Below are 72,089 nucleotides of genomic sequence, written 5' to 3'. Positions count from 1 at the left end.
GCAGCCTACTATCTTTTGGAGTGAGGAGGTTCCTAGCTACTATTGTAGCTGTTGTGGCGTCCTGCATCACGGAGTCTTCACCTGTAAGAAGACCGTTAGAAGATAAAAAAGAAGGGCGTCATACATTACCTTGACGGGGCGCAACCGGATCGCTGCTGAGACTCAAATCTAAGCTAAGGTTCGATGAGTTAGTCATTTTTCAAAGGTGTTCAATGAGAAGAGAAGGATGGAGTAAATTTTCAAAGGGCCGGAGACGATTTTCAGGAATGGGCAATCTTCAGAGTGTGTGTGTTGTGGTGATCGATAGCTCTATAAAAAGCCAAGGCGACGCGTCCACCGATTCAAAAAGCCGGAATTTCCGGCGTAAGTTAGGCGACGCTTTCTCGGCTTTTCAGAAGACGCGTTCAACGTTGTCAAAAGATTTCTTCTTTTCAGAAAACACGTGGAGGCCATCATCGCAACTACACATATTTAGCCGACAAGCGCAAAGTTCGGCGACGCTTTCTCTGCTTTTCAGAAAACGCGTGCAGCTTTGTCAAAAGGAGCCGCATCTGCACTACCACGTGTCGTTCAGAAAGCGAAGGAACGTCGTTCAGAAATCGAAGGGGCGCCTACTCAGAAATCGAAGAGGCGTATTCAAAGATCGAAGAGGCGCCACTATTTCAAAAAGCCGGATTTACGGGATCAAAACATTTGTCGACAAGGGTAAAAGAACAATACCACCACTTGATATTATCTCTATATATGTCGACCTTCGTCTTTTATGGCAAGGCAAACCTGAAGAAAATACCCAACTCTCCCTCACCTCTGAGGGCGCACTCCCAGCAAAGCCTTTCGAAATACTCAATTCTTTCTTCTTTCCCAAAGATGATACCAGATGCCTGGAGTACAGATGACCCAGGAGGAAACGGCGAATTGAAGTGTGCTGATTCATTCACCGCTTCTTCAAAAGCAAAGGTATCTCATATCATCAAGGTCAAAAGCAAAAGTATCTCATATCATGCTCTTTCCCTGTCTTTTTCTTTGTCCTTGTTCTTACTCGCATGGCAAAGTAAAAGAAGCAATCAGCCGGCACTTGGAGTCAGTCTTCCGATCTGGAGCCAACTGCCTGGAATCTATTCCTGATTGCTTACCTAGCGTTGCTCTCGAGTAGTCATCTTCAACGGAGCAAGTAAGGCAAGTGAAAATGATACATTGAAGCATGTGGAGACAAGCAACAACTGCATATGCTGAGCTATCCTCTAACCCTCTTCAATACGAATTGGAAAGATTGAACAAAGAAACAGATAAAAGGAGGAAGCTCAAACCTAGCTCAGACCTTCGGGGGAGACCCAAAAGAATCCTGCTGCCCAGTTCAAGAAGTAGCACAAAGGAAAATCAACGATGGGCAGAAACCAGTTCAAGAGTAAGCCTGTGGAATCACCAAGATCAATGCCTCAATGCAATTACCAAGGAGAAGATGGAATTTACACTCCATAACCAGATTTGCGTCCCTAAACTCTTCTCTTTGTTAATTACATTCTGCCATGTTTAGTATGTTTAGTTGCTTTTTGTGTGTTTACTTATGTTTTGTGTGAATCTATGCTTAAAACATTGAGGACAATGTTTGATTTAAGTGTGGCGGGGGGGGGGGGGGTAACTAAGTATATTTGATGCAAATTCGTGGGATTTTATCACCCATAACTTCAAATGTTGTTCCTTGCTGTTTTAAGGTGTTTTTAAGTTGTTTTAGAGTGTTTTAGTATGTTTTGTTTTTATAACTCCGAAAATCACATAAAAATTTGAAAAAAAAACATGTTCTGAAAAGCCTAAAAAGAGTGTTTTGAGTCGTTTTTGTGTGTTTGTGTCTTAGGGTACCTTCCAACACAATGATAAGGATTTGGTTTGTAATTGCATGACTGTTAAAGAGAGTTATAAACATGGATGAAAGTTTGATTTACTCTTGGTAAATGCTTGGTTATGGTTATAATGTATGACTTCACATGCAATCATAAAAGAAAAAAAATTGTTTTTGTGACATGCTTGAAGGAAGGAACTCAAATAACGCTACATCCCTGTGAGACTCGAGCCATTACTTTCTTTGGAGAGTTATTTTCTGTGATTCTTTGTTTTCTAAAGTTGTTGCATGATCTCATTATTCCTTGCTTGGTTGCTACTTAGAATGCAATTGTATCATGATAGAACTAAATGCTAGAACTTATATCCGTTTCATTCAAAGCATGACATTGAATTGCATAACATATATCAAGATGAAGTTGTGTAGTTGCCACCATAGCCAAATAGCCTTACTTCCCATATTTCGTATATATTAGTTTTAACCCCGTTGAGCCTTGTTTAGCCTTTATTCTTTGTTTACCCACATCATCCTTACCTAGCTTAGAGTAGGACTTTCCCATAACCTTGTTCTTAAAGGATAGTGAGCATGACTTAAATGAATTCCTTTTGAGTTACATTATGCAAGAAAATAAGTGTGGGGGAGAGAATGTTTTGTTCTCAAGTGTTTATATATGTTTTGAGAGTCAAAAGAAAAGAAAAAAATTGTGAAAAACATATGAAAAAGAAAAACAGAAAAGAAAAGAAAAAGAGCTTGTTCCCCCTTGTGGTTCAAAAGTTGAGTTTTCATTCAAAAGTGAATTCTAAGTTAATTCAAATGCTTTGCTCGCTATTTCTTTAAGAACTTTTGTTTTCCATATCCCTTCTTTGTTAGCCAAACACCTTTAGCCCCGTTTCAACCCCTTTGACTTCTATCTTGAGTGTTATGTGTTTCAAAATGTGGAGTTTGGAATTGATATGAGCTTATGGAATCACTGGTTCTCATTCTAAGTAGTAGCATTCCATTCATGAGATCATATTCATGTCATTATCGTAAATCCAGAAAATGCTTTCTTTGTTATAACATATGTGAGATACTAGTCTTTCATGTTTACATCAATCTCTCACATATAACTAGTGTAGGGTGTGTAGTCAGAAAATCTGTGTGAAAATAGAGTGCATTCTAGTAAGGAATTGAGGAAATTCTCTAAGGCATGTTACTACATTCAAATCATGGTTTTAAATGCTTAATTGTGAACTAGTATGTGGTGACTATGATTAAGAATGTACTTAAGTGTAAAGATGGCTAAAATCTGTGGGAATAATGATTTTTAACTTGTCATGTGCATTGGAAATCCGTGAGACGATTGTTGGAAGGTGTAGGTGGTGTTTTGTTCGTTTTGTCTAGTTTCGTGTTCTTTTGTTGTTTTGTTTTGTTTTTCTGTTTTGCTCGAGGACTAGCAAAAGCTAAGTGTGGGGGTATTTGATAGGAGCATATTCATGCGACTTAAATGGCTTGTTCTCGTACATTTACGTTATGTTTCTTTAGTTATTTTAGTTCTTTATGCTTCTTTTGTGTGTTTTCAGGTTCTAAGGGCTTAGGGAGCAAGAAAGTGCATTTTGAGGCTATTTGGAGCATTTTTGGGCATGGATTGGATAGCTTATCCATGGAGCCAAAAGGATGGACGAAATTGAAGGCCATTTATGCAATTTAGGACATACAACAAAGGGCCTAGCCCATTCTCTCTTATTCTCTCCCTTATAGCCATGCAAAGAACCATCCATTCCATCAAAAACAACCCTATTTTAAGCCCATTCTAAAACCTTGCCATGCATCACATGCATTCCCCTCATAACCTAGTTGTCATTCCACTTCATCAACACATGCATTCCTTTCATAAATCAGCCACATATTCACCCACATGCACTTTAATCATTCAAACATGCACTCCCATTAATTAAACCATTCAAACCAACACAAAAACACCAACATTCCCTCTTTGCCGTGCAAACACATGCATTTCCCTTGCCATTTTCAGCCATCACACTTCATCATTACACCACCATTCATTCTTTAATCCACATCCATTCATCATCATTCACCCTAACTTCAATTCACATGCAAACAACACCCATTTCTGCACCAAAGAAGTCTATGCCGTGACCTTCCTAGCCATTTCCAGCTTTTCCCTTTACATTTCACATGCATTCCATACTTCTCCTAGCTGTTTTCCATCATTATTTCAGCCACCATTCACTCTTTAATCCACATGCATTCACACACACTTCACACAAACAACATTCACATGCAAACACAAGCTTTAACCAACAAACAAAACAGCCAACACATGCACCAAAACACCCATGCCGTGCACTTCACATTGAAATTCCAGCATCTTCACATGCAATTCCAGCTTTCACATGTTGTCCTAGCTGTTTTTCCATCATTCCTCCACACAAACACCTTAAACAAACAGCCATATACACCTCCACTCCTCCTATAAATACCCTTGCATTCCCATTACCTAAACACATCTCATTTTCATACACAACACACCACATTCACTCTCCACCTTCTTTAGCCGTGAGTCCCCCTTCCCTTATAATCCAAACACCACTCCTCATCCATTTCCATAATTCCCCAATCCATTCAACACACCAACAACATCCCTTAGACCTTGTGCTACAACGAAGAGGAGGAAAAGAGTGCCTAAACGTTCATACAATTCAAGTTTGAGTTGTTGGAATGTTTAGGTGTTTCTTTGATTTCAATGTTTAATTTCAATACTCTTTGTTTTGTACGAATGAGGAATGGAAGAGAAGAGGGCCTAAACGTTCATACAATTCAAGTTTGAGTTGTTGGAATGTTTAGGTGTTTCTTTGATTCTCTTTGTTTTGTACCATGAGGAACTAAAACCCCCTTGGCTAGGGGGTAATTCGAAATATATGTTTATGCTTACATTTGGATTTGATTACTTCTAATTGCGTTTCATAAGTTGTGGATTCAATTTGTTTAACTATTTGATTGATAACTTATTTATGTATGTTTATTAAGAGTGCACACTTAATTTTCATGCATAAATATGACGCTAGAATATAAGTGAGTTTCACCTAATAGTTACGAACTTATATTCACAAGTAGTGGAGGTTGCTTATAAACAATCGCGTTAAACGAATTCTTGGCAAGAGTATCATGCATTCATAGTTACAATTGCCTCGTCAACACTTATAATTTTCATAGAGCGTAATGATTCTTGCTTGTATCTCTATTATGCAATCATGTAGGGGACTTGTGGGGAATGTTTTGGGTTGTCGTATGCAATCATCCAATTCAATAACGTTAGGAAGATTTGAAGGTTAATTAGTGCATCACGGTTAACTTGGGGTGTTGAGAATTCATGGTTTATTGAAACGCAATTGGAAATCGTTTTATTATGCAAGTATAACATATGTGGAGATGAACCCCGTAGCTAACTTTCCATCACATTCATATTTACATTCTACTTTAATTTACAATTTGTGCATTTAGTTTAATTTAGTCCAAAACTCAATCCCCTTTACTTTATTGTTCAATTTAGTTAGAAATCTGTTTAGTTTATGTTTTAAAGCATTTTGAGTTTTTGATTTGTTTTAGTGCTTTACGTGTTTAGTTTTGCATTCTTTAAGTCTAGTTAGTGTTTTAAACTTTATTTTACGTTTTTGAGTCAGTTTCCAAGTGATTAACAATCCCTCCTAATCCCCGGTCCAGAACGATCCCTACTTATACATATACTACAATTGACAAAAAGAGGGTTTAATTTGTGTGCGTATAAATCACGCACCAGAAATCTTGGAAAAAAATTTATGAGTCACAGCTACTTGGATTAACCCAAGAACCTTAGCATCCTTCAATATAATTTCCCCAAAATTTGTTGGGGTTTCAGTAGCCACACCCTTCTCCTTCTTTTCATTGGCTACTACACTCTCTGTAGATGATCCTAGGATAGTAAACCCAGTTTCTACAAGCTCCCAAAGTCTATTAGACTTGAGAATTGTTCGCATTTTGATTCTCTAGAATTCATAGTTTTCACCATTGAAAATTGAAGTGCGAAGCTCGGAACTCGTTGATCCAGCCATATTAGACTCGGATCTCCGATTTTCACAGGTTTCCAAAACACAAATCTACAGGATGAGGCTCGATGAAAGCAATTCGCTAAAGAACACAGAAATCACATATTTACGCCCAGATTAAAATGATAAACCTGACTCTGATACCATGTTAGTGTTTTATGGTCTGTGTGTGGGGTAATGAGGGTATCAAAGCAATTTTGTTCAAGCAAAAAATTAATGAGATGATGATCTCTACTCGAAGAGCATGAAAGAATGGAGGTCAAGAAACTTGGAGTTGTAGCTCCTTGAATTCAATTCAGATGTAACTGAACTAATGCTTACAAAGAGAATGGAAATGGAGAGTGAGTTATAGCCGTTGGAGGCTCACTCACTTATCCAACTCACACACACTCACATGCATAGCACATGCTCAACCATAAGTGAGTTGTTATGACTTGTGGCACACATCTAGCCTATTAGCTTTGTTTTAATCTCAGCCCTACATTACAAACTAAAAACGAACACTTCGAAATTGAAAGGAAATAAGAAACTTGGATCAAAAGCAGCTGCTGAAACTTAAGCACCAACACACTGAAGCATGAGACCAGCCTCGCCTCCTAGGCCTGAACCTCTCCTGACCGTCTCCGTCCTTGTTGCATTGCTGCCCACACCAGTCGCCGTTACCCCGCATCTGGATCCGTCACCATCCTACACCCGCGAAGAAAAGGAGCTTGTTGCTCCTGTTTGTACGCATAGAAGAAAACCAAAAAACAAAAAAGAACGTTTTTCAAAACAAAAAAAAAAACTAAAAACAAAAAACAAAAAAAGAACGAAGGAAAAATGGAAGGAAAAAAATTGGCCATTTTTAAGTCCTTGGGGCCCACGTATGCGCTATTGGGCTAGTTTTTGAAGCTTGTCGTTGCTCATCAACACGATGATCGTTTGAGTGCTTAGACTAATGACCATTCGAGTGACGTTATGCACCTGGTTATTAATTAGATCGTTTGGCCAAATCCGTTTGCTTGAATTGCTCATTTACTTGAATCGCTTGAATTGCTCATTTACTTGAATCGCTTGAATTGTTTATTCGAATTGCTCGCATGAATTGTTTGCTTCAATAGCTCTCTTAAATCACTTGTCTTGTGTGTCCACCTAACAGAGCTTGCCTTGTCGTGTCCGTCTAACGGAGCTTGCATCCACATCTACTTGTTGGCAAACTCATGACGTGTACCGCCATGAGTTTGATGGGGTTGTTTGCAAAATTAGTTATTATTATATATGGTATTCTTGTGGGCCAAAGATATTACAGTTTCTTGCCTGTTAAGGATGAGGATTTTGCTTTAATTTTCACTATATAATAGAGCTTATATTAGTTTATTTCAATAAGTTAGTCACAATATAGTTTTACGAGTTACGTAGCCATCTCGGCAAACTTGTAGCACTCTTTCATTTCAATTAATAAAATTTTATTCGTAGTTTATATTCGACCTATGGAGACAAATCCACTTTCAATCATGTATTCTTTTTCTTTTTTCAAAATAAAAAACTGATTGGACAAGTTGACAGAGAGATTTTGGCATTTGTGTGTTCAGGAGGACGGAGTTCCAGTACCGAAATAGAGGCGGAAAGTAAAGCAGTAGCATGTCTTTGCCTTGCCGATGCCACCAGTGTGAGCTGCAGTTAGAACATATCTATTCTCATTAATTAGTAATTAAGAGATAAAAAGAAAATCAGAGGGAAATTTCAAATTTTACTGATCGATCATCAATCTCGATGGATCGAGCTAATTACTTACAGTGACAATGACAGGACTCTCAAGTTTTGCAACAGGAAATAAACTACTGGGAAGGATGAATGAAGAGATCGAACTCAGAGCTAAAAAGCTACTACTTCATATGCTGTCAATCTTTATAGGGGTAGTCAGAGACGCTGAAGAACTATCAAATTTGACGGGTTTAGGTGTGAACCATGCAGCCCCTTGCATTGCCTTGTGTGAAGCTTGCACGGCATACAAAACTTATGTGTCAGTAGAAAACCACTAGATCCAACCAGAAAACGCAGAGCGTGCAGTGCCCAGAAGTTTTGTGCTTTCTTTCCTTCTTCTTCCTTGTTCTGTTGTGTGGAGGAAACGAAGAATTTAATCTAAACTGCAGCCATGTGGATTCAAATTCATGTGCGTAAGAGGAGCGCCATCCCCTCTAACCAAGCAATATGTTCTCTCCAAATACCTGACCATTTACCACAATGTGAGAACTCAGAAAAGGCTTCATGACATAAGTTGGCGAATTTCAACCTTAACTTTCTTCTTCGTCGCACAATGTTCAAGTCTTCCCCCATTATAACAGCAGAAGACAAATCACGCCAAAAATCTTCCTGATTAACGAGCTCCAGCATATTGTCTAGTCTAGTAACCTGAGCCTGCAGCTCCTGAGCAACTTGAAGGGCCATCATTCTTTGAAAGTAAAATTTAGCACAATCATCATGTTCCTTGAGCTCCAGCATATAGTCTAGGCCAGTAACCTAAGCTTGCAGCTCATCAGCAACTTGAAGGGCCATCATTCCTTGAATTTAAAATTTAGCAAATGTTCCTTGACACAGCCAAAGTTAAAGAGTTTATCTACTTGCCGAGTCCTTTCAGAAAATAGATGTTGCAATTCCTAAGGCCTCGGCAATTCCAACTCACAGTGGCTGAAAATTGCTTCAAACATTTAACACATCTTAAACAGCACAGCAGCTACACAGATTTGTAGCATGATAAAAAGAATCATCAATAAGTGGGGCTCTAACATAACTAGTTTCTTCGCTAAATCAAGTTTCCACCATGCTATCATATCCTTTGCGACTCATCATTGGCTTCACCTTCATTGTCTGCCTATACCTGCTCACTATACCGTCTTTTATTGTTTTACGCACATCATCGTCAAGCAAATTGACTTCTCCAGCTGAATTTAGTGCATAACAAACTAATTTATACGTATACTCTCTAGGTATCGAGCCTCCATCAATCATCTCAACCAGAAAATCTCGGGCCTCTACGATCCTTCCTGCTTCACACAAGGCATGAATGATTGGAGTATATGAACTTGAAGTAGGCATTCCGTGTTTCAAATTTTGCATCTTCCATAGCATTTCAACAGCCTTATCAATCTCATTAACTGCAGCATAGTACCTAATAAACGAATCATAAGTAACCCGATTGGGGGTACAACCCCTTTTGTTCATATCTTCAAACAACTCCAACGCCCTCTCAATCCGGTAAGTTTTGCAACAACCATTGATCAAAGAATTGTAAGTGACAACATCAGGAACAAAACCTCTGAAAAGCATGTTCCGAAACATGTGGTTGGCTTCCCACAACCGCCTCCGGATGGCCTTCCTACACCCCGTCTCTAAACCATACCTACAATAAGAACTAATCAAAATCGTATAAGTGAACACATCCGGCGGGCATCTAAACCCCGGCAACTCCATCTGCTCCAACAAAAACCGGGCCTTATTGAAATTCCCAACTCTGCAAAGAGCATAAATAATGGTGTTATAAGCATACACATCCGGCTTGCAATGAAACTGCTTCATTCTATAAAAAGCAGCCAATGCATCATTAACCAAGCCTTCCTCTCCTAGGACTTTCATCAAACAGGTAACGCTCTCTGTGGTAACAAGCCCGCCGCTCCCTCTCTTCGACATATCTTTGAGAAAATCCCAAAGGGCTTTCAACCTATTCCCTCTGGCCAAAACAATCGCCATCTCCCTGCAAGTCCGTTCGTTGTGGGCAAACCTGCAACGGGTTTCGACCCAGTAGTAGAATTCGAGTGCTTTGTCCGACCCGAGCTGAACTTTGTCGAGATCTCTGTGGGCTGCCGGGCCGAGAACGAGCACGTTGTTGTGGAATTTGTAAGATTCTTGCCTGAGGTTGCGTTGCTTCAATGGAGCGCGGTGGCGGAACCCGGTTTGGCAGCCGACGGAGCGGGGGGACTGGAAGAAGAATCTGGGTATGGAGATTAGGACTTGGGAAACCGAGTCCGCAGTCCACGGCTGAGAGGCGGCGGCGGAGGCGGCGAGATTGGAATCGAAGGGCTGGTTTTTTAGCATGGCGGCGAGGACTTGGTTGACTATGGGTTTGAAAGGTTTTGAACTGTTCATGTTTTGAAATTTTCTGTTGATCTTTTGTGTGGGAGATTGGTTGAGAATCAACGGTGGTGGGAAATAGTTTCTGGGTTAGATGGGATGAGGGTATGATGGGATGCCATTGATGGAGTTGTTGCAGTTCCTGGGAGGGAGGAATGTAAAATTAGTTGCGCTTTCGGTTGGTTGGGTTCAGGCGGTTGGGCTTGGCTCATCCAACATTCAAGGGAAAATTAAAGGTGTGACGCTTGAATATTGTCACAGTTTCCTGCTTACAAGTTCGAATTAAATTGTACGATGCATCGGTGTATGAAATACATTATGTTAGTTGATGACTCTGTATGCTTTAATTAAACGTTTCAATTTAACCCGTTTATAGTCGGTGGAGAGTCAAATTAAATCAATTTTATTTTGCAATGTGCCACTTATGATCTAATTCCGTCATTTTGGTTTGTGTTGACATCTACAACCTCCGCACGCACGATCTTGTAGCTGGCTTTTCGACACACCTCAAGCAGTGCTCAAGCCGCCCTCAAGCAATAGTAAAGCAATACTCAAGCTTCCCTCCTTCAGGTTATTGACAAGATACAACTGTTTCCATCCTTTCTTTAGAGCCATATGAAGTGTCAAAGATCCATCTCTAGCTCTGTTATTATTCCATGCTGCTATCTGCACCGGCCATTTTCCTCCAAATGGATCTCTAAGAGCCACGACGGATTTGTCAGAAAGGCCAGATGATTCATGAACTGACGGAGGAATAGTCTGTCATAAACACTTAACAGATTCAGAAAGCACACCAAAAGAAAAACTACATTACGCTCACCAATGTTTGGTTATAAGGAATGCAAGTTTGCAACCATCTAAAGCAGATCAAGAAACTTTTTTTATTTTAAGGAAGAACTTAATTGTGCACTAAGAACCTAATCCGGTTGGGGTTCAATATTTAGTCTGAAATCCTAATTCTACAAGCCTTTTACTTGTTAGTCCAGGTTCGATTCGAGCATTAACTGCACTGCTACTTAAAACTTTGTTCAGATTAATTGATAAAATTCAACGTAGACAAGCTCAATGTGCCTAAAAATAATAAGAAAAATTCAAAACCACAAACCACTCATAAATCAAATAACTTGAAGAGAGAGAAAGAGAGGAGAGAGAGACATCCAAGCTTGTTTGCAAGCTAGGCATCAGAATCTTATCCTAAATTTCCTCCTAGATAGTCTCCCGATTTGATGAAGATTGTTAGTTTTCCTACAAAGACTCTCAAGATCCCTATAAATACACATGTGCCATAGTATTTATCAGGACGGATATCTATCTAGTTTGTTTTTAACGGATATGGCTCACTGATTCGATAATTGTCAGTATTTTTAATGGATATAGTTTGTTTTCATGTGTGAAATCCCATCCCCAAATTTCACCATTTAATTACAGTATTTCATAATTTCGACCCGTTTATATTTGCGGCTTAGAATTTTATCGATAAGTAAAAGAACGAAAAAATGCCCCTATTGGCCTAAACAGAATTTTAAGAGAACATACTTGACCCTTTTGTGTTTCACCACATTTCTTGGCATATTTCGATAGTACACATCAATACGAACACGTGGGTGAAAGCATCATGAAATTCTAAGCTATATCGAAGATTACAAGCATTGGAATGCCGAGGGTATTTTTGTAATTTGCCATTATTTAGTCATATGTGGTTTTATTTTTTGGTTTTGTTTGGTGTGCATGTGGGGCCCACCTCCTATACTTCTGAAAACATATTCTTTTCTCTTTGTTTCTCTCTTCACGCTTTCAATCTCTCTCGACTTAGCTTATTTTGATGCCCCGAATACATTTTTGGCATCCGTTTAGTGAAATTCCATTGTTTTAACCTAGTTCTCTAGTTTGCCACCACTTAATTTTGCAATTGAAGGAAAGCCAACCATCGGATCGACATGAAATTTTAGTACGTTGTTCTTGAATCATAATGTGACCCTTAGAAAGTTACAGAACGGAAATCCGGTGGGCGGATCTTCCGGATTAAATTACGTAGTGTTGTCGACCCTATTGTTGACCATTGATCGACGGTTGACTTTTGATCAACATGTTCCGAATCCATCTAGAATGTCCTAGAGGATGTGTACGACCTAAGATTATGTGTTTTATCACTAGATATTTGACGATGAGAATTGTACTTTGTTTTAAGCAACGATTGTACTTGGCACCTCAATATATTGTTCTAGGTGTTGTAGTGCGGACTCCAGGTGAGTGACTTTAACAAATGTGATATGGTGGTTACCCATGAAACCCCCATGCTAGTATACTTAATTAGTAGATATGGCATGGTTTTATAAATGTGTTTTCTACTAAATATTACTTTTATATTAAGCCATTGACCTACTTTTATGAAATGTGATTTGACTTGCATATTCGAAATGTTTATGAAATGTGGTTTGAAATGTTTATGAAACGAGAGGGCTAGTAGAGGATGGGGAGTTGTTGCATCGAACCTTGTACCATTTCTTGTTTCATTGAACTGTTTTGAGTTACGTTCCTTGGATTTTGCTCAATTCCGTTAAGTGGTTCGGACCTAGGTTCCATTGAGTGGTCTAGTTCCCTACCCTGTATGGATTCTTTTGAGTGGTCTGTAATCCCTCCTACTTTGCAATACCATTGAGTAGTCTGGAATCATATCCTTTTTAGTTCCGTTGAGTGGTCTGAAACCTGTTTTTCGTTAGATTTCGTTGAGTTGTCCAAAATTGCATCCCTTGTCTTTGTTGGTTCGTTGATCCCATGGATTCGATATAGAATATGAAAGCTTAGAAGAGATAGGCTTCGGCTGAACTAAGTCACTATAACCCTAGTTTTTAATGCATTTATGAAACATATATTTGATAACCTTTATGGTTTGATTTTGAAAGGCTGATGGATGTCTGGGTGACTCCTTCAAGGTTTTTAGTGGATTGTTTATGATTTTATGAATGTTGTTTATAAACTGTGATTGATGGACTAGTTTTTTATTATCACGTACGTCGGATTATTGACACACCCCGACCGAAATCAGGGCATGCTGGCCGTCACGTGGAAGTGACGTAACCATGTGCACAGTGCGGAAGCTAAGAAATAATAATAAAAGTACGAATAAATAAAAAAACCAAGCTATACACCAAGTAGAACATACATGTGCAAGCGTAAGTGTGAAAAACAATATTCAGAGCACGGAAGACCTAGTGCAGTCCGGAAGAAACAAACACTAAATAAACACACCCAAAGGTGGTCCTACACTGGTGATAATCTGTCAGATATGCCGTGAATCCCTCGAGAGCCACCAACAGAGCTATCGAAACTAGAACCTAGAGGGGCGCAAAACAGAAAGTGTGAGTGGGCAAAAACAAAGCTTTTCAAAATCATTTCAATATCAAAAGTACTAACCCCTCGCCGTAAAACCTGTATAGTTTCCCAGAAAATAGAATATGCACATATATATAAAATATGCTCAGAAATAAGCCATGTCGAATGCCTCTAAATGAAATGCAAGTACTCAAGTAATGTCAAATCAATGCCATGAAATCTGTCAGCTGGAGTCACCTAACGTGACCTGTACAGCTGAATCTAGAGCTCAATCCACAACTCACTAACTATACATGCACATGAGTTGAAACCACCTAAAGTGGTATGTACGACAGGACTGGGTGTAAAATAAATACGCTCAAGGGCTACGATCACGTGAAGACTGGGCGAATAATCGTGGGTCACCTACGAGTTGGAACCACCTAAAGTGGTCTGTACGACAGGAATGTGCACCTAACTTGGATCTAAGATGAGCGTGTGGTGCGGGAGGTGAACATCACGTGAAGGACTGTACCCTACTCTAGGCAGGAGCACTAACACCGGGGGTGCAGATTATGAGCTCTCTATGCATCACAAATCACTACTAAACATAAACATAAACCATAACTTACCTGGCACTTACCTATGCGTCCGCAGCACCAAACATATATATATATATATATATGCAACTAATAATGCATAATTAAACGGGCAAACATAATGCATGGCATATAAAACATATAGACGCTTCATTTCACTTTCTGGGAAAAACACAAGTATATAGGTATATACGGAAAACCAAAAGCCCACTCACTGGTATGTAGAAGGGTCGTAACCCCCTTGTCTAGAGTGACCGCGCTCGTCCTCGGGATAGGTCTCACCTATATGCGAAACAACTATAAAAACGTTAATTTAAAGCACATAACCCAAACTAGGTAATAACTTCTCATACAATGCTCAAATGGGGTGTATGAATACACCAACGTGATCTACTTAACCTCACGAACATCCCCATATTTTTAAAATAATTTTCTGACACCGCACGCGCCCCCACGCGCCGGCTAAGGCACGGCCACACCCGCCGCCCACTCGCAAGCACATTGACGGTGTCAGTTAACGCCGTCAGGAATATTCCGTTAACTCTGACATATTCCACTAAAGTTAACCTAACGCCGTTAGGAATATTCCGTCCAAACTGACGGAATATTCCGTCGTCTTCTCCGGCCAACCTCCGGCGCCGTCGCCGTCGTCGTCGTCGGAAAACCGGGAAATTTTCCAAACTTCATATCTCATTCGTTTTTCACCCAAATTTCACGAAATTGGTACCAAAATGAAGCTTACAACTAGAGGAACAAATCCTTACCACTTTCAAGCACTAAAACCAACGAGATCTCATCGGAAAAACTCCACCAAATCCTGCCAAACCTGCAACTCACGATCCCGACGTCCAAAACCTTCAAACGAACCACCTTGAGCTTCCTAAGGACCTCACTAAGCTTCCTGCAAGCTTGAAATTCCCAAAAATACATGAATTTACGTGTACATGAATAGTACCCCAAAATGAACCTCTCGGGTTTGACTTGAAAACGAAGGTTCCTTTACCTAAAATGGGTATGGTTGAACTCCTAAGAACCTCACATGCACAAAGGTACCATTTTCTTCCACGATCCGTAATGTTTTCGAGCCCTTTGGTTCTTGTCCGTACAAGGAAGAAAAGAAAAGGAGAGAGAAAGACAGGGATACGGGATAGAGAGGGTAAACAGGAGAGGGTGATGAGAATGATGATGGATGTGTGGCTAAGATGCAGCCAACCAAGTACTCAAAGCAACCACACAAACAACAATTATCCATTAGGGGAAAAACCGTCATTTCACCCCTACGGTATGAAAAATTCGAGACGGGCTGTCACATTATTGTCACTCTACAAACTTCGCAGCTTATCCGAGTTGTTGATTTGCCCGGTGCACAATTCCCATAGCGCAGGGGCGATTATGCAGGTGACATAATTTAGTTGATACGAGGAGCCCTTGAGGTAACAGACATAGGTCAGAAAGCTTGGAGTGTTAGGTTGCTCGTGTAACCTTCATTGTATTTCGTTTAGACTTTCTTTTTGAGAGCCTATGAGCATGTAGCTTTGCTGTATTTGTGACAGAGAACCCACCACTTTACTTGTATTTAAGAATTTCAGTATCAGTTCCCTTGTGTATAATGTTTGTATTCCTCGCACCCCCTACAGCCGACAGTTGCGCGTTGATCCTAGACATATGTCGGGATCAAGGCGTGACATCATGTGTTATCAGACAGAGTGTATTTTCACTACCGGATGTTTCTAGTCTGCCACAACATAAATTGTTGTGTAAAGGATGGAATGTGCTTTTGCAGTTGGACAATGTTGGCATCATAACTAATGCACATCGGCAGCCAGTTGATGGTAGCTTGGTGTTCCATAATAACCTGGATTCTATTAGGGAGATATCTTCATGTATGGGTTTTGCAAAGGATATTCAAAATATCACTTTTGGTGGTGGAGGGGTAGGAGGGCATTGCATTGTTGTAGATAAGGAAGATGGAAGTGGAAAACTTGTCGTTGTTACAACCGCCGCCAAGGTTGTTTGCTATCGAAAATTAAAGATCTATTGAGAAAAAAGAACTTCAAGGAAGCCATCTTCTTGGTGGAGGATCTTGAGTGCGAGGGCGAATTATCAAAGGATGCTCTCATTTTATCATCACAAGTAGGGTTTCCCTTGCTTTTTGACTTACATTTTGAGGAAGCAGTGAATGACTTTTTGTAGTCTGAGACAATGCAACCTTCTAAAATATTTTCATTTCAGAAGGAGAGATCCAAATCGATTGTCACTACTGGTTCCTAAAAATCGCTACTGGGATTTGCTTCCTCCCCTTACTCCTCTGGAAGATGTTGTAAAGACAGGTTGATGGCAATTCAAAGAGTAATCTTTCTTAGAAAAGCAGGTGTAGAAACTGTGGTAGATAATGCATTTCTCCAAAATCCACCAAATATGGATAATTTGTTAGAGTATGCCATCAACTCAATTACTAGGTATTTGGAGCTTTCTCGTGAGAAAGAGTTGAATCCATCAGTGAAGGGAGGGAGTTCACACCCTATTACTAGGTATTTGGAGCTTTCTCATGAGAACGAGTTGAAGTTCTGCTCCTTCTTCTTCCTTCCACCCCCATTTCTGTATATCTGTTAAGGTTGAATAAGGACTAAGATTTGGATCTTATCATGGTTGGAGCTTGTACGGCGAGTTGGTACTTTTTTTTTTTTTTGGTTTGGAAACTGGAAGGTTCATTACCAGGTCAAAAATGCCAAACGTACAATGAAAACCTACAGTGAAGCAAGCAAATAATTAGGCAGAATTAAGGCCAAGCAGTGTAGGGAGGTACAAGAAGAAAGACGCTGCAACAATGCTAAGGGGTCGCCCCCTACACTGCTGTTACAAAGCTTAAGGAGGACAAGGCGAGTTCGTACTTTGCAAACTCAATCCCTCTGTGATAATTGACTCACTCTGACTTGGAACTGTTACAATGGATATACATCTCTCTCCTAAGTGAAAGGAACACAATTACAACATGTAATTTCGCCTAGAGTCCAGTGTAATTTCCCACAATTGCTTACTTTAGGAAATTGACTAATATTTATTCAACAGTTGTACGTAACCATATTAAAACAAGATGTTTGATAAAATATCTCAAAAAGACTCGAGTAAAATACAAAGCTAAAAATTTGCCAATGTGGCATTCGAGTTCGATGGTCCCTAGGTTGAGAGGTTATTGGACTTTTTGATAGGAGCATATTTATGCGACTTTGTTATCTTATTTCTTTGCATTTACTTAGTTAATTTTTATTTATTATAGTGATTTAAGTTAATTTCGTATTATTGTAGGTCCAATTGGTAAAGATGACAATAAATGGCTAAATGGAGCAATTTGGAACAGTTTTGGACTTGGATTGGATAGCATGTGTGTGGAGCAGTGGGGCTAGACGTTTTTGGTGTTTAACATGTGCTAAATATGCTAAAATCTAGAGGAATCAAATTTGGAAGCTTGGAAGACAAGGAAAGACATAATCTTATCCAAACTTATCCTATCCAACCTTATCCAAACTTATCTTATCTTATCCAAACATTATTCCACTTTATTCAACATTATCTCATATTATCTCCAGCTGCAAAATGAGTCCTTATCCTATTCTAAATACTTCCCATCTAATTATAGGAGTCATAATCCATTTAAACATCCTAATCCTTTTTCTCCTTGGTTTCTACCGAACCCTACCTTATATATATGTATTTCTGCCGCAGCAATTGAGGGGGAGAAAAATTGGTGCCACATGTTCTATTCCAAATTGGTGCCTCAACCTACAAGAGCCAAAGGGAGAGATTGTGCCGCAAGCTGCCATTCAACCATTGGAGTTTTCAGAGTTCTTTATATCCTTGTTTAGTTTTAATGTTTATTTTAGATTGTTGTTCAGTTATGTTGAACATGCATAACTAAATTTCTTTTTAGCTAGAGGAGAATCTGAAGCCATGAACATATGTTTTATATGAATTGATTACATCCAGTTATTGTTTTGTAAAAACATGAATGTGATTTACTTATCTACTTTATAGATAACTTATTCTTGTATGTTTTTAAGGATGCATACTTAGTTTGCATACAGGGGTTTGATGCTAGAATATAAGGGAATTTCACCTAATCATTATGAACTTATATTTGTAAGTAGTAAAAGTCACTAGTCATGATTGAGTTAAGTAAATTCATGGCAGGAGTATCATGTTTTTCATAGTTACGAATGTTTTGTCAATGCTTACGATTTTCACAGAACTTAATGACCTTTGATATGTGTCTCTGTCATGCTTTTCATAGTTAGAGAACTTGAGAAGGATAATTTGGTTGCGTCGCTGAGTCCAATTCAATGAACTTAGGAAAGTCTGAGAATTAATTAGTGCATTCACAATTAATTTGGGGTATTGTCATTCATGGTTTATAAAAAGAATAACTGAAAATCGATTTATGTGCATATGTTTCATGTGTGGAGAAGAATCCTCTAGCTAGCTTTTTGCCTATATTCCCTTTACAACTCAATTTAATTGCTGCTATATACTTTTGTTTCTTAAAATTCGTCAAAAAGCCCCCTCAATCCTTATTTTGTGTTAGTCTAGCTTAGTTTTCAGTTTTTAAGTTTAATTTGTGTTGATTAGTATCCCTCCTAATCCCCAGCTTAGAACGATCCCTACTTGCTCATACTACAATCATCTAAAATTATAAGGTTTAATTTGTGTGCTAGTTTCTACCACATCACTTTCCCGAAGACGAGCCTTATACTTTCAACACTTGTTGCAATAAAGCTCATCATCAGAAAGTCCTCGACGAGCATATGTTTAGTTCAAGTAATGAGTTGTTTTTCCTCTCTAATTGTGTGTTATTATTTACTAAATTTGCCTTATATAGATCATGCTTATGACGTAGGTTTTGCCTCACTCATGTATAAGCATTTTTATTAAGGAAAACTAATGCAAATGGTTTGAAAATTTTGAGTTTTAATGATAATAACAAAATAAAAGGTAAATTGAATAGTACCATGATTGATTTTTTAGTGTAAAAATATAATTTTTTATTAAAGTAAACAGTACTCGAAGCTTTTCTTGAAGTTCTCTCTTTCTTAATGGCAGAATGCTATTAAATCCAAAAGCAAAAGTTATCTTTACAAACAAAGCCAACTTAGTGTCTCCATCGATTTCTTTCACACCCAACATCTTTTGCACAGATTGTGGGAATTTTCTTGAAAATATTTTACAAAAATTTAGTACAATGGTATATTTTACATTAAGGGAAAGAGAAATTTGGCAAAGTCATATAATTAGCAACCTAATTTGGCATCGAATTCATTATTCACGAGATTCAAACCTAAAACCTCTCACTTATAAATGAAGAAGAATATTACCAAACCGTAGTACTGAGTGACTTAAATTATTCATAAAACATCTTTCATCTTTATATATTTATTTGTAAAAAAAATTATAAAATTATAAAGAAAAGTCCTCCCTCGCATATTCCAATCCACACAACTACATCCAAGATCCAGTATCAACAAGACCTGTGATCTTGGCCTTCTAATAAGAAAAAAAAAAATTAATATTATGATTTAATGGCATTCTTCTTCACTTATAAGTGAGATCTTAAGTTCAATAAAATATTTGTCAATAACATATTGAATTACCGATATACATAATAAAATAGCGCTATTTGTTTTTTTCTTACTTATTTAAAAAAGGAGACAACTGATGACAAATCACGATTATCTACCTCTTTCAATCCCAATTTATGAGAATTTTATCATGCTTCATAACCACAGTGAAACAGACTCACTAGAAATAACGCTATTTATTACATTAATAGTGATATTTGATAACATTTGGAAAGAAAAATAAAAGTTCGAAGTACTCTTCTTAGTCTTGTATGACCAGAGAGCTAAAGCTACCCAACAGCCGAATACCCACCTTGCCCTTGGATATTACATATCCCATTTATAGCCCATTCAAAAGAGTCCAAACCCGGCCCATTCAGCATCACTAACGGGTCGCGGGGAAGACCTGTTAGACGAGTAAGACGACGTCGACGCGGGTGAGTAACGGAACGGCGAGAGCAGCGTTTTCCGAGACGACACAGACCACCGCGCCAGTGTCTCAAGGTCCAAAGTGTAATCGGGTTCGGACTCGGGTACGGGCACCGTCCTAGCACCACCGCTCCCCCTTTTGCTCTTGCTGCTCGGTTTCCCCCTCAGAAGAGGAGACATAAAGCAACCGGCCGACGAAATGGCTTCTGATCGTCTTGAAAGGAAGTTATTGGGTTGCTCAAACCGCCAGCGCTCGGACCGGGTTCGAGAAGCTGAAGGGGAGCGGAAGGAGCGGGTCCGAGTGTGGGGCTCCGGCGGAGGCAGAAAGATTGACCCGGATGGCGGGGGTTTGAGCTGAAGGTGTTTGTGAGAATGCGACTGTGACGGCGGCGGCGTCTGTGGCGGTAATTGTTTTTGTTGTTGGTATTGGATTTTGGGGACGCCGGGTTTAATTTCCCACTGAAATGGGATTGCTCCTGGTTTAGTGAAAGAATGGTCATCGTAATCATCTACTGCCATTTTTTTGAATTTTCTATGATTAATTTCTGCAACCGAGAGGAATATATAGAGGAGGGAGTGCGGGGGATTGAAGAAAATTGAAGGTTGGTCCCGCCGGGATCAGAGGCATTAAGTTGGGTAGGTGGGCCATCCTAAGAAGGGTCCAATCCAATCATGTACTTGACTTTAAATGGTTCCCGTCACAACGACACGTGATATTATTAATTGGATAATAGTTGTGTATTATAAAAAATGCACATGTCTCACTTCTTACCAATATCGAGTTTTTAGTGAATAAATTTTATAACTAGAATTATGCAAGTCTTTAATATGTATTTGAATATCATTCATAAATAAAATAAATAAATAAATAAAAAATCATTAATATGAAATTACTTAATTATCTAAATATATCAAATAAATTAAGAATCGTAATTATAGAACCCAAGAAAATTGGAAAAATGCCAAAAGGATAATTCAATCGCGCTCTGACTTTTTTGCTTGTTGAATGAGTCACTATAACATGTGCTTCCATTTTCAGGCGCATTTGGAGGGAAATTAAAACACTATCGACTCTCATCAAACCGCATCGAGTTCCGTTTCCGTGATCAAATTTGATATCTCAAAGTGGAGAAATATAGATGTATTTTTTTTAATATTTTTATTATCAACCTTCCTTTGATATCTATTAAATGAACAATAATAGGAGTGCGCATTCATTTGTCATCTGGTAACTAAGAAAACATTTATGATGAATGTTAATGAGACCAAACTTGTAAATCCAATTTGTGAAACCGTTTGATGTGGTCATTTACAATTGAATTATTACTTCAGTATTGATTAACATGCTCATTTTCTATTAGTGACACATCATATGGTTTACAAGTTTGGTTTGATCTACCTAGCATTACTCTTAAAATTTTGTAGCTTAAGGCTGATTTGGTATTGCTGAAATTATTTTAAAAACAGCTTTTTAAAAAAGCTAGGGCTAAAATTGTGTTTGGTAAATAAATAAATAAAAGCATTTTTTGTCAAAATCATGGATCTCAAAAAACATAAACAGTTCTACCCCTAAGTGAGTATTTGATTTCGAACCCGGCTTCTCTGCCCTCCTAGTTCTCATACACTCTCATCCCCTCTTATTTTGTGCGGTCACGGTTAAACCACATCGATATTTTATATTGATTTTTTTTATAGAGAATAAGACAAAAGGCAATAATGATATAAAATATTGACGTGGCTTAACCATGACTGTACAAATAAGAGAAGATATGAGTGTAATTGAGAAGGCAGAGAAGCCAGGTCCTTTGATTTCAACCTTCCCTATTCTTTCTTGTATTTATTAAAGAAGATACTTCACGGGCAAATAGCTGAGGATAGAATTTATTGATGCATGGTTGGGTGTGACACTTTGGGACACGGGTTCACAGTTAGCCATGGAAGAAAGTTGCCTACGTTTCCATGATATTCATACTCGTGACTCTTTTAAAGTAAATTTTAGCTCCTTCACGGATTTTTGTCCTGAATAATATTTGGATCTGCTCGAAACACCATCATATGGAATTATTATTCCACTCAGACTATAACATTACTCGACTCTTTTAAGTAAATTTTAGCTCCTTCACGGATTTTTGTCCTGAATAATATTTGGATCGGCTCGAAACACCATCATATGGAATTATTATTCCACTCAAACTATAACATTACGCGACCGTGTTCTAGTACGTGAAAATCTCCCCTTTTGCCCCGCAATCTCGGTCCAATTTCCCGGACAAAAGATGGTGTACATTTCCAATAAGGGTGACCGGCCGTTTCATTGTCCAAACGTGAAAGGACTCAAATCATGTTTCTTCTAGAAATCATAATCATTACCCCTTAATCATGTTTTCCACCTAATGCTCTGCGAATTCCAATTAATTAGCTATGGCGTGTCAAACCGAAAATAACTATCAGCAAGTGGTTGGTCTATTTCACAACATAACAATTTTTTCGGAATTTAAACATCTTGGTTCTACCAGATCTAGCCGCATACGGATCAATCTGCATTTGGGTTCTGAAACTAACCCGAAAACTAGCTCAGCATTCCTAAGAGAAATCTTCCTGCATGTTACAAACAGCTCGCATCATACTGCTGGCCACGTCAAGCAGCTGCAAGTACTCGTCAGCCCCATCCACAAGACACTGCATCATAAATAGGAGCTCAATTAAAATTTTGCACAAGATAAGCCTGCCTTAATTTATTAAGATATTGATTAATCGAACTTAATAAGCTAAATTAAAACTTTGCACAACATATGACATGCCTATGAAAGGTAGTTAACCTCTCTTACCTTATCTGCTTCGCCCAATTTCTTGCATATTCTAGCCTTCTGTTCATCTAATATGTCATCTGCCTGAACCACCACCTCAAATAACTAGAAGCAATCTTGTATTACTTTTGCTTATTTCATATGGATGACGACAATCATAATGAACTAATAGGTGATTCGATTAAAAGGGTGAAACTAAAACCTGTGAAAGCATTTGAGAGACTGGATATCCCTCTGCAATTACATTGTTGACTTCCTTGTTTGCCAAGTCAAAGTTATCACCCCTGCACGCAGAGAAGAATGCCTCGACAACTTCCTCCGGGACTACCTGAAGAACGCAATTATTGGACATCAGGATGGAGCAGGGACTTGATGTAAACAAAAACCCCTTGGGATGCCAAACACATTCAACCTTAAGAGGGGCCATTTCATTTTAATGCTCAATGCTAGAATCAAACACAAATTTCCCGACATAGGATTCCACTGTACCTAAGTCCCCAATTTCGTGAGACTAACAGTGGGAAATGACAGACGTCAGAAGAACATAAATGACCCGCTACAATATAGTTCTTCAGTTGCTCAAGTTATAAGTTATAATAAATAACTTCAAGCATCTTGTGCTCAATCTCAAAGCAAACCTATGTTCTCATTTGTTGCAACTACACATAGTTGTATGCTATAACTATATAACATTAACGTTACTGCCTAACATGCATAAAAATAAAGAAACAAGTTTCTATATCATCATCAAATTTAACTGTCTTGTTACTTACCCCAGACACACTAATCAGCTCCTTTGAAGAAATAGAAGATCCAAATAAGCGAGCAGCTGACTGCAATATTTCGAAAGTACAACTTAAAATTCAACAATGAGAGACTTAGCAGGATCTAATGTTAATGCCTTACCAATGTGGACAAGTCCGTTAGTAACAAGGAAAAAAAAGGAAAAAAATTTGAAGCACGAAACTTCTGTAAAGGTCTAATTTAGATGAACGCAGAAATGGGAGAAAAATCTCAAAGTAGTTGGATATATTAAGTTTAACTAACACTGGGCTAACCAAGAGCATTTCATATAACTACAAGATTTTAACAAACAACAAAAATACCAAAGCATTTTACTTGCACTAGGGATACTGTGATCACTGACCAGTTCAACAATATTCCTCAATATCATCATTCCCGGACACCCAAAAGTTGGGTGCTAAACTTTCAAGATGCTTAAAGCCAAAGAATTTCCAACACAATTTCAATTAACATCATGCTTCACAAAAACACATCATCAATTAAGCAGCCAAAAATGTATAAACTACTGAAGTACAGCCTTAATAGATACTGATGGTGGTTATCTAACAAGTCTTTCGGGAGAAAATAGATGAACAAGAAAAGAGGCAATTTTTCTTGACTAACCCCCAATTACCTGCAAGTATGTAATAGCCCGACGAAGATCACCTTGTGAGATAGAGCTTAGTGTTGACAGGGCCTACAATGTAGATCAACACTTTGTATGAGGATGTCAAAACCCCAAAACTGATTCAAAGATTCCATTTTCAACAAACCACAATATGCAGTACAATACTTCAGCTATGATGTACACACCTCTGGATCCAGGTTAAGGCCTTCTTCTTGGCAAATATGCAATACGCGGGTGATCATGATATCTTCTGAAAGTGGCTTAAACCTGAACTTTGCACATCTCGAAGCAAGTGGCTCTATGATCCTACAAAAACAACAAACTCATTGATCATCAAGTGCAAAGCCTGCCCTTGATTCATGTATATTACAATTTAATGACAGAACCTAAAGACATTTTAAATTAACTGTTATTATTTGAAACCTTCCTTTCACTGCATTTCAGTGACATTTCCTACGTAGACATTATTATACACGAACAGTTCCTAAAGAAGGTATTTTAAAATAAACAATTGTGTTCCCTCAGACATCTCAGGATACTCTTACAATGCAAGAGTGAAAATGATCAAGGTTTCTAAACCCCTCCAAACAAAACCAAGTTTCAACTGTATTTTATCAAACCCGCCCCAAAATAAAATAAAGGAAGAAACTGGGTTACCAAAAGTTTAAGTGAACCAAACATATAAAAAGGAATTGCATATTGCCTAATTAAACAAATAAAAAAGTACGGAAGGTGCACCTGCTGATATAATTGCATATAAAAAAGAATCGGGTGACTTTGGAGTGAGTTTCCATTGTACGTCTTAGGGCATTCTGCATAGCAGAGAGTAAGTGAGAGGGCATTCCTAGTACTTTTTAGGCAATGAAGAGATAACAAACGTGCCTGAGCATCTTCTGTCATTGAATCTGCCTCGTCAAGGATTATGATCTTAAATGGTGGACATGGGTAACCCCTGCAGCATTGAGGAAAGGGAATACATACCCATAAACAATGGAAACGGAGAATATATGAGTAAAATTGAAAATAAGAGTTCTCAGATATGAGAATATACCCTGGACGTTGATTACTACCCACAGCAACAGCAGCAAAATCTTTGATCTTTGTCCGAACAACATTGATCCCACGATCATCACTTGCATTGAGCTCCAGCACTCTAGACTTGTAGAGTTCAGGTCTGCAAAAAGATTGTGATTAAAACAGTGAAAATTTTATAGCAATGCGTACAATGAATAAAACCCGATGCAAAGAATTTGAATTCAGAGTAAAATGTGATAGATAGTGCTCAGTCGTATGCTGAAACACCCCAAATAACATCATTCAATTTAACTACCCGAAAATAATAAGAAACCATAAAGCCATGTCTAGAGTCATCATGGTCCCTCCTAGTACCATCTAAATCTAGTCAGCCCGAAAGAATTTCGGAATCACTCAACCCATTTGAAGACTTTCGAGAATCATGGCATCAAATTACAATGCAATTTGGGAAAACAAGTTTTAAAGAGCTGAAAGCACATAAATACACAATCTTTGGAATTTCAGATAAATAATAAAGTGGGCAGGAGGCAAACCCGAAAAGCTGGTGAGCGATGGCGAGAGCGGTGGTGGTTTTTCCGGTACCCGGCGGACCATAGAAGAGCATGTGAGGACACTGCAAACAAAACAAAAAACCCCAAGTCACAGAACTAAACAGATGAAGAAATAGGAGTAAGTGCATTAGGGTTTTGAAAATTGAAGCTTCACGGATGTTACATTTGATGTCTCGAGGGTATTGGTGAGGACTCGGACCACCTCGTCCTGCTGCGCCACATCTTTCACTTGCCTCGGCCGACTGACAAATTACATAACATTCAAAATTGAAATCAACAAAATTAAGCCCTAAATTGGAATGTAATTGTAGAGAGAGAGATAGAGAGAGAGAGAGGAATGGTACTATTTTTCGACCCATGGTTGAGAGCTCTGAACCAGTGGCGCCATGGATGTCTTGTTTTTCAGAAAGGCAGTCCCGCCTCAATACTGAGTAGGGCTTTTGCTTTTCCCGCTTTGGGGACGGAAGAGGAGGAACAACAAACGTACTGTTTTAAGGTCCAATTAAACCAATTAAATTAGGTCTAGATCCTCTCCGGATCTTTCTATGGGGAGCCTGCTGACCACATCATCGTGGCCGTTAATTCAAAGTGGACGCAAATCATGCGGCTAGTAAGCTTTTTAATTTATTTCACAAACAGAAAGGAGCTGCTTAGAGCATATTCAAATGAGATGTTAGAATTCTAGCTGAAATGTCATTATGCATATTTGGCATAAAAAATCTTTTCAATAGAAGTGTTATTTGCTCATTCGATTTGAAGCATTTGTGATTAGAATCAAATTTAACATTAATGTCAAATTTATTTTTAATTAATTTTAGTGTTGGGTTCCTTATTCCGCTAATAATTCAACCAATAAAAATTAAGAAAACTAATGAAAATAGTTTCAAAACTTTACATTTTAACCAAAAATCATCTAATAATTTTATTTAATTATAAAGACAAGGAAAAAAATAAAAAAAAAACTTACCATACTCGCGTGAGGGGACTAGCGAGTGGTCTAAGCCCAATGTTTTATTTGCTGGAAACAAACAACCATTGCAACTTCTCGCTTTTTTTAATGAAAGAGAATCCTCTCCGGATTCACTTTGTTTCCTAATCATTTATCGTATATCGTGTAGTCAATTTTTGTCAGCTACTATTTGTGTTTAATTTAAAATAAAAAAAGTTAAATCATTTATAACCGCACGATACACAATGAATGATTAAGATATGAAGATCCCTAGGATTCCCACAATTTGAATTTAGATGGGATCCAAATTCTTTTTTAATTATCACTTGCATTTCTCTTGAATTATCAACTATTATTATGAGATTTTTTTTTTCTTTTCTTTTTTGCTTAGAATAAGAAAAAGACTTCAAATTGAATTACATTCTTTAGTTTTATTTTTGTGATATTGTTTTCCAATGGTAGCCAAGATGACGAGAGATTTTTCAATGTGCTCGGAACTCGATACACCATGTGTTTCTATACAAATAGTGAGATTCTTGTGTTAAAAAATTAATAACATAAAAAATAAAATTTCCCCCCACTTACGGGTATAAGGAAAAATTTCTCTATGATGACATCCAAGCTTAAGAAATTGGATGGAAAGCTGCATTTAACTATTGTAAATATGTAAAAAATGTGAGGGAATTTTAATTTGGCAATTGAAAACAGTTTTTTTTAATATAATTACTGAAAACGTAATCTTCTCAAGGTTTTGATTGAAAATATCACTTTTGGGCTCATCATTTCCAGCGCAATGGGTACTTTTACATGACCAAACACGGCCTAAGTTTCAAACCTTATGAAATTGAACCAAGAATGAGATACTATTTATAAAGCTTGACCAGTAAGTAGGCATTATTTATGAAATTAAACCAATAAATAGACATTATTTATGAAACTAGACCAATAAGTGGAAGCCAAGAATTAGGCACTATTTCTAAAACTAAACCAATATGTGAAAATTATTTATGAAACTGAATTATACACTATTTATGAAATTAGACCAAGAACTAAACAATATTTATGAAACATGATCAAGAACTAGACACTCTTTATGAAAGTGGACCAATAAATAGGCAATATTTATGAAACTAGACTAAGAAAGAGACAGTATTTATTAAATTGTACCAATTACTATATATTATTTATGAAACTGGACCTAATAACTAGGCACTATTTATGAAATATAACCAAGAACTAGACACTATTTATGAAAGTTGACCTTGAACTAGACACTATTATAAAACTGAAACAATAAATAGTGTAGTATTATTCAGTTTCATAAATGAACGCACGGATCCCAAGCGTTAAGATTTTATTAAAAAAAATTATATTAAAATTGTGTTATTTTCATTAAAACTTATGTTCATTTGTCCTTTTATTGAAATTTAAGGGTTTTTCGTTAAATTTATGTTTTTTTTCATTAAATAAAGTTATAGCATAATTTTTTTGTTAAAATAAACTTAACCCAAACTATTTTCATGAAAACTCACATAAAAATTTTGTTTCAAATTATTTTCTAATAACTAGAACCATTTAAAATTATATTTTAATAAGAAAATAACATTTGACAATTTGATTGAAGAAGTATCAAATTTGACATAAAACTTTAGATTGTTACATTAGCCATCAATATTAATTTGACTATTATAATTTGACATGGGATTTCTACGGCTCTCTTGTTGCTCCTCACAAAAACGAGGCACTCTCTTTTCTGGTGATACGTTGTTGCTCTTTTTAATTCATTTCCAGCAATCATGGCTTCCCACTGCTCTCTATTTTTCCGGTAGCACTTGTTGTTCTCTTTCCTTCTCATCTCTCTCCCCAAATCTCAAATACACAGCAAACTAAGCAGCACGAGTTCTTCCATGTCAAAATTGAACCAACAGTCGAATTGTTCTTGAGAACGCAAGGCATGGGTCAAGGGGGGAGAAGGCCCTGCAGTTAGAGTTTATCTGAAATTTACTTAGATGGCCAAAACACCGGAAACTTCATTACGACCCTTGACCAAGATCTATGTTGCCCCAGGTGGTGCAAACAAAATAAAAAGGAATGCAGACGTATGGGGATGAAGAAGGCAACCAACCGACCAAAATGATGAAACAAAAAGAAACCTTCCATGGTGCGTGCAAGCTGGAAAAAAAATAAAATATTCAAAACGAATTATGCCCGTAGGATGTGTAGCCAACAGTTTAGATGAATTGATCACTACGAGATCCGCAGATAAGGAGCCGAAGAGGATCCAGGTCCTTCAAAAGTTTTATGAGAGCAGTTCCACCGGGGGTGGTTAGGCCGGCACTCTGCCAAAAAATAAGGCTCGCACTCAGCCAATCTACTCCAGCCCGTTCTATTGATTGGCACCCAACCCAAGCTGATCTCCAGGTCTGCCCGAAATTGACAGACCTTGGGACTGGCCTAAGTGACGCACTGCTGAAGCCAGCGTGGCGTCGGAGGGCAAGGAGCCACGGAGGGAGAATGAGGGAGAGGAGCTCGTTGTTGCGTCAATCTTTGGTACAGCGGGAAGCTCCTGATGCAGAGCGACTTGGACATGCTTTCCGCAAGACTCGATATTCACGCAAGAAACCTATCGGAGGTTTAGAACGTCGGCGTTTGACATAGCGGTTCGTGATCGTCGTTTCGAGGTCCAGCAACAGAGCTTGCAGAGACGACATGAGGTTGTCTGCAAAGATTGTTTCTGTTATTTCTGGGCTTCGTTCGTACAAGGTTGTTCTAATCGGAGCTGGGATTATCACGCCGTTGATTTGGGTTTTGGAGTGTGGGAGTGAGGTTGGGAAAGAAGAAGTTGCAAAGTGCTTACAGAGATTAAAGTCAAAAATTAAAAATAAAATTATTATTTTTTATTATTTTATAATAAAAATTAATAATATTTTAATAAAATTGACTAGGCTATTTTTTGTTAGGGGTGGAGATGCTTTGGTCTATTACTGTTCACTTGAGTGGATAAATGAGCTGGGTGCTGGCGCAAAGTCTTTAGGGATGGAATTGCTTTGAAAGGGGGTGTGCTACCACACACCCCTTTTTACTTCTCACACACCTTTTGTTAATTTTTGTCCGTTGTTCTTCTTCATTTCATCCGATCTGACGGGCGAAAATTAGAAGGGTGTGTGAAAAGTAAAAATGGGTGTGTGGATATCACACCCCTTATGAAAACAAAAGTTTTATTTTTGACTGCACAATTGGTCTTGATCGGTTGATATTGATTGGTTTGGAAGAGTTTCGGAGAGAATCTGAGTCCCCCTTTGAGTCTGGTTGGTGCTCTGCCGCCACGACACCAAATGCCGCTGCCACCCCAACCTTTTGTATTATTTCCAAACACCAACCTTCTCCTACTATCCTCCAACGCCCAAATACGAACCATTTTCCTCCTCTTTTTCTTTAACTGTATGAAAATTCAGTTTCATACAGTAGAATAATTAAAGTCGTGGCGGCGACTGGGGAGAACAATACTTTGCTACTCAAAATTCTTAGTGTTTTAATAGTGGAGCTTTGTGCTTATAATCAGAACCGTTCATACTATGAATCACATTGTAAAAAACATCTTTGCAAAAAATAAATTAAAACTAATGTCGTTTATTCAATCTATTGTAACAAATACATAGACGATTCATAATGTTTTTACCAATACCGTTCATTTGTTTTTAAATAGTTTGATGACTAAACAACCTTAGTTTTAATTGATTTTTTGCAGATGCGATCTTTGTATGGTGATTTATAATATGAACGGTTATGATTATAAACACGAAGTTTTATAAATTAACAACGACCAATTTTGAAAATTTTTTAGTAGAATTCCTACTCATCTTTGAGTAGCCAAGTATTGTTAGGCTAAGAAGACCTTTACAGTTACAAACCCTTAGTTCACCATTAAGAGCAAAATATGAGGATTTTAATCATTAAAGATATATTAGTACTTACATATCCAATTTTGGTTATAATTATTATCTCTACTAATTAATAAAACACTCATTGTCAACCAAAATTCTATGAAATTACCAGTTTAACTCTCTAATTAAAATAGAACATGAATAAGAAATATGGGCAAAATGTAATTTCACACAACCAAATTTTGCTGTTTTTATGTGTGCCCACCCTCACGTTCTCTATCACTTCCTTCCTCTCTCCTTCTATTTCAAAAACAAAAATAAAAAATTTTCTCACACACTTTTGTGTGTGCCCATATGCTAGTAAACTTTAAAATGTGGTTATAATTTTATTTAGAATCCAAAATATGCTTATTTTCCAAATTTCCTCATTGAGTGAGCATTACACCATTAGATTGTACTACTTAGAATTATTGTAGTCAGTTCGATTAACACGACATGTTTTTAAGTAAATATTTAGCCTAAATGTTACTCGCGCGATATCAAAATAAGATAAATAGAATTGAAGTCTATAAAAGTACAAAATAAATATTTCTAATTACTTAAGTTATAAACTATGTGTCAACATGACCTGTTGGTTCATGGTTGTGTGTTCTCGGATAATTGACCAAAACTGAATCCAACATATGCTACTTGTTTTTATTAAACAAATTATTATTTACAAAAATTAATTCCTAATATTGTAAAATATGATTTGAGCTAAACAAACAATGACGAGACGAAATTGAATGGAATGGAACGGAAGTTCCATGCTACGTTTGGTATGTGCAAGACAGGATTGGACAATTGTTCTATTCCGTGTTTGGTACGCGCATGGCAGAATGGCATGAAGGATTAAATGACAAGCGTATCCATCCTCTCAACCCCAGGGATTTGATCCCCATATCTTAGATTCTCGAACTAAGACCTCTTTGGATCTTTCTCTCCATTCTCTTCCTCTGCAGGACCGCAATATTCTTTCCTTCTCTCCCCGGCTATCTAGATTCTCTATTAGCATCAAGGGACCAGATCCACGGCCCATAAAAATTTCGACCACTCGCTTGAAACCGCAACCTCTGTCATCCAATCGAAACTTTCAATTCAATCTTCATTGGAGCAGAATTCGAGAGTTTTTGAAGAAATAAATTTTCTAATTATTTGTTTATGTACTCAATCATAGATATACCTCCTCTCTTGATGTTGAATCAAGACTTCAAGGGGTGTTGAGTTGGAGAAGCAGCGGGGTATTGTCAAGCGACGGTGTCGACCACGTCTTTTTAGTGGGTGGCGGCAGGGATGAGGGAGGCGGCGAGAGGAACGTGGGGGTTGGGTTCATATGGGTTTTCTAGGATTGGGTTAGCTATGGTTGGGTTGCTGGGTTTGTGGTGGAGGAAAATGCTACATGAGAGAGAGATGGTAGAACAGAGGGTAAAACAGAGGGAGGCGATGGGAGAGATAAAGTAGACAGTGGAATTAATGAAAAAGAGAACAGGTATTGTTGTCCAAAAAAACCATCATTTTGTGTTCCATGGGCTAGAACAAGTCTGTTCTAGGGGGAGGGTGGTACAAAAAATTAACTATAATTCGTTCCACGGGACAATGCGTTCCAAGCAATTTGGCGCACCAAGTGTGGGACGTACCAAACGGTACCCTTAACCCTCCAAGTGTAGAAGACCTCTAAAGATCCACACCCGCTAGTGTAGTGAGATGGATGAATGAATAACCAAAAGGAAAATAGATGATTAGTTAACTCTCCCTTTGGTGGCCAACCTTGTGTGGGAAAAGAGAGACAGAGAGTTGTTTTCTTTTGAGGCTAGAAAGACACACACAAAAACCCTAAGGAACTTTTTCCCTTAACACACCTTTTATAAGGTGAAGTGAAAGTCAATCTCTCGCTCTTTTTGTCTTAAGGCAGTCGACCCATTGTGCTAGGCTTTCTTCTTGGGCCTTTTTCTTTTCCAAGTCATCCAATGCTTGTGGTTTGGGCCCAATGAGCTCGAAGGAACCCGAACTATATTTAATCTCAAACATGATCTTTCATCGCTTCTATGATTTATTTAGACTTTCTAATTAATCATAAAACTTAATTAATTAATTAATTTCATCATCCTTTAGTTATCTCATCACATGGTCCCTTAACACACCTTTTATAAGGTGAAGTGAAAGTCAATCTCTCACACTTTTTGTCTTAAGGCAGCCGGCCCCTTGTGCTAGGCTTTCTTCTTGGGCCTTTTTCTTTTCCAAGTCATCCAATGCTTGTGGTTTGGGCCCGATGAGCTCGAAAGAACCCGAACTATATTGAATCCCAAACATGATCTTTCATCGCTTCTATGATTTATTTAGGCTTTCTAATTAATCATAAAACTTAATTAATTAATTAATTTCATCATCCTTTAGTTATCTCATCACATGGGTCACACAGGTGTATTGGTGTACAATCGTTTTAGGTTCCAATTAGTGAGGCAATGAGATGATTGGTATCAATCTAATTGAATAGTACTTATACAATCACTTAGTGAATTAAAACTTACTTTTAATTCTTCTTCTACCTTGATGACTACTTATTTAATCATCTAGAAGGACCCACAAGCCATGAGTGACATTTAACCATATATCATGGCTACCCAAGCTAACATAAAATTTCGTTGGAGAACCTATTCAGTTGGATTTACAATGTAATTCGATCATTGTCTAAATCAATACTCTCAATTACATTACTAGGGTATGGATAATTTTTGTCAAAACCCTAGTGTGATTATACTATGTTGTTATATGATTCAATTAAGCCGTATAGGAATGCCTTCCGTCATTACACTTGATACTTCGACTGAAGATTTCTGAATCATATCTTAGAGTATTTTTCCCCTCGTACTGAGGATTATAGATTCCTTGTTGAACATTCACATGTCTACATGACTAGGCAGCTTTACCATAATAATGTCGTGGACACTCTCGAATGGAATGCCTCTGACACCATAAAAATCAATGACCTAACCATTGGGCAACTATGACGTCTTAGGTCAAATGACTACTTACATTATTGTACTGGAATGCCTCTGACGCCATAAAAAATCAAGTGAGCCGTATAGGAATACTTTCTTTTTTATTGTACTAGAACTAGCTATACTCGATGTGACAACCTGTTCCAAATTTTACGTTTTTATTTTATTTTAAAAGCGTGAATTTACGAAATTACCCTAGAGGCAAGGACTTTGACTTCCGTTGACCATCGACTTGAGAGATGTGAGACTTATTCTTTTAGCATATCCTCGTAGTACTCATTGGTATGAACGTATAGGCGAAAGCCGTTTGCGAGTCCGGATTATAACGGTATAGTTACAGACGTTCGAAATTGGTTATTCAAGGTTTAGTGTTTATTTAAATTAAATCCCCACTTTGTGGGGTGAAGCCCAATCAGAAATGGAGGAAAGAAAAAAAAAAAAAAAAAAAAGGGAAAAGGAAGTGGCTTCCCGTCCACCCGCACCACCACGAGTTCCCATTTTCCAAGGCCGATTCCGGCCAACTCCGGTGGAGTTTTTCGATGCCACCACCACCATCTTGAAGCTCTCATTCGCCTCTACAAAACCCACTCAAGAACCACCTTGATTAACCATGGTATGTGGCGGTTTGAGGCCACGAAATTTGACAAAAATCAATAGTGCTCCAGCCACCCTTTTCGATTTTCCGGCAAATCGGCAAAGCGATGGTTGATGCCACCACTTGGGCTTTGTAGCCCATCATCCCAGGAGCAAAACCCAACCAACCTTGACCCCGTTGGACCACCGTAGACGACGAATTGACGTCGGGAAGTTTTAGGCACCCGCCGGCTTTGTGGGCAAAATTGACCATCTTCTGTCCACTTTTGGACTTCGTGGCAGGGACCGATCATTCAGGACGCCTCGATGCGTGCACTAGAGAATCATAGCGTGGACTCCAGGTGAGTGGATCTTTTCCTTTTTATCGTACATGTTATTAAGAGTTCTATCGACACGTTTAAATTGATTAGGTATATTACCTTCATATAATTATTGTGAATCCTTGAAGTACCTATATGAACTACGAATGGCTTGATCCCTGTTTAGGGTACGTAGGCAGTTTAACAAGACGTTAGATGCAGCCATAAAATATTTGAGACAAAAGCCTTGCTTGGGAAATTGAGTAATGCGAAGGAAATTGGTAAAGGCAAGTTTTAGTTTTGTGAATTAGTTAGTTAAATTAGCGTTAATTGGGTTGTCATGGATAATTATCCCTGAAAATAAGTAGTTCGGGAGTAGGGCGTTATTGATTGTACACTTCACACCGTATTGTTTATAATTGAAAATGCTACGACATGGTTGAGTATTAGATTGCATCATGGTATATCCATATGTATATTACTTGCCTATAATTATTGGGAATGCTTTCAAGTGCAAAGGTGAACTTAGGACACCCAGGTAAGTTCAGGTGAGTTTATGGTATTAGTTGAATCGATTGCGTTATAACATGACTACAGTTATGTGTTAGGCAACTTCGATACTGTCGTACTGGTTGCCATGAGTTGCACATGTTATATTGAGATGCATTGAGAGCTCATAAACCTACACCCCAGTGTTAGTGCTCCCGCCCGTGGCCAGGGCACAGTCCTTCATGTGATGTTCACCTCCCGCACCTTACGCTCACCTTGGATCCAAGGTAGGTGCACAGTCCTGTCGTACATACCACTTTAGGTGGTTCTGACTCGTAGGTGACCCGTGATTATTCGCACAGTCTTCACGTGATCGTAGCACTTAAGTGTATTTATTTACACCCAGTCCTGTTGTACAGACCACTTTAAGTGGTTCCGACTCGTGTGCAGATATACTTATTGAGTTATTGGCTAGCCATGATTGATGAGATATGGATAAGTCGTACAGGTCACTATAGGTGACTCCGACTTATATGCTAGCCATGATTGATGAGATATGGATAAGTCGTACAGGTCACTATAGGTGACTCTGACTTATATGTGATAAGAGCATATTCATGCGACTTACTTAGCTTGTTTTCGTGCATCTATGTTGTTAATTCATAGTTGTTTTAGTAGTTTAAGCCATTTTCGTGTGTTTTTAGGTTCATATGGCTAAGGAAGCAAAAAGATGCATTTTGGAGCATTTTGGAGCAAAATTGGGCTTGGATTGGATTGCATTTGCTTGGAGCCAAAGTGTTGGACGAATTTGAAGGCCTTGTATGCACTTTGGACATAAAACAAAGTGCCTAGCCCAATCAAACAATCCTTTGAGCCATGCAAAACCTCTAGCCCAATCAACAACCCTTAGCCACATGCATTCACATGCATCACAACCCCAAAACCATCAAGAAACACCATTCACACACACATGCACTTAATCCTTCATCATTACACCACCTTCTCCATCTTTATTCCACATGCATTCATCATAATTCACCCTAGCTACCACCATTCACACACACATGCACTTACTCTTTCATCATTGCACCACCATTCACACACACATGCACTTACTCTTTCATCATTGCACCACCAATTCAACACATGCATTTCCACCTTCCTACTTCATCATTTCATCCACATGCACTCTCAATCATAACAACCACATTCACTCTTAAACAATCACCCACATATTCTCCCATTCCCCCTATAAAAACCCATGCATTCATACACAAAAATCACATCTCATTCACAACACAACACTCCTCAAACACTTCCATTCTTTCCTTAGCCGTGAGTCCCCCCTCCCTACTAATCCAAACACCAATCCTCTTCCACTTCCATCACTCCTCACTTCATTCCACACTTCCATTCCCCCAAACCATCTATCCTTAGACCTTATGCTACAAAGAAGAGGAAGAGAAGAAGGCCTAAACATTCATACAATTCAAGTTTGAGTTGTTGGAATGTTTAGGTGTATCTTTGATTTCAATGTTTAATTTCAATTCTCTTTGTTTTGTATGAGGAACTAAAACCCCCTTTAGCTAGGGGGTGATTCGAAATAAATGTTTATGCTTGCATTATGATTTGATTACTTTTAATTACGTTTCATAAGTTGTGAATTCAATTTGTTTAACTATTTGATTGATATCCTATTTATGTATGTTTATTAAGAATGAACGCTTAATTTTCATGCATGAATATGACGCTAGAATATAAGTGAGTTTCACGTAATAGTTATGAACTTATATTCACAAGTAGTGGAGGTTGCTTATAAACAATCGCGTTAAACAAATTCTTGGCATAAGTTTCATGCAATCATAGTAACGAATGCCTCGTCAACACTTATAGTTTTCATGTTGCTTAATGATTCTTGCTTGTATCTCTATTATGCAATTCATGTAGGGAACTTGTGAGGAATGCTTTGGATTGTCGTATGCAATCATCCAATTCATTAACTTAAGGAAAACTTGACGGTTAATTTAAGCGGACCTAATTAACCCGGGGCGTTGAAAATTCATGGTTTATTGAAAAGCAATTAGAAATCGTTTTGTATGCAAGTATAACATGTATAGAGATGAACCCCTTAGCTAGCTTCCCATCCATTCATTTCCGTCAAATCCATATTTACAATTTGTTTTGTTTCCAAGTATCCATTTTAGTTTAAAATCGTCCAAATCCAATTCCCCCCTATTTTGTTGAAGTCTTAGTCTTAATCTTTCTTATTTTTAGTTTTGCTTTCTTCGAGCATTAAATAGTGTTTTATATTGTGTTTTTACGTTTTTAAGTCAAATCCAAGTGATTAACAATCCCTCCTAATCCCCGGTCCAAAACGATCCCTACTTATACACTTCACTACAATTTGACAAAAAGAGGGTTTAATTTGTGTGCGTATAAATCTCGCATCAATATGCTAGCCATGGATAAGTCGTACAGGTCACTATAGGTGACTCCGACTTATATGCTAGCCAGGATTGATGAGATATGGATAAGTCGTACATGTCACTATAGGTGACTCCGACTTATATGCTAGCCATGATTGATGAGACATGGATAAGTTGTACATGTCATTTTAGATGACTCTGACTGATATATCACTTTGTATTGATTAAGTTCATTTGGCCTACTCATTAATGTATGGTGGAGTTGATGGCAAACTGTGGTTTTGGTCATTTCTGAGTATGATTTGGATATATGTATATATGTTGTACTATCCTATAGAAAACGATAAGGGAATTAGGGTTATTACTGTTAGAAAGGTAATAGTTTTGGGAAGCTTGGTTTTACTGCTTACTCACACTTTCTGTTTTGTACCCCTTCAGGTTTTAACTGCTGAGTTCGTATCGACGAGGATATATAGCTAATCTTAGTACTGGTGGCTACTTTTAAGGGTATGATTCTTACCCACACTACTGTACCTTACTTATGCTCTGACATCGCGTGTGAAATGGGTTCGCTCCCACTCTTAGCGCACTCTGGTATTTAGACACTTTTAGATTCAAATTTATTCACTTTTTATACACTATCACATTTTATAGCTTCATCACCTTCCAGGTGTCGGTCAGCACAGCTCGATTCAGAATCTAAGTGGACTTTCTGGGTCGGGGTGTGTCACTCAAGGTTTCTCGTTTTCAGGCTTTTCTTTTCTTTTCTTTTTAACAAAAAAAAAAAAAAAAGAAAAAGAAAAAAATAGTTGAAAAAAGGAAAACTAATAGAAAAAAGTTTGAAAACTTTGAGTTTTAACGATAAGCACAAAATAAAAGATAAAATAAATAGTACTAGAATTAATTTTTTAGTATAAAAATATAATTTTTCGTTAAAATAAACCGTACCGAGTTAAAGATCCCTTAAAAAAAGATTTGATAAAGACGTTGACCTTCATAGCATTTTTCGCCAACAATCATCAGGCGGTCACGATCACTCCGCCTTTGAAATCCCTACGACTTCGCGCTTCAATTAAATCTCTCTCTCTCTCTCTCTCTCTCTCTCTCTCTCTCTCTGTGACTTCTTTGAGAAGTTAAACCACATTGGCTTCCTTGCAACGCAATTCGATTAGGGTTTGGCCTGAAAATGTCGACCCGGAATCGCCGTCAACCGCCATTGTCATCCTCGTTGTCGGAGGCAAAGAAGCCCTCGATTTCGCATCATCCGAACAAGAAGCCCATGGCGGCCAAGACCCAAGTGCCCAAGAAGCGAACTGCTCTCGCTGACGTCACGAACCAGAGGAATAGGTGTCAAAGCGTTCCACCGACTCTAGCTTCGTCGAAGCCCATGGTTCGTCTACTCTTCGTCCTCGTTACGTTGATTAATTAATATATTAATTATTATTTGATTCTGTTTCTTGAAATGTTGAATTTCTTGTTTACTCAGAATTAGAAATAAAGTCTTCGACCAAAAAAATAAAAAATAAAAAGAAAATGTTGAAATTACCTGAACCTTGAATATTGCTTTCTACGTAACCCAAATGTTGAATTATTTTTTGTTCATTGATAAATTATTTGAAGTGGTTTTGAGTTTCTACAGGAAATTGGGGCGATTTGATTGGTTTAGTAAAATGGGTTCGTTGATTTCTTAAAAAAAAAAACAGTATCTAGTTCAAGATGCTTAATCTTCATTTTAATGTATATTTAATCAATTTTGATAGCATAAATCACATAAATTAGGTCAAGGTAATTCTTCTAGGAATGTTCGAAATGCAGATTAGAGTTTAATGTATAATTTTAATTCATTCATATATGTATAAATTTGGTTCCATTTAGCAGCTGGTTAAATAATTAAATACCTATCTTTGTCTACTTTCGACACAAAATGTTTGTAGAGTGATTACATCAAATTGCCCTTCAATTTATGGATATAGCAAAGTTTTGTAATATTTCAATTTGTGTTAACATGGAGAAGTCAATGCTTTTTGACCTTACTACCGGGTATATAGGTGTATTGACAATAATTTTTTGATAAAGAGATTGACTGTGTTGTATACTTGAAGGTGCCATGTACAAATAAAATTGCTAAGACGATTGCCAATAAGACGACTGCTAAGATGACAAAGGAAGTGTCATCTTGCACGAGTAATACTGGCTTGTCAGGGAATGTATTTCAAGCATCATTGAGTGCAAAATCAAACATCCTGGTTCCTTTCAGTGATACATCATTCTCAGGAACTGATCTGGCTATCGAAGTAATTCAAACTGATCCTTCTCCAAGCAGCAGTGGTACTGTCCTTCCTGCTCTCAGTTGCATAAATCATGCATTCAGAAGCAGGGATGCATCTCCAAGCAGATCAGTTAGTGCTTCAGTGTCTTTGGATGAGAGCATGTCTACATGTGATTCGTTAAAGAGTCCAGAATTTGAATATATTGACAATGAGGATGTTTCAGATGTTAAATGGATCGAGAAGAAAACAACTAAGAGCCTATTCATTTCGAACTCTCCAGGAAAAGAAGGTTTCTTCTTTTAAACGTTGTTTTCTTCTTCTTCTCTCTCTCTGCTATTTGTTTTAGTTGAGGATCCTCCCTCATTTAATTTGTTAAAAGAGACATGGTATACATCATGATCAGTGTGGTTGTTAGCCATGATACATTACTTAACCTTTTTTTATCAAGAAAATTATTTTCTGCCCTCTAAAATATATCATTTTTGAATCTTGATTTCAGCCAACATCTGGAAGAAAGATATATTTTTCGATATGGAGGCAACAGATAAAGTCGTTGCTATGGATGACAATTTTATGGATCCACAGTTTTGTGCAACCATTGCTCCTGACATATTCAAGCACTTGCGTGAAGCTGAGGTTTGACACTGCTTTCCGAACTAGTATGAATGATCCTGTATATAAAAATTGCTTATAATTTTGTAAGCTTCCTGTATATTACTGTAACCACTTTCTATACATTTACTTACCTTCTTATGAAGTTTTTCTTTGAATCTGCTAATATTTGTTGGGTCATTTAGAAATGACATGCTTACTACATGCTATTCTTAGTGGGTTGCAGTTGGACAAGGGTCTCATAAACATGTTAACACAATTTGATATCTGTAGTTGCAGCAGCATAGTTTTCATTCTGTCAGTTTTACTAGTTCTGGATTGTAAGCACAACCAGTTTAAACAGGCATGATGTTGTAAATTACTTTAACGAAGCTAACATCTTAAGGGGTAAATTGGTTTTTGGTTGTAAAAATTAGAGCATGTCCTTAGTAACAGCTATTTGGAAGCCAACGTGATTAACTGACTGTTAAAGTGGGATATGAAATGCTTGTATGCAATAGGTTACTTTTATGGAATTGCATTAAATTGTACATGCATGACTTTTTTTTTCTTTTTAGGTAAAGTATATAAAATAGTAGTTGGCTTACATCCTAACAAATCATTTAACATGCTACTGGAATAGTTGATCTTGAGTTCTAGTCAGTGCAGTTGCAACCTCTCTATAAAATGTTGAATTTCCATCTTTGGTCTCTGTACCGGTGGAAAGAGGCTCACATGGGAGATCAGAACCCCACTCTTGAGATCTTTCAGAAAATAAACATCATATTATTTGCTTCCTAACAAATTAAGATTCTAGTTATTATTGTAAACCGACAAACTTTATCAATATCTTATAAACTAGTTGTCAATTATTCCGATACATGGTCATTTTGTTTGTCATTTTTTTTGGTGGATTCTAACTGTAAAATAATGTTAAATCTCACTATAAGATTTGTCTATGCTACTTTAAGAAATTATGTCTACAGAATGTCAAAAGGAAAAAAATTGACATAATCGGAAAATTGTATGGATGGATGAAATGAGTATTCACTTGGACAAGAATTTCATGATCTAGGACATAGTCCTGTATTTTGGTAACCTATTTTCTTGTAGTATTATTGCATTAAAATCCAATTAGTGAATTAGCTAACTTGTTTAATTTGAACCCCATCTCCAAATTGGATATTAGTCTGCACATTTTATGTACAAATTTGTCTGTAGAATAAGTTCTTGCAACAATCTTTTCAAATTATTTATAACTTCCCCTTTCTTGCATCCGCTTGTGTAATGCGATTGGTTCGATTTCTCGGGTTTCAGGAAAATAGAAGGCCCTCCATGGACTTTATGGAAACAATCCAGAAAGACATTAATGCCGGCATGCGTGCTATTCTGATTGATTGGCTAGTAGAGGTAAACCCACTGTCTGGATTTGTTTAATGTGAAAGAACCATTGCATATCTTGAACAGTGGGTTTTCCTTGCATTATAAAAAAAAAATCTCATCTGTCAATATCATGAATTTCTGTCTGATTGATGGTGATCATGACTTATAGGTTGCTGAAGAGTTCAGGCTTGTACCAGAAACACTATTTCTGACTATCAACTATGTAGACCGTTATCTTTCTGGCAATGTGATGAATAGGAAACAATTGCAGTTGCTGGGTGTTGCCTGCATGATGATTGCAGCGTAAGATTTTCATTTACTTCATATTGTCTTTGGGCATGCGGATGTGTTTGACTCTATAAATATATAAAAGTATATGAATGATGCATTATAACTTAATGATGACAATCTGTCCAGTAAATACGAGGAGATTGTTGCTCCCGAGGTGGAACAGTTCTGTTACATCACGGACAACACATACACCAAAGAGGAGGTTGGGATTTTATTTTTGCTAATCTTAGATGGAGTGATAGGTGCTTGTTTGAGTTGGCTTTTGACTCTAAATAATACTGATCAATTACTGGGATGCAGGTTTTGCAAATGGAATCCTCTGTCCTGAATCACTTGAAGTTTGAAATGACAGCTCCAACTGCCTTGTGCTTTTTGAGGTGATGTGTAGCTTTGTTACTTTCACTCAAACAAGATAGTTTGCTTCTTTTTATTTTTCTTTTTCCCTATGGATATTGATTTCTGGATCATAAATTTTTCAGGCGATTTTGTTTTGCTGCTCAAAAGACCAGTGAGGTATTTGTCTTCGACTTGTGTTTTTTTGTTTAATTTCCTTCAATCATAAGATGTCCGAACATGCTTTAGGTTATGAAGTTTGTTACAAATCGTTATTCATTGACCATTGAAGTTGTTTTCCCATCTGAATTTGTCTTGAACGCAGGATAATTGAATGTTTTGTCTGCTGATGTCTTTTGATGTCATTGTGTTTTATATACCTAGCTTTACTAAATTTTAGTACTACTGAGACTTTTTGTCTTATGGTGCTGATAAAATCCTGATAATGTGTATTGTTGAATGTACAACTTTTCCTAGGTTCCATCAGAGCATTTCTGGTGCTTGGCCTCCTACATCACAGAGTTGTCTCTTCTAGAATATAGCATGCTTTGTTATGCCCCATCTCTAATAGCTGCTTCTGCTGCCTTCTTGGCAAAGTATATTCTTTCCCCTTTGAAAAAACCTTGGGTATGCTGTTACATATGAGAGTATTTGAAAAAAAGTATTTTCTATTCTTGCTGCGACATTTTTAACTGTCGTGTCTTATACACTTGTTTTATGTTCCAGAATTCTACGTTGAGACACTACACATGTTACCAAGCCTCTGACTTGTTTGATTGTGTCAAAGCGCTGCATCAACTGTGTTGTAATGGCTGTGGTTCAAACTTACCTGCAGTTAGGGAGAAGTACTGTCAACATAAGGTATGACAAGAACCTCTCTCTCCTTTTTCAACTCTTAAAGTGAAGTCGCAATAAGAAGTTTAGAACATGTTGCACTGCCCCTTGTGATTGCTTCTCTGTCTTCTTTCAAATTAGATTTCCTTTGATGATCGCGTTTCTACAAACATGCTATGATGAGATAAGCGAGAAATAAAAAACCGAAGTGTATTATTTAAACTGAATATCTATATATTAGTAGAAAACGATTTTAAGTAGGGATACCTTATAATTGACAACCACATTACTTTCATGAAGTTATATTATCTTTAGAATTTGAGAATCAATTACGGCATTTTAGTGAATTTAAGAATCAATTTGGCATGTTCAAATATTTTGATCCAATCTGAGACATTTCTATCTGTTTCAGTACAAGTTCATGGCGAAGAAGTACTGTCCCCCATCAATACCTCCAGAGTTCTTCCAGGATTTAAGCAACTAGAATCCTGTAATTTCCATGCCGGTGCCTACTGTAGAATTTTGTACAAATGTAGTTCTTGTTTGATACTTTGTTCTAATTCAAAGATCAAATTAGGTAGGAGATCCCTTCATTTTTTGTGTATTTTTGTGTATTATGTTTTGCTTAGGAGTTAGAACGAAAAGATTGTTGGTCTGGACTGGATAAAGCATTACTTCACCGATTGATTTTATCGTTGGGTTTCTTCGTCTCAGGTCGAGACATGGATGTGATGAATTTGTATGCCATGCTGATGTGCTTGCTTTACAGGCCGATGCCAATGGGGGCTTTATATGAAGCTCAAGTAAGAAATTTCATCTCCGATTAGACTTACCATTTGGGCTAGTAATTTCCTTTCTTTGGTAGCAACAAATTAGGCAACATTTAGCCCCAATAAGTAGTGGGTCCCACGAGAAAAATAGCTACTCATTTGAGCCAAATTTTGCCACTCTTCTCACTTGTGAACACTTAGGGGGTGTTTGTTTGCCCTCTTTAGCTTTCACTAGATTGGATTGGATTGGATTAAAGATTTAGTGCAATCCATGTTTGTTTGCTCTCAGGACTAACATTAGTGGTACTAGCGCGGACTCGCCTCAACTAACAACGGGGCTAGCTGGTCTTAGCGTGTCCCCTCCAAAACCATGGGACTAGCTAAGATGCCTCACTCTGCTCTCACCTCTTCTATCTACTTCTCTTGTTCCCTCATGGCTGCTCACGTCCTAGAATCACATCATCTCCCTCTCCTCGCGTCCTCTCTTCTATCCTCTATCCTGCGAAATCACACCACCAGAATAAGCACAAACTAACTTGACTTGACTTGTCGAAGTTGTTAGGGCGGAAGATTTGGTCGAAGGGGCCAGATCTGATGTTGTTCATGGTACGGGGCTTAAGATCCATGAGGACGGAGGCCTCATTGTAGTAGATGTTGATCATTTTGAGCTGGAGATCGGAGCCGACGTCTCCGCGGTACCTTTCGGTTGGGTCAACGTCGTGCTCGTCGTAGATGACCTTCTAGAACTTGAAGCCGATCTGGTTGCTACATTGGCCTCCCTGGATGTGCAATTTCTCTCTCTCAAGGAGATGAGATTCTTGAAAGTTGTGGAATTTGGACGAAAAAAGGGAGAGGGAAGAGAGATTCTTAGTCCAGAATTGGGGAATTTGGATGGAAAAAGGGTTGAGGGAAGAGAGAGGTTTCTTAATCTAGAGAGTGTTCTAGAACAAGAAAAAGAAAAAGAAGAAAAAAAAAAACAGAATTAATTATTATTATTTTCATTATCCTGCTTTTTAGTCCGATACTGCATCAACCGCTTCACAAAGGTAGTCCAACTTAGTCTAGTTTAAGCCAGTCCGCTTAGTCCTTAAAGCTAGTCTAGTTTGAGATAATCCGGTGCAACAAACACACTTATACTCTCTTTTTATTTTTTTTAATTCTTTTTCTTTACATAATTTTGTTCAAAGGTCCTCCTCCATTTTAATTGTATGTTTAATTCTTAAGACATAAAATGATATAAGATGTTCTACTAAAAGGGCTTACTTTGATTAATTACCAAATATAAACACACTACATATTAAAATGATGGGAAAATTTTTGAAATGTCATATGAACTTGTTCATACTTTTCAATTTGTCATATAAACTAAAATTTTAAGCAATTTGTCATACCAACTTTACAAAATTTTGAATTTGTCATCTCAACCCAAATCTGGTAGGTTCTCCATCCAATATAAGTCATATGTGCCTCGCACATGACTTGTGTGTAGGGTTATTTAGGTTATTTTAACATCTTTTCACAAGTTTTTTTTACTTTTACTTAGTTCAACCCTTAATTTTTTTACTTTTCTTTAGCACATATGCATCTACAACTCCATTTATGGCACAAAACGTCAACCTGTTTCTCATTTATAGAGCCTGTATGACATTATGTCTTTGTGACATGCTAAAATGCAAACTCCCATTTGTGTATCATTACATATTTGGAATAACCAGAAGAGAGTGCATTGCATGACCATTTCATTGCTATCATATAGAAAATAATGTTCCATTGCCTAAGAAACCCTACAGGTTTTTGTCGAATACAATTAATAAAAGGGAAGTAAGGTATTATAATGACCGAAATAACCCTAAACACAAGTCATGTGCGAGGCACATGACTTATATTGGATGGAAAACTTAATGGAGTTAGGGAGAGATGACAAATTTGACACACTTCGACCCAGAATGTCCACCTGGACTCCGAATCGAGCTATGCATGTCGACACCAGGAAGGTGACGAAGCCATAAAGTGTAGTGATATGGAAATGTGAGTAAATTTAAAACTAAAAGTGCCTAAATGTGAGAGTGCACTTGTGAGCGGGAATGAATCCATTTCACACGTAACGTCAGAGTATAAGTAAAGTATAGTAAAATAGAATGAGAACTTGGAAGGGCGAAAAAATGGATGAGTGGGCCTGAAAATAAAGCTTTATAAAACATTTTCGAAATGTAATAATCCTTCGCCGTAAAACAAGTATAGTTTCCAAATATATATATATATATATATATATATATATTACATATAGTATGAAAACATTTATCTTAAACTGTAATATCACTAGAATGTAACAATTCACAATATTTAGCATATAATATGCATGACAACTGGTAATCACAATAACTCGAATGAACAAAGATATAATATCGGATGCTCATTGACATATGCTGACACATGAGTTTATGCAGAGGCATTCTGACATGAACAAGACTGGTTGAAACAGTGACTTACGCTCTAGTACTACAATCACGTGAAGACTGGTGCTATGTGCATCACATACGAGTCCTAATTGCCTATAGCAATCTAGGACATGAATAACACCTACAGTGAATCCAAAGTGAGCGTACCATATGATGTGAACATACATGTGAAGCCTAGCCCTAGCCTGGACGAGCACTAACACCAGTGCAACACACGATGAGCATGTAAATACTATCATGCAATGGTAAATCAATAATTCACATGGACATAATACTAATCAATAAAATATTAATCATGATCATAAATAAAATCCCATAATAGTTCGCCTACCTGTGCATCCCGTAGGATTTAGCAAAATTCCGTAAATTCCTTCAATACGCTAATTCTCATAAATGTTAATATAATTTAGGTGTGCGTAGAAAATTCGTTATTAAATATATAAATGGAAACTAAATAAATATGTAATATTTAAAAGTAAAGACCCACTCACAAATCATGTCTTTGGGTTGAACCCACCTCGTGGGCATCGAAGATCCTTGCAATGTGTTTCACCTAGAAACCAAACCATTCATATAAATATATAACGTACTAATGTAAATATGAAAATCTTTGTAGTCTCATCTTGATGAACTTAGAATTGAAGGAAAATATTTGAAAAACTAAGTTCATTAAGCAACATATTGCATGCATTTAACAATTAAATGGCGGAAGTATAGTATGCTTGTATGCACTTTAAAACAAACCCTAAACCATGAAATTCAAACCCTAGTAGTGGTGGTGAACCATGACTCAACTTAAATCAGAGAGATAGAATTGAGATTTCTTTATACCTTTTTGGAGTTCCTCTTTGCATGAGTAAGGGCTAATCACCTATGAGAGGGCCTTCATTCCTCTCCTTGAGTTGAATTCCATGGCCTTCATCTTCATCTTGTAGCCTCCTTGGATTCTTGGATTTGGATGCTTGAATGATTCTCCAAAAGTCCCCAAAGTTAGAGACCTCTAAGTTTCGACACCAAGGATGAGAGGAAGGAAGATAATGAGTGATGTGGGAGGTAGAAGATGTGTTCTCCCACATGGCCAGCCCCTTAGAGAGAAGGAGAGAGCTTGTGTTCTCTCATCTCTACTAAAAAAACCTAATGAGGTTAAGGCTATAAAGTTGCCTTTATATCTCCTTGTAAGTGTCTAGTTGTGAGTTGTGATTACCACATTTTCTATGATTTAGAGTAACTGATTGTTTCTTGTAATTGGTGTTTCAGGCCTCTAATTTAGGGCTTGATTTGAGGAGAAGGTTGAGGTGTGTTGCTCGTCAGTCCATGCACTCCCTCAATCACTCTCAATCTCATATATATCTCATTGTAACTTGTAAAGCTTTCTCATTATGGTATATACAATTCTCATACAAAAAATTTGACATGTACGTATGGAACCATTGAGTATGAACTGATTGTTAATTAAGGTCACATTCGCCTCCAGACTATTATGAGTTTATTCACATTGGTCTATCATTTAGCTTCAATCAAACCTATTAATCTCATGTTTGTTTTGAATCATGTTTTTTATTGTGTTGGACAATACACCATCCTAATTAAATGGATCTACAATTTGAATTTGGAGACCGTACACAAATTAAATTGTTGTGACAAAGATAGAAATCCGGTACACTGTTTCACGTCTATGACATGGCGAATTAGGTCATTTTAGGGTTGAAGCCTTGACGACCGTTTGAATTTGAATTTTCAAAAAGCTCAAACAAACCTAAAATCGACAGCCTGTGACATACATCGCAAATAACGGACGAATCAGGCTCATCCGAATAAAACAAAAAGTCTAAGTTTCAAAACTCACATGGTCCCACCCTTGTCCGCTCCTAACGAATACCGAGCCAAACGGACGGCCCAGATCGTCTCCCAATTCAAATTATCCAATCTCCCCGCCTGAAAAGTATAATTAACTCAAATTCTCACACATCAGTCTCGCGCACACTTTCTCTGCTGAAAACCAGAGAGCCACAAAAATCTCTCTCTCTCTCTCTCTCTCTCTCTCTCTCTCTCTCTCTCTCTCCAAGAAGCCCCTTTTTTTCTTGGGTCTGAGCTTCTTGGACTAAAAATTTGAATTGGGTTTGATCCGAAATGTCGAACCAGAACCGTCGTTCAGCGTTCCCCTCATCCCTGGCGAAACGGCAGGCTTTGTCATCGTCGTCTTCGGCTTCGGGGAATGGTGGGAAGGCTGTGGCAGCTGAGCCGCATTTGGGAAAGAAGCGAGCGCCTCTGAGTAACCTGACCAATAGGAACAGCGTGCCTAACAACGGTCTACGGAGCTCAGGAGGATCATTGTGCGCTTTGGTATGTGCTAATAATTGGTTTCGCTTTTTGTATTTTCGGTTTGTCATAAAATTTTGAATTTTTGTTTTTTTATGCATTGACTGATGTATATCTCTCTACTTTTATCTCTGTTGTTTTCTTAAAGTTTACTAGTAATTGGATTAATAGCAAGATAAAAATGCTTAGGACTTGAAGTGATGGCTTGGTTCGTGTGTATTTCTATCTCGTTCGATCTTCTAATCGTCCTATTTTATGTGCTGGATGTGTGCTTGTAAATGATAGGAAGTAAAATTTCAGAAGATTTTACTTCCCCTTCTTAATGCTAATTGCATTGAACAAAATCCGCATACATGTAATTTGAAGTTTCACTTGGTCTTAACCGTTAATGTTTCCCGAATTTGATCAATTGATTTCATATCTTAAGGTGCCATCCACAAATAAGATTGCCAAAGTGAAAAGGGGACCTCCTGCTTGCACTGGTAACAAAGGCGTGTCAGCGAGTAACCCACCTGCACCCTTCTGTGTTAAACCAAATCTACCTGTTCTTCCAAAGGTTACATCTTGCCCGAGAAAGGATGAATCTGCTCCAAGCAATGGCCCTAGCACTTTCGCTATACCTGGCCCGTGCAGCATGGATGTTTCTCCAAGTAAATCGGATGGCAACTCAGTTTCTATGGACGAGACAATGTCAACTTGCGATTCTTTTAAGAGTCCGGACATTGAGTACGTCGACAACAATGATGTTCCTGCAATTGATTCTATTAACCGGACGACATTCAGCAACCTCTACATTTCAGACAATGCCGAAACAACAGGTGGCATATTTTAGCTAAATTTTGAATTTCCCTTGCCCTGGCCCCTTGTATTTAAGTCCATCATTTTGAACTACAATAATCCATTTTTGCTTTGTTTCTGCTTTCAGGGATTGGCTGCAAAAGAGAAGTACTTGCGGAGTTGGAAGATGATAAAGTTGTTGATCTGGATAACAATTTCATGGATCCACAGCTTTGTGCAACATTTGCTTGCGATATTTATAAGCACTTGCGCTCATCTGAGGTTTGTGACATCTGTTCATATCTCTGACACTATAAAATACAACGTTGTTGGAACTTGTATGTTTTGCAGAATACTTAACATACAGTTTCTTCTGGCATGTATATACGCATATAATCAAAACTTCTTGTGTTGAGATTATTCTACATCAATACATTTTCTGGATTCGTACTTGAAGTCCACCGTCTTATTGGTTTTGATTTATCTGTGTCTGATGTATGCTCAATTACCATGAACTTTAGGTGAAGAAAAGGCCTGCTACAGATTTCATGGAGAAAACTCAGAAAGACATCAATCCCAGCATGCGCGCTATACTAATTGATTGGCTTGTGGAGGTAATTGATGTTTCTTGAAGCGTCACATATTTAGTATAGACATGTTATTCAAGGGTTTACTTGATCACCTTTTACCATTGTCTTATGTCTGTATGTTTTTCAAATGTTTACTTTCAATCCTGTGAGGCTAAATTTCTAATTCCAACTGCAGGTGGCTGAAGAATACAGGCTTGTACCCGATACATTATATCTGACTGTGAACTATGTAGATCGATATCTTTCGGGGAATCCAATGAATAGGCAACGATTACAGTTACTCGGTGTTGCCTGTATGATGATTGCATCGTAAGAATTTATGCCCCCGATTTGTAGCGTGTTATGTTATTATTTCTCTCTCTGTTCTCATGATCACCAGTTTTGAATTACTGACAAGAAAAATTATTTACATTTCAGCAAATATGAAGAGATATGTGCACCGCAGGTGGAAGAATTTTGTTACATTACTGACAACACATATTTCAAAGACGAGGTTGGTTTTCATCCTGCTTCTGCTGAACTCTGGATTTTAGAAGATTTTTCCGTGAGTTACTCGTACCTTTCTAAGCTACATAAACATAAACTTTCATTGCTGCAGGTTTTGCAAATGGAATCCGATGTTTTGAATTACTTGAAGTTTGAAATGACAGCCCCAACAACTAAATGTTTCTTAAGGCGATTCTTGCGGGCTGCTCAAGGGGCCAATGAGGTACTTTTGGAGTTTTTGAATGTCCCGTTCGTCCGTTTGTTTACTTCTATGAGAAACATTGGTTCTTTTTGCTGATTTTATTTCTGTATTTACTAGGTTACGTCGATGCAGTTGGAGTGCTTAGCAAACTACATTGCGGAATTATCCCTTCTCGAGTACAGCATGCTTTGTTATGCTCCATCACTTATAGCTGCTTCTGCAATCTTCCTGGCCAACTACATACTTCTTCCTTCGAAGAGACCGTGGGTATGTGTCCTGTTAATATTTTATACAATTTTACTGATTAAACTCCAATACAACTTACACTTATCCATCCATTCTTTTCGGTTTCCATCTGTTGTTTTCGGAAACAGAATGCCACCTTGCATCATTACACGCTCTACCAGCCATCTGATTTGCGCGACTGCATCAATGCTCTTCATCGCTTGTGTTGCGATAGCCAGACTTCTAGTTTACCTGCTATCAGAGAGAAATACAGTCAGCATAAGGTATGAGCAAAATTTATCAAACATTCAACCTCTCTCTCTCTCTCTCACATGCCTGCTTGTTCATGTGTAAATGACATTTATCATTGTTGATTTCTGTCGCAGTACAAATACGTCGCGAAGATGCACTGCCCGCCAACAATCCCTTCAAAGTACCAAACTTAATGGCGCTGGATCGGAGACCTTTACATTTCGACTCCAATGTTCTTGTTGGATGGGAGGCTTCTGGTGACTTAACTTGTGGTAGCAGCAGCCAGCAGAGCTAGTTTCAAGCCATGCCATGTAAATTTTTCCTTGTTTTTTACTTTATCTGGGGAATCTTTGATGTTGGAGCAAGCCTTAGTTTGTGCATGGTAATTGGTGTATTTTTACTGTTGTATTGGGGGTTTTATCCCAAAATTTACTTCTGGATGGAACAAAAATTGACCCCTGTGGTTAGTAGAAATTCATCGTCTTAACTACCAACATCTTCTCATCTCAGCGAATTAAAAAAGAGTCGAAAAGTGATTATTTTCACAACTCATTGTCAATACCAAATTGACTCTAAATGAACCAGAACACATACGTTTTTCTTTTACAATCACCGTACAAATAACAAGGACGGTAAGGAATATATGGATTTATTTCTTTTTACATGGTTTAAAGTAGCCTGGTAAATCCACTACATTTATACACAGTCGTAACAGTAGTAGTAATAAAACCACAACACATTTTCTTTCACACGATTAAGATTTAACTAAATAAGATTTATTTAAATCTCAACCGTTCACACGTGAAATAAAATGTGCAAGTGAGCAAAGCTGTTGTAATTACACACCACATTGATGCATGTTCAAGACACCGTAGCTAGGAACCTCACTGAGCCAGTGCAAGTCCTCAAACTCGCACCCAGGCCTATCGATGGGCCACTCTACGTCCGTGGGCCTAATGAAATGGGGGACCCACACCGGTGTCCCATCCTCATAGGAATTTTGTGTCAGCCTCTTAAGATCAGAGCCGTCTAATTTCACAGTAAAGATCTCCCCATAAGGCTGGTAGTGATGTGGGTTTGAGATGGGCTCAGCTGATATGGCCCTATAGTCTGAAGTGAAGACTAGGCTCTTACTATCCGGGCTGAACCACGGGTGGTTGGTCCGCCCGCCCGTCCCGCTTTGGATCACCTTCCGGAGGCCGGCTCCGTTCGGGCGAATCACGTACAATTCGAAGCTCCCGCTACCCGGGTCCTCTCGGTCCGACGCAAACGCAATCCAATTTCCGTCCGGAGACCAATTACACATTGTGTCCGTCCACGGACCTTCCGTTAACCTGTAGAGCCCGCCACTCTCGCCAACTTCAACGTCCATTATGTACAAGTTCTTATGACCTGTACGACCAGACCGGAACACGATTTGTTTCCCGTCTGGTGAGGGTGAAGGGAAAGCATTATTTTTCCCATTTGTGGTCAACTTCTTAAAGGTCGCTCGGTCAACATCATCAATGGTGATGGCAATGATATCCACCTCCGCGGTCTCAGGTGCAAACTCCAGTCCGCCACCAGTGTATAAGACGCCCTTACGGACCGGGTCCCACGAGGTTGAGAAGGCGTTTCCAGGATATACCTGGTGCCGGTTCGAACCGTCCCGGTTCACAACATACACACCCGGGAAGTTCACGTAAGCGATGAGATCACCCCCGGGTGAAATCGAAGGAAACGAACCGTCGATTCTGAGGATTGACAGGTTCGGAATTGGGCTGTGGATGTTTTGAAGAAAAAGCTTGGACTTTTCTTGTTTGTTTCTGTTGCTTCTGCACTTGTGGTACCCGACCCGACTCGAATCGGGCGAGATGAACGGGTTGAAGTGGTGGGTATGGGGGGAGACGCGCCGAGTGAGCTCCTTGAATTCGTTCCTCACCAGGTCGAAAAGCTCCACGTGGCGAAAGCTCGAGGTGGGTCTTCTGGTCGCCAAGGCGATGAAGTCGTGGTTCCCTGGTGACGTGGCGGGTGTGAACGCGTGGAGACCCGGCGGAGTGACTCGCTGAACCACCACCGACTTGGTGGAGCTCGGACCCTCTCTCGGTAAAATTGCCCTGTAAACACTCCACCACTGATCCTCGCCTCTTCTGTGAAAGTAAATCGTCGAATCGTCGACCCAACCCGGCCAGCCACCGTGCTCGACCACCTTGACTCGCCTAGTCCCGTCCCCAGTCAAAAACACGTAGATGTCCGTACTCAGGTCCTCGACCTCGCCGGTCCAGCCTCTCGGTCCGTACGAAGCGACCGCCGTCCAGATTCCGGACGGTGACACGGCGGGACTGAAGTCAGCGACGCCGCGAGGAGTGAGCCTCCGAGTCACACCCGAGTCCAGGTGCGTCGAGTACACCGCGGCAGAACTCGTCCTTGGCACACCCGAGTCCTCGTGAGTGGAGACGTAAACCAAATAATCCCCCGTCAAAGTCGGCCTGTCCTTCATGGAAAGACGATTCTGGCCCTGCTCCAAACTTAACAGGGGGACCTGAACCCGGTCCGATACTTCAAGGGTGGACCGTCTTCCGCTGCTCGCCGTCGGGGAATTGAGATAAACGGCGTCGTAGAATATGTTGGAGAAGCCGTTTCTTTCGGTGACGTAGATGAGCTGGAGGTAGGGGTCGGAGCGCGTGGGGGATTGGATTCGGGTTTTGTTGGGGAAGTGGCCGTTGAAATTGACGGATTTGCCGTCTGTGATTTGGGTTTCGGTGGTGGAGGACGGTGGGCCCCGAATCGGGAGGGTGAAGATGTCGAAGTTGTAGTCTAATCGGCCAAGTGTGGTGAAGACGATGCTGGAGCCGTCGTGGTCCGCCGCCGTACACAACCAGAGCGCCGCCAAATGGAGCAGAAAACAGATAACTGATTTGGGATTCATGTTTTGCTTGATTTATCGGGATTCGAGTGAGAGAGAGAGTGATGAGCGATGATTGAGCGTTCTTGTTGTCCGAATTACTGGAGGCGTTTTGGAGATAACGCAGGATCCGAGGGGAGAGGAGTGAAATGTGCCACGTGGGCAGCAGATGGAGTCATTTTCATAGTGGGCCCACTGTTTGTCTGTTTGTTTGGATTCATCATCGGCATAAACCCACGTAACAATTTTTCACTTGAGACTTGAAATTTTATTCAATTTGTTTGATTTTTGTTTACTTTGGTGAATGATTGTGTGATTTTTTTAGTCTTTCTATTCTATATTATATACAATTAACATGACAAAATGCACAATATTAAAATTGTAATATGTTAGACTATTTGTCCATTATTGGTGTAGATGATGCGAGATTTATACGCACACAAATTAAACCCTCTTTTTGTCAAATTGTAGTGAAGTGTATAAGTAGGGATCGTTCTGGACCGGGGATTAGGAGGGATTGTTAATCACTTGGATTTGACTTAAAAACGTAAAAACACAATATAAAACACTATTTAATGCTCGAAGAAAGCAAAACTAAAAATAAGAAAGATTAAGACTAAGACTTCAACGAAATAGGGGGGAATTGGATTTGGACGAATTTAAACTAAAATGGATACTTGGAAACAAAACAAATTGTAAATATGGATTTGACGGAAATGAATGGATGGGAAGCTAGCTAAGGGGTTCATCTCTATACATGTTATACTTGCATACAAAACGATTTCTAATTGCTTTTCAATAAACCATGAATTTTCAACGCCCCGGGTTAATTAGGTCCGCTTAAATTAACCGTCAAGTTTTCCTTAAGTTAATGAATTGGATGATTGCATACGACAATCCAAAGCATTCCTCACAAGTTCCCTACATGAATTGCATAATAGAGATACAAGCAAGAATCATTAAGCAACATGAAAACTATAAGTGTTGACGAGGCATTCGTTACTATGATTGCATGAAACTTATGCCAAGAATTTGTTTAACGCGATTGTTTATAAGCAACCTCCACTACTTGTGAATATAAGTTCATAACTATTACGTGAAACTCACTTATATTCTAGCGTCATATTCATGCATGAAAATTAAGCGTTCATTCTTAATAAACATACATAAATAGGATATTAATCAAATAGTTAAACAAATTGAATTCACAACTTATGAAACGTAATTAAAAGTAATCAAATCATAATGCAAGCATAAACATTTATTTCGAATCACCCCCTAGCTAAAGGGGGTTTTAGTTCCTCATTACGTTGAAATCAAAGAAACACCTAAACATTCCAACAACTCAAACTTGAATTGTATGAACGTTTAGGCATTCTTCTCTTCCATTCCTCATACGTACAAAACAAAGAGAATTGAATTTAAACTTTGAAATCAAAGAAACACCTAAACATTCCAACAACTCAAACTTGAATTGTATGAACGTTTAGGCCCTCTTATCTTCCTCGTTGTTGTAGCACAAGGTCTAAGGTGAGGTTTGGGGAATTATGGAAATGGATGAGGAATGGTGGAAGGGGGACTCACGGTTTTGGATTCTAAGGGGAAGTGTTTGTGTTAGTTGTGGTGTGAGAAATGGAGAGATGGATTGGGGAGTGAATGAATGAATTGTATGAATGCAATGCATGGTTTTATAGGGAGAGAATGGATGGGAGAACATGTGAATGGCAGCTAGGAATGATTAAAGAATGGAATGCTAGGTTGGAAATGCATGTGAATGCAAGGAGGAAAGCTGAAAATGCAAGGGAAGCTCACGGCACAATGTTGTTTTGCTTCTTGAAATGCATGTGAATGCATGTGAGTGCAATATGAAAAGAATGACTAATTAATGTATGTAGGGTGCAGCTAGGTTGGAAAGGTGTGGATTGTGGCTGCAATTTAGGGAAAGGAAATAGGTTTAATGCATAAATAAAAGGGCAAAGTGGCTGCAATGATGAAGAAAAGCTGGAATTGGTGTGGAAGGCACGGCAAAGACTTGTTGTTTGTGTGAAGTGTGTGTGAATGCATGTGAAGATGCTAATAAATAATGCATGTAGGGTTAGGTGGTGTAATGATGAAGTGGGAAGTGGAAGAATGTGGTTGGAAATGGCTAAGGGGATGCACGGCTAGAAGAAGAATGAATGATGTGCATGTGTGTGAATGCATGTGGATTAGGTGGAAAGAGGTGGGTGTGCATGTGAGTTGAAATGCATATGTTTAAATGGTTGAAATGTGTAGATGATTATGAGTATGATAAGTGATAAGTGAATGGAAGTGATAAGTGAATGGTTTGATAAGTGATAAGTGAGTGGAAGTGATAAGTGAATGGTTTGATAAGTGATAAGTGAGTGGAAGTGATAAGTGATAAATGAATGATATGTTAAGTGATAAATGAATGATATGTGGTGAGTGATAAGTGAATGATATGATAAGTGAATGCTTTAAGTGTTTAAAATAGGGAACAAAGCCCTTCCTTGCATGACAAGGAAGGGAGACACAAGGAAACACACGACAATGTCCTAAGGTTGCAAGGAATGTTGTTTTTGTGTTCTAAAATGCGTAGGAGTCTTCAATGATGCTTAAACATGAGGTCTTTTAGGATTTAACTTTCCTACTTCAAGTCTTTAATTTCGTCCATCCTCTTGGCTCCAAGCATATGATATCCATTCCAATCTCTAATTTGCTCCAAAAGGCTCCAAAAGGCATCCTTTTACATACCTTGTCCTTAGAACCTGAAAACACACAAAAGAAGCATAAAGGACTAAAATAACTAGAGAAACATAACGTAAATGCACGAGAACAAGCCATTTAAGTCGCATGAATATGCTCCTATCAGTAGACAAGTTGAACAAAAAGCTTACGCTCAACTTGTTTGTAACGAGTTCCCGAAATCTATCGGTGTTTAGTTTGCAAGTTTACTGAACTACGGAATTAACATTGCGAGCATCACAACTTTTGATGATTGGTTTTTGGCTTTAAGGAGTGCAGCTGGCCCTCTTTTTTATGGGTAATGTTAGGGAGATTAAAATTATAAACCAAATCATGTGTTACCAATAAAAAACAAGCACATTTATCGACTTTAACTAATAATCTAATTATCTACAACCACATCATTTAGTTTGCAAACTTGATTTGAAAAATTTGGTCTCCCTCTAATAATCAAGCTTGGGTATATACCACTACATATTCTTTCGTATGCTGGGAAATATGGAAATCAAGATGCAAATACTACTGCGAAGGTTCTTGAGCTGTTTCGGATTTCCACCAAGCAATTTCAAGGCCTGAGGGTTATGATGTTACCATTTCCGAACTACAACCTTTCACCACCTCTCTGGTCTCATCCCCCGCTTGGTCTGATAAAGGCTAATTTTGATGGAGCCTGGGCAAAGGAAAACCATGATTCTGGTTCGGGACTTTTTTTCCATACCTCCAGCGGTTCTATTATTGTCCGTTCAGCGAACGATAACAATTTCCAGGGTGTGGACTTTGAACCAGATTCTCTAGAGCTGTTTAGCCAGACTTTAAGAAAGGAGAGTAGGCCATCTTTCCCCCGTTAATCCAAATACGGAATCTCACTCATCACTTTCATTCGATTAGCTTGTGGTGGATTCCATGTCAATCTAATTTTGCACCCGGTTGGGTTTTCGCATTGTAAGAGAGGGATGCATTTTGCAGGGCTGGAATTTTTTCCCAAAACTTCCAAACCAAACAAAAAAAATTTCCGATCCCAAATCAAAAAATTCCCAAACCGATAATACCAAAATTTTCGGGATCCATACCAAACCGATTCCGAACCTTTCGGTATGGGAATCAAGATTACATATTTAACGGTTTGGAAATCCCGAACCAATCCGAAAATATATATATATATATATATATATATTTATTTATTTTGGTTGCATGCATAGCAGACTATATTAGACATAGAAGTATAACATGAAGTAGTATGGAACACCAATTTGACTTTGTATGAATGAATTGGTATTTCATTTGGTATGAAATTTCAAATTAATATGAGGTAAAAAAACTTAAATTTCAACCCAAAAACCCAAAAGTCTAAAACCAAAAATCCAATCCCTATCCATCCCGAAATACCGAAAATATTTCAGGAATTCCAAAAATTGGGAAAACTGAAATTTCAGTTTGGATTTGGTCTTCAAATTCCTATCTTGAAAATTTTCGGTTTGGTATTCGGGATCCCACTTTCGGTTTAGGATCCCATACCGAACCACCCCTAATTTAGATGTTTAGGTCATAAGACCCCCATCCTCTCTAGTTCACATTTTATCTATTGGAAGTTGGAGGCTATTGGGAGTCTCATTGATACAAATCACTCATTAGTCATTGTCCTTTACAGTTTAGGGGTTTACCTAGTATAAGGCTAGGGTTTAGTACGTTGTCCAACATATCTTCTTATGTTGTGTTTAACCTACAATTAAGAAACCATGTTCGTCTTGTTATTGTAAATAGATTAGGAGCAATATAAGGGGTGATTATTGGAATGGGTTGAAGGTTTCCCTCATTCTTTCCTCCTATATAAGTCACCTTCATGAAAAATGGTTAAAATATGTAATATACACCTAAAAATTTTTACATGGTATCAGAACGGGAACCCCAAATTCTTGACTCTGTTGTTATTTTAGCTATGTTTCTTTTCTCTTCATGCCAAGATGGCTGAAGAAAATTTATCTAAAGATGAAAGCTCATTGGCTGCATTAGTTCAATTTCATGTTGAAGTTAACCCCAACCAACGCCTCATTTATGTCTTGTTGAAAGAATTCAATTATCTTCCTTCTCACAGACGTGAAAGAAGGAAGAGAGCTAAGAGTTCATCAGAATGTGGCTTCTAATATCTTCAAAGTTTGTACCCAAACTTGCCAAAAGTTGAAAGATCTTATCATCCTCGACTCTCTTATTAAATAGTAGCATTAGTGGTATGAGGACGATAAACATTGAGCTCATTCCACATGCTTATTAGGCTACCAAGGTGTTGAACAAAAGACTTCCCTTCTTGTTGTAAACTTGAGATGTCTTTCTTGAGCTGAAAGACACGTGCAACATTATTTTCATTGCCATACATTTCTTTGAATTGGTTCCATATATGATTTTGAATAGCTGAAGATTTTAGCAATTCTACGCTCTATGGAATTAAGCAACCTAGACATGATCAACTGGTTTTTACACAACAACGACTCATAGGCAAGAGAAGTGGTTTCATGCACCTCAATAACACCACTGACATAACCTTGCTTGGATCTTCTTCCTAGTGAAAAAGAACTAGCACAAGAAGTAAGGAAGAAAGTGATGAGCCTAAAGACTAAGGCTAGTATTCTTGAAACTAAAGTTTATGTTTGTAGTAACAATTGTTGAAGGCAGGGTCTACAAGGAAAAAAAAAATACTTGATTTAAAATGCAATTATCGTGATACTAATGGGCACGCTAGAGATAGGTGTTGGCCCTTTCACCCAGAGTTAAAACCCAAGTTCTCAAAGGAGACTAAGGGTCCCTAGAAGAGTTTGAGTAACTCTCCTTATAAGGCTAACCATGCATCAACTTCTTCAATTGAGGGAATGTTAAACTTCACAGCCAATCCTATTGCATTGATCAATGAGTTTACAACTTATCTTCGCAAAAAGCAATTGCATAATGACTATGAAGAAGCTCATATGTGTCAAGGAAAGAATCACACTGCCTTATTAGGAAAATTTGCTGCTTTCTGGCTGAGAATGATCATGTCCCACATGGAGATATCCTAGGTATATTAAGTGCTTTCTTAACTGCCCTTAATGCCAGTGGTGAAAATGATTATTGCATTATAGATTCAGGTGCCACAAATCATATGACAAACCAAATCACTAACCTGCATGATTTTAAAAAGTTGTCCAATCCATCTCAAGTGTTAATAGTTAATGGGAAAGGTGCTTCAATTGTTAGGAAAGGAAAAATCAACTTGCTTTCAAACCACATAGAGTCAGTAGCCTTTTATGTTCATTCCTTTCCTTTTCAACTGTTATCAGTTAGAACCATCACAAACTCTATAAATTGCCTAGCCATTTTCTCCCCTTACTATGTTGTTTTTCAAGACATCACCAAGAGGGCGATTGGTGAAGGTCCTTTTTAGTGGACTCTATTACATAGCTAAAGACTCCAAAGACCCCAAGGTTTTTCAAGTTAGTTCCATTGTATCTTAAGACTACAACCTTTGGCACCAATACATCATTATGAGAAAGTGATGTCTTTTTTGTTCCAAAAAATGTATAAAGATTAGTTACATTGTGATGTGTGTCACTTGTCTAAGCTTGCTAGATTGCCTTTTGATTCCTCTATGTCTAGAGCTAGTAATCCTTTTGTAGTCATTCACTTAGATATACTTGAGTCCTTTGATGGATATAGGTATTTTGTAGCCTTTGTTAATGATTTTACAAGGATCATTGGTTGTATCTTTTGAAACTTAGGAGTACTTGCAACTATTTTTTAAGATTTTCATGAACTTGTTGGCACTCAATTCTAATCTAAAATTCACATATTAAGGTCCGACAATGGTATTGAATATATGTCCCATAACATATCTTAATATCTAAGCACCCATGGCATCTTACATCAACACATCTTGTGTTGGCATACCCCAACACAATGGTGTTCTCATGTTTCATATGCATATACCAAAGAAATTCTGATCACAATGAGTACTTACAACCACTTATCTTACCAATAGACTTCCTAGTAAAATGCTAGGTCCCAAATCTCCATATGAAGTGTTGAAGGATAGAAAGGTTGACATTTCTCTCACTTAAGGGTGTTTGGATCCACATGTTTTGTTCACGCCCAATCACTTCACCATGACAAGCTTGATCCTAGAGCAACTAAAAGTATAAATGTTACAATCTAGTCACTAGAAAACTTATGGTCTCAAGGGATGTTTGGTTTGATGAAACAACTCCCTACTTCTTAATGAAGGTCAGGGTGAGTTCTTACATGACTTGTTTCCTTTGCCTAGTGTTCCTCATTGCCAAGACAACCAAACAATGCATGACACTCTAGCTTTATCCCCTGAGCCTACATCTCAACTCCTAGAGCCACCATCCCATGTTCCAATTCAAAGATAGGAAACCCATGTCCTTGTTCTACAACAATCAAGTTATGATGCATATTGCCTCAAATCCAACTTTTCACAAGAGAACAAAGTATATTAAAGTAGACTGTCATTATGTTTAAGCACAAGTGCAATCAAAGGTCATCAACACACACTACACAAGCAATCATGATCAGTTAACCGATATTTTTACCAAGTCACTTCCGACTGTTCAGTTTCTTAGCATTTTGTCCATGTTTGGCTCAAGGAATCTCCTCGATCCAACTTGAGGGGGAGTATTGGAAGTTGGAGGCTATTGGGAGTCCTATTGATACAACTCATTCATTTGTCATAGTCCTTAAGGGTTTTACCCAGTATACAATACAAGGCTAGGGTTTAGTACTTTGTCCAAATACCTTCTTTTGTTGTGTTTAACCTACAATTAAGGAACCATGATATTCTTGTTATTGTAAATAGATTAGGAGTAATTTAAGAAGTGATTATCGGAATGGGTTGAAGGTTGTTTCCCTCATTCTTTCCTCCTATATTAAGTCACCTTCATGTACATGGTTAACATATGAAATATACACCCCAAAAGTTCCACATTAGCCAAAGATGGTTTCCCTTAAGCTTTGGGCGGTTGAGATGGGTGAGGATAGCAAATTAGACCATAGCTTAGCTTCTTATCGTGCTCTTCTATTACAACATGTTCTTTAAAATATTGGATCTTATTCCCGAGACATGTGAAATGACTATTTTACCCCTTGAGTGGGTGTTCTAATTGGTTTTTGAGCCTCGATTCGAACACCAAATTCTTATATTTTCTTGAGTTTTCCTAACCACATTCATATACGTGAATGTATCGTCCAAAATGAAATATGAATCGAAGTTATGAGGGCATAATTGTAATTTTAACAATTATGGATGGTGATTTTGTAATTTCACTTACATGGGGTTTAAGTGGGCTTACATTAATTTTTGGTCTCTCTTCCCTCAACTGAAAACATTCTCTCCTTCTTTAAACTCTCTTTGCACTCTCGAACTAACTCTCTCTATAACACTAGGAGAGAGAGAACCCTCACTTCCACCCAAATTTCTTCACAAATCAAACTCCAATTCCAAACCTACATTTTCGACATTAATGAGACTCAGGGAACCTAATGATGGTCTTTCATGCGCCATCGATGAACGCTGAGGTGCAGTTTCATTGAAATATGAGAGCTCTGAGCTCTAACCTTAAATTCAGGTTAGTTTCTTCCTTTCTGGGTTTCCATCCTGATTGGGGATGAGTTTCTGTTATTTTGGACTAAAATTCGAGGGTTCTAACCTTTGTAATTCATCTGTGCATGCATGTTAATCTCCGGCGACGAATTCTGGCAATTGTTCGAAATCGGTAAGGGTTTGCAGTACCTCTAATCTCCCTTTATCTTGTCATTGATGAATATAAGAGGGTTTCGGGTGCACTAATGCAACTATAATCCATGCATGCATACTCATCTTTGTTTTCAGTCTTTGATAAGAGAAGGAAGACAAACTTCGGCAATTTCAAAGCTCATTTCTTCCCAAAACCTCATGCAATGCAATTTCGTAGTTCCCAAAGTTAATCGTGAGATTTTTGAGATGAAATTCATTTTGCTAGCCTCTGTTTTGATGCATGCATGCTTTCCGTTTTTTGCTGCAGTTTTTGATGAGTTTTTCGAAGCAAAAATCTTCGAATCCAAGGTGGATTCTTGATGCAAGATTTATACGCACACAAATTAAGCCCTCTTTTTATCAATTGTAGTAAGTATGTAAGTAGGGATCGTTCTGGACCGGGGATTAGGAGGGATTGTTAATCACTTGGATTTGACTCAAAAACGTAAAAACACAATATAAAACACTATACTAGACTCAAAGAATGCAAAACTAAACTTTAAAACACTAAAACAAACCAAAAGACTCAAACATCACCCAAAACACTCAAAACTGCCTTAAAAACACTTTCTGGGCAGTTTTGAGCACTTTGGTGAATTTGGATGAATTTGTGTAATAAATTGAATCAAAACACTTAGAAACATAAACTAAGACACTTTCTAACTAAATTGGACATTAAAGTAAAGGGGGATTTAGGATTTGACGAAAGTTGAAATAACGAAACAAGTTAATAAACTAGACAGAATGTAAATATGAAATTGATGAAATGGAATGAATGGATGATAGAATAGCTAAGGGGTTCATCTCCATACATGTTACACTTGCATAATAAAATGATTTCCAATTGCATTTCAATAAACCATGAATTCTGAACACCCCAAGTTAACCGTGATGCACTAATTAACCTTCAAATCTTCCTAACGTTATTGAATTGGATGATTGCATACGACAACCCAAAACATTCCCCACAAGTCCCCTACATGATTGCATAATAGAGATACAAGCAAGAATCATTACGCTCTATGAAAATTATAAGTGTTGACGAGGCATTAATTTACTATGGAATACGCATGAAACTTATGCCAAGAATTCGTTTAATGCGATTGTTTATAAGCAACCTCCACTACTTGTGAATATAAGTTCATAACGATTAGGTGAAACTCACTTATATTCTAGCGTCATATTCATGCATGAAAATTAAGCGCGCATTCTCAATAAACATACATAAATAAGTTATCAATCAAACGGTTAAACAAATTGAATCCACAACTTATGAAACGCAATTAGAAGTAATCAAATCAAAATGCAAGCATAAACATATATTTCGAATCCCCCCCTAGCCAAGGGGGGTTTAGTTCCTCATACGTACAAAACAAAGAGAATTGAATTTAAACATTGAAATCAAAGAAACACCTAAACATTCCAACAACTCAAACTTGAATTGTATGAACGTTTAGGCACTCTTCTCTTCCTCGTTGTTGTAGTACAAGGTCTAAGGTGAGTTTTGGGGATTATGGATGCAATGGATTGATGGCTGAAATATGGATGGAATTATGGTGTGATGGGCACGGCCCCAAGGGACCAATTTCTATGGTGTTTTCGAATATGGAAGAGTGTATGAATTGTGGCTGCAATGGATGCTTATTTATAGGTGAAAAAGAGGGAACATGACAACTAGGTTATGATAATGAATGCATGTGCAAAGTTGGTTGAATGATTATGAGTGCATGTGGCTGAAATAGCATGTGGAATGGCTGAATGTGGTGCAATGATAATGTCTTGTGGCTGAATGGATTAAAGAATGGGAGCGCATGTGGGTGGAAATGCATGTGGGTTAAAGAGTGAATGCATGTGCAATGACAGCTAGGTTGAATTAATTAAAGGGATTGCATGTGCAAGGTTTTGGTGTGAATGATTGAATGTGCATGTGGCTGATTTATGAAGAGTGAATGCATGTGGCTGCAAGGTGTGAATGATTATGGGTGCATGTGGCTGCAATGGATTAGGAATCCTTCAATTTCGTCCATTCCTTTTGCTCCAAACATAAGCTATCCATTCCAAGTCCAATTTTGCTCCAAAATGCTCCAAAATGCATCTTTTTGCTTCCTTGGCCATATGAACCTAAAAACACACGAAAATGGCTTAAACTACTAAAACAACTATGAATTAACAATATAAATGCACGAAAACAAGCTAAGTAAGTCGCCTAAATATGCTCCTATCAAATTCCCCCACACTTATCTTTTGCTCGTCCTCGAGCAAAACAGAAAAACAAAACACACAAAACGACACTAAACAAGTAAAACACAACCTTAACCTTCCAACAATCGTCTCATGGATTTCCAATGCACATGACATGTTAAAAATCATTATTCCCACAGATTTTATCCATCTTTACACTTAAGTACATTCTTAATCATAGTCACCACATACTAGTTCACAATTAAGCATTTAAAACACATTTCGAATGTAGTAACATGCCTTAGAGAATTTCCTCAATTCCTTACTAGAATGCACTCGATTTTCACACAGATTTTCTGACTACACACCCTACACTAGTTATATGTGAGAGATTGATGTAAACATGAAAGACTAGTGATAGGAGCATATTTAGGCGACTTACTTAGCTTGTTTTCGTGCATCTATGTTGTTAATTCATAATTGTTTTAGTAGTTTAAGCCATTTTCGTGTGTTTTTAGGTTCATATGGCTAAGGAAGCAAAAAGATGCATTTTGGAGCATTTTGGAGCAAAATTGGGCTTGGAATGGATAGCATATGCTTGGAGCCAAAGTGTTGGACGAATTTGAAAGCCTTGTATGCACTTTGGACATAAAACAAAGGGCCTAACCCAATCAAACAATCCTTTGAGCCATGCAAAACCTCTAGCCCAATCAACAACCCTTAGCCACATGCATTCACATGCATCACAACCCCAAAACCATCAAGAAACACCATTCACACACACATGCACTTACTCTTTCATCATTGCACCACCATTCACACACACATGCACTTACTCCTTCATCATTACACCACATTCTCCATCTTTATTCCACATGCATTCATCATAATTCACCCTAGCTACCACCATTCACACACACATGCACTTATTCTTTCATCATTGCACCACCATTCACACACACATGCACCTACTCTTTCACACACACATGCACTTACTCTTTCATCATTACACCACCAATTCAACACATGCATTCACACACCAACAACCTAGCTCTTTTTCCATCATTATTTCATCCACATGCACTCTCAATCATAACAACCACATTCACTCTTAAACAATCACCCACATATTCTCCCATTCCCCCTATAAAAACCCATGCATTCATACACAAAAATCACATCTCATTTTCATACACAACACATCACAAACACATCCAATCTTCCCTCATTGTCGTGAGCTACCATTCCCTTATAATCCAAACACCACTCCTCATCCATTTCCATAATTCCCCAATCCATTCAACACACCAACAACATCCCTTAGACCTTGTGCTACGACGAAGAGGAAGATAAGAGGGCCTAAACGTTCATACAATTCAAGTTTGAGTTGTTGGAATGTTTAGGTGTTTCTTTGATTCTCTTTGTTTTGGTACCATGAGGAACTTCCTCTCGGCTTCATTCCATTAGATACACTCTCCCATTTCTTAAAGGATTTCGACATCAGTTTTGCTTCAAGGGTTCTTTCTTCTTAATCCTATGTTCACTCATGTTATATATTTTTATGTCAAACCTTTTGTAAACATGAAGTGTAACTAATCTCTCTCTAGGGATTCGATGTAGCCTTGCAAGATTGCCATGTAGTTAATTCGGAATTCTCATTTAATCTATCTATTTCTTGTTTCATTCTCCGTTTTAATTGTGACTTAGTGTGTTGATTTTAATGCTTGATCATCATTTGAATTAACCACAGGTTGTTTAGCCAAGATTAAAGCACACATCATGCATAATCTTGGTGGATATGTGAATGAATGAAGGGAATGTTTTGCAAACATCCTGCTGAGTGTTCCCTTTGGTTTTGTGAAAGTTTCTTGTGCACTACATAGTCTTGATTAGGAACCAAAGTTGCACATCACAATTAGGCTCATGATTAGAGACATTTGATCAAATCCACACATCATATGGCTGATCATATCTAAGTGAAACAAACCCAAGAAATAAGTAGAGGGATGAGTATAATCTGACTTAACAAGCATGGACTTGGCTTAGCAATGGTGAAATCGAATCTCTAGCTTCATCTCCATTTGTGCTATCTCTTTTTATTAGCTGTTGATTCATTCATTTTGTGTTTACTTCATTTCCTTATGCTTTAATTTACAATCTGTCATTTAGTTTAATCAAAACCTAAATCCCCCTTTACCTTATTGTTCAATTTAGTTAGAAATCAATTTAGTTTATGCTTTAAAGCATTTTGAGTCTTTGGTTTGTCTTAGTGTTTTAAAGTTTAGTTTTGCATTCTTTGAGTCTAGTATAGTGTTTTAGATTGTGTTTTTAGCGTTTTTGAGTCAAATCCAAGTGATTAACAATCCCTCCTAATCCCCGGTCCAGAACGATCCCTACTTACATACTTACTACAATTGTCAAAAAGAGGGTTTAATTTGTGTGCGTATAATTCTCGCATTAACTAGTATCTCACATATGTTATAACAAAGAAAGCATTTTCTGGATTTACGATAATGACATGAATATGATCTCATGAATGGAATGCTACTACTTAGAATGAGAACCAGTGATTCCATAAGCTCATATCAATTCCAAACTCCACATTATTGAACACATAACGATCAAGATAGAAGTCAAAGGGGTGTAACGGGGCTAGGGTATTGGCTAACAATGAAAGGTGAAGGATAAACAAACATTCTTAAAGCAATAGTGAGCAAAGTATTGAATTAGGCACTTAGAATTCCCTTTAGAATGAAAACTCAACTTTTGAACGAAAAGGGAGAACAAGCTCTTTTTTTCTTTCTTTCTTTCTTTTCTTTTCTGTTTTTCTTTTTCATATGTTTTTCACAATTTTTTTTTTCTTTTCTTTTGAATCTCAAAACATATAAACTTAAGAACAAACTTTCCCTCCCCCACACTCATTTTCTTGCATAATGTAACTCAAAAGGAATTCAATTAAGTCATGCTCACTATCTTTTAAGAACAAGGGTGTGGATTGTCCTAAATTAGGCTAGGTGAGGATAATGTGGGTTAACAAAGAATAAAGGCTAAACAAAGCTCAACGGGGGTAAAACTTACAACATATACGAAATATGGGAAGTGAGGCTATTTGGCTATGGTGGCAACTACACAACTTCATCTTGATATATGTTATGCAATTCAATGTCATGCTTTGAATGAAACGGATATAAGTTCTAACATTTAGTTCTATCATGATACAATTGCATTCTAAGTAGCAACCAAGCAAGGAATAATGAGATCATGCAACAACTTTAGAAAACAAAGAATCACAGATTATAACTCTCCAAAGAAGGTAATGGCTCGAGTCTCACAGGGTTGTAGCGTTTGTTTGAGTTCCTTCCTTCAAGCATGTTACAAAAACGAATTTTTCTTTTATGATTGCATGTGAAGTCATACATTATAACCATAACCAAGCATATACCAAGAGTAAATTAAACTTTCATCCATGTTTATAACTCTCTTTAACAGCCATGCAATTACAAACCAAATCCTCATTATTATGTTGGAAGGTACCCTAAGACACAAAAACAACTCAAAACACTCTTTTAAGGCTTTTCAAAAAAATGTTTTTCAAATTTTTATGTGATTTTCGGAGTTATAAAACAAAACACACTAAAACAGTTTAAAAACACCTTAAAACAACAAGGAACAACACTTGAAGTTATGGGTGATAAAATCTCACGAATTTGCATCAACAACATTAGTTACCCCCCCACACTTGAATGAAACATTGTCCTCAATGTTTTAAGCTTAAAATCACACCAAACAAAAGTAAACATAAAAACAGCAACTAAATAAAATAAACATGGCAGAATGTAACTAACAAAGAGAAGAGTTTAGGGACGCAAATCTGGTTATGGAGTGTAAATTCCCTCTTCTCCTTGGTGATTGCACTGAGGCTTGATCTTGATGATTCCACAGGCTCATTCTTGAACTGGTTTCCTCCCATCGTTGATTTTCCTTTGTGCTACTCTTGAACTGGGCAGCAGGATTCTTTTGTTCTCCCCCGAAGGTCTGAGCTTACCTCTTTTATCTGTTTCTTTGTTCAATCTTTGCAGAAGTGGTCCCTTCTCTGGAAGTGTATCAACCGTTGAAGATGACTACTTGAGAGCAACGCTAGGTAAGCAACTAGGAATAGATTCCAGGCAGTCGGAACCAGATCGGAAGACTGACTCCAAGTGCCGGCTGATTGCTTCTTTCACTTTGCCATGCGAGTAAGAACAAGGACAAAGAAAAGGACAGGGAAAGAGCATGATATGAGATACTTTTGCTTTTGACCTTGATGATATGAGATACCTTTGCTTTTGAAGAAGCGGTGAATGAATCAGCACATGCTTCAATCTACCGTTTCCTCCTGGGTCATCTATACTCCAGGCATCTGGTATCATCTTTGGGGAAGTAGAAAAAAATGAGTATTTCGAAAGGCTTTGTTGGGAGTGCGCCCTTAGAGGTGAGGAAGAGTTGGGCATTTTCTTCAGGTATGCCTTGCCATAAAAGATGAAGGTCGACATATATAGAGATAATATCAAGTGGTGGTACTGTTCTTTTACCCTTGTCGACAAACGTCTCTTCGATATCTGAACGACGCCTCTTTGATTTCTGAGCAGGCGCCTCTTCGATTTCTGAGCAGGCGCCCCTTCGCTTTCTGAACGACACATAGTAGTGCGGATGCGGCTCATTTTGACAAAGCTGCACGCGTTTTCTGAAAAGCAGAGAAAGCGTCGCCGAACTTTGTGCTTGTCGGCTAAAGATGTGTAGTTGCGATGATGGCCTCCACGTGTTTTCTGAAAAGAAGAAATCTTTTGACAAAGTTGAACGCGTCTTCTGAAAAGCCGAGAAAGCGTCGCCTAACTTACGCCGGAAATTCCGGTTTTTTTGAATCGGTGGACGCGTCGCCTTGGCTTTTTATAGAGGTATCGATCACCGCCAACATACACACTCTGAAGATTGCCCATTCTTGAAAATTGACTCCGGCCCTTTAAGATTTAACTCCATCCACCCCTTCTCTTTGAACACCTTAGAAAAATGACTAACTCATCGAACCTTTGCTTAGATTTGAGTCTCAGCAGCGATCCAGTTGCGCCCCGTCAAGGTAATGTATGGCGCCCTTCTTTTTTATCTTCTAACGGTCCTCTTACAGGTGAAGACTCCATGATGACGGATGCAACAACAGCTACGATAGTAGCTAGGAACCTCCTCACTCCTAAGGATAGTAGGCTGCTTTCAGGACGGTCCGATGAGTTGGCCGTTCAAGAGCCTCTCGTTCTCAGTGTTTAGTGTGCAGGCTCTGTGTCCAACATGGGCCAACGCCTACTTGCTCGCTCCCGTCAGGTTGAATCGTTGATGGCAGAGGTGGAAAGTCTCAAGCAAGAGATCAAGCAGCTGAAGTATGAGAATAAAAGTTTGCACGTGCTTGCAAACAACTATTCGACGGGCATGAAGAGGAAGCTTGATGAGCTGCAAGAGTCTGAAGGTCGGATTCAAAGTGACCGTCAAAGGTTTTCGTCTTTCCTCCAGAGGCACCTTTTTCCTGGGTCGTCCAGTGTTTGGCCAAGTATTGAGGCCTCGAATGCTCTATCTTCGATGCCTTCCGCCCCGATGCCTTCCGCTCCGATGCCTTCCGCCCTGATGCCTTCCGCTCCGATGCCTTCCGCTCCGAGAGTTTTACCACATAGTGGGTCTTCACGTAAACAACCTTTGTGAAGGCTACATCTGCTTTATTATTATTATTATTATTTTTTTTTATTTTTTTTATTTTTTATTTTTTTATTTTTTTTTTATTGCACGGCATGAAATTGATCTTTGAATGGGCGGTGATACTTGAAATGATCCGGTAATGGTTTAAATTCTAGAGTGGATGCCTGAATCATTAACAACATATTAGTATAAAAGAAAATTGAAATTCGGGGAGGCGGCTTACCTTTGTGCTCCGACATGAACTTAAGAATAAACACCTCTTTGAAAGTTATGACTTGTCCCTTGTCATAAAATCCAACTTCTTTGGGAATTGTTGTCTCAAGAACGTCCTCTTTGATGAATTCATGAAATTCCCTACTTTGCACCTTTGGAAGGGCTTCCAAGATGTCTTTTTCACTTTCTTCTTCCTTGGAATTCATGAACCTGCAAGGAATAGAGATATTAGGTGGAATGGGGTTAGAACTAATTAAATTTGGAACAACCTTACTTGAATTAGATGGCGTAGGAGCAATAGGTGCCTCCGGCAAAGGTGTTTCCACTCTTGCCGTGGGTTGGGTGTATTCCTCTTCCTTGTGATTTGATTTTGATGGTTGAGGGTCCGTTCCAACCTCCTTGTCACTTCTCAACATGATTTCCTTGGCAGTTTCAAATTGTCCCTTCGGATTTGCAATGGTTGAACTAGGGAGTTCGCCTTGGTCTCGAAACTGTCCTACGAACTCCGCGATCTGCCCAATTTGCTTTTCCAAATGGTCCAACCTTTTGTCTTGATTTTCCCTCTCTTTGTTTTGAGTTTGGATTCCCTGCGTCAAAGTAGTAAGTAATTGAAAAATCGTATCATTATCATTTGAATTACCTACATTACTTTGGGCAGGTTGTGGTGGCTTCATAGGCGTTGAATAGAACTCCTCATATGGCTGCTAATATCCTTCTTGTTGAGCCTCATTGTCTTGATTTTGTGAGCCCTGCACCAAACAAATTAATTCATTAAGCTTTTGATTATAATCTATTGACGAACTTGAGTTTGGTTGGGCATATTGAATATGAGGTGGCTGCCAATATCCTTCTTGTTGAACATTTTGAGGTTCCCACCACATAGAAGTTGAATGATCACTCCACTCAGAATTGTAAGTATTGGAAAACACGTTATTCCTTGATTGAAGATCAAATGTACCAACGCTTTGCATTTGGGACCCTTCCATGAGATGTGACAAAAGAGAAGCATTATCAAGTGCCATGTTGTGCTTCTCTAGGACAAAACACAAATAAAAAACTAAAACTAAAATACATAACAGAAACTAAAACTAAAACTAATAAGAAAACGAAAATAACAATCCAAAGGATTAGCAAAGTTGCTAATCCCCGGCAACGGCGCCAAAATTTGATGCGAGATTTATACGCACACAAATTAAACCCTCTTTTTATCAATTGTAGTAAGTATGTAAGTAGGGATCGTTCTGGACCGGGGATTAGGAGGGATTGTTAATCACTTGGATTTGACTCAAAAACGTAAAAACACAATATAAAACACTATACTAGACTCAA

General features: G+C 38.1%; 6 protein-coding genes across 6 annotated transcripts; 2 read left to right on the top strand and 4 right to left on the bottom strand.

The window, feature by feature from the left end:
- Positions 1–7,438: 7,438 nt before the first annotated feature.
- On the bottom strand, positions 7,439–10,316 carry LOC137716928 (pentatricopeptide repeat-containing protein At1g77405). Its single transcript, XM_068456279.1, has 2 exons — positions 7,697–10,316; positions 7,439–7,575 (listed from the first exon to the last, which is right to left on the bottom strand). Exon 1 carries the CDS (start codon positions 10,042–10,044, stop codon positions 8,710–8,712), a length of 1,335 nt encoding a protein of 444 aa, XP_068312380.1. The 5' UTR covers positions 10,045–10,316; the 3' UTR covers positions 7,439–7,575; positions 7,697–8,709.
- A 9,409-nt stretch (positions 10,317–19,725) lies between these two features.
- LOC137718630 (uncharacterized) lies at positions 19,726–20,564 on the bottom strand. The gene has a single exon (XM_068458182.1). It carries the CDS (start codon positions 20,495–20,497, stop codon positions 19,901–19,903), a length of 597 nt encoding a protein of 198 aa, XP_068314283.1. The 5' UTR covers positions 20,498–20,564; the 3' UTR covers positions 19,726–19,900.
- Positions 20,565–22,264: 1,700 nt separating this feature from the next.
- LOC137738140 (replication factor C subunit 2) lies at positions 22,265–26,260 on the bottom strand. The gene is made up of 12 exons (XM_068477773.1): positions 26,127–26,260; positions 25,946–26,024; positions 25,765–25,844; positions 25,248–25,370; positions 25,079–25,148; positions 24,935–25,008; positions 24,382–24,502; positions 24,203–24,265; positions 23,559–23,618; positions 22,988–23,113; positions 22,807–22,890; positions 22,265–22,657 (listed from the first exon to the last, which is right to left on the bottom strand). The coding sequence occupies exons 1-12, from the start codon at positions 26,168–26,170 to the stop codon at positions 22,562–22,564; spliced, it is 1,020 nt and encodes a 339-aa protein (XP_068333874.1). The 5' UTR covers positions 26,171–26,260; the 3' UTR covers positions 22,265–22,561.
- Positions 26,261–38,556: 12,296 nt separating this feature from the next.
- Positions 38,557–43,963, top strand: LOC137711739 (cyclin-A1-4-like). The gene is made up of 11 exons (XM_068450997.1): positions 38,557–38,851; positions 39,564–40,020; positions 40,231–40,367; positions 41,640–41,732; positions 41,875–42,008; positions 42,123–42,198; positions 42,297–42,373; positions 42,476–42,509; positions 42,807–42,956; positions 43,056–43,190; positions 43,576–43,963. The coding sequence occupies exons 1-11, from the start codon at positions 38,648–38,650 to the stop codon at positions 43,645–43,647; spliced, it is 1,569 nt and encodes a 522-aa protein (XP_068307098.1). The 5' UTR covers positions 38,557–38,647; the 3' UTR covers positions 43,648–43,963.
- A 4,435-nt stretch (positions 43,964–48,398) lies between these two features.
- Positions 48,399–51,747, top strand: LOC137744105 (cyclin-A1-4-like). The gene is made up of 10 exons (XM_068483972.1): positions 48,399–48,735; positions 49,139–49,529; positions 49,637–49,770; positions 50,010–50,102; positions 50,254–50,387; positions 50,496–50,571; positions 50,677–50,787; positions 50,884–51,033; positions 51,141–51,275; positions 51,378–51,747. The coding sequence occupies exons 1-10, from the start codon at positions 48,523–48,525 to the stop codon at positions 51,435–51,437; spliced, it is 1,497 nt and encodes a 498-aa protein (XP_068340073.1). The 5' UTR covers positions 48,399–48,522; the 3' UTR covers positions 51,438–51,747.
- A 73-nt stretch (positions 51,748–51,820) lies between these two features.
- Positions 51,821–54,235, bottom strand: LOC137744093 (uncharacterized). Its single transcript, XM_068483962.1, has one exon. It carries the CDS (start codon positions 54,149–54,151, stop codon positions 52,082–52,084), a length of 2,070 nt encoding a protein of 689 aa, XP_068340063.1. The 5' UTR covers positions 54,152–54,235; the 3' UTR covers positions 51,821–52,081.
- Positions 54,236–72,089: the final 17,854 nt, after the last annotated feature.

This window comes from Pyrus communis, chromosome 1, assembly GCF_963583255.1.
Source record: "Pyrus communis chromosome 1, drPyrComm1.1, whole genome shotgun sequence".
NCBI lineage: Eukaryota > Viridiplantae > Streptophyta > Magnoliopsida > Rosales > Rosaceae > Pyrus > Pyrus communis.
Note: the sequence above shows the minus strand (reverse complement) of the source record. Positions and strands in the feature narration are given on the sequence as shown.

Coding starts and splice junctions, on each gene's coding strand:
- LOC137716928 (XM_068456279.1), bottom strand. CDS start 10,044: ATGAACAGTTCAAAACCTTTCAAACCCATAGTCAACCAAGTCCTCGCC.
- LOC137718630 (XM_068458182.1), bottom strand. CDS start 20,497: ATGGCAGTAGATGATTACGATGACCATTCTTTCACTAAACCAGGAGCA.
- LOC137738140 (XM_068477773.1), bottom strand. CDS start 26,170: ATGGCGCCACTGGTTCAGAGCTCTCAACCATGGGTCGAAAAATA. Junction 25,149..25,247: donor GGTAGTAATCAACGTCCAGG/GTATATTCTCAT, acceptor TCAATGCTGCAG/GGGTTACCCATGTCCACCAT. Junction 22,891..22,987: donor TCTCTCAAATGCTTTCACAG/GTTTTAGTTTCA, acceptor GATTGCTTCTAG/TTATTTGAGGTGGTGGTTCA.
- LOC137711739 (XM_068450997.1), top strand. CDS start 38,648: ATGTCGACCCGGAATCGCCGTCAACCGCCATTGTCATCCTCGTTGTCG. Junction 40,021..40,230: donor GAACTCTCCAGGAAAAGAAG/GTTTCTTCTTTT, acceptor TCTTGATTTCAG/CCAACATCTGGAAGAAAGAT. Junction 40,368..41,639: donor AGCACTTGCGTGAAGCTGAG/GTTTGACACTGC, acceptor CTCGGGTTTCAG/GAAAATAGAAGGCCCTCCAT.
- LOC137744105 (XM_068483972.1), top strand. CDS start 48,523: ATGTCGAACCAGAACCGTCGTTCAGCGTTCCCCTCATCCCTGGCGAAA. Junction 50,572..50,676: donor ACACATATTTCAAAGACGAG/GTTGGTTTTCAT, acceptor TCATTGCTGCAG/GTTTTGCAAATGGAATCCGA. Junction 51,276..51,377: donor AGAAATACAGTCAGCATAAG/GTATGAGCAAAA, acceptor TTTCTGTCGCAG/TACAAATACGTCGCGAAGAT.
- LOC137744093 (XM_068483962.1), bottom strand. CDS start 54,151: ATGAATCCCAAATCAGTTATCTGTTTTCTGCTCCATTTGGCGGCGCTC.